This window comes from Metopolophium dirhodum, chromosome 1 (assembly GCF_019925205.1).
Source record: "Metopolophium dirhodum isolate CAU chromosome 1, ASM1992520v1, whole genome shotgun sequence".
Lineage (NCBI taxonomy): Eukaryota > Metazoa > Arthropoda > Insecta > Hemiptera > Aphididae > Metopolophium > Metopolophium dirhodum.
This window is the reverse complement of record NC_083560.1, coordinates 16942254-17014342: the sequence shown is the minus strand read 5'-3', so window position 1 is coordinate 17014342 and position 72089 is coordinate 16942254. Positions and strand designations below refer to the sequence as shown.

Here is a 72089-nt window from a genome sequence, read left to right as displayed (position 1 = left end):
TGTCTGTATGTTCTACATTACTATTTACTACTTATTATTTCTTAACCGTTAATGAGTTTTTATTTTATTGTTTTAGTTAAGTGGTTATAGAGATTCAAAGGTTAATTGTACAAAACTTGAATTGCATAATAGTTGTATACATCATATAACTGCAATGTCTAAATGGTCAGGTCACAATTCAATGAAAAAAAATGGATCCGTTCACAACAAAATTGTTTCTGCAAGTATGCAACAAATAAAAGAAAACAGAACCTACATGATGCAGTTAATTGAAATAACATTGTTTTTAAGTAAACAAGGAATTGCTTTTAGAGGCCATAGAGAAAACGAGCTTTCTATAAACAGAGGTTTTTATTTCTAAATATGTTTAAATATTCTTATTTTAAAATTATACAACACATTTTAGGACATTTTAAAGAAACTTGCATTATGGTTGCTAAGTTTGATGCAATATTTGCAAATCATTTTCATTCCAAAACCAACTATACAAGTTGGTCTGTACAGAACACTATTATTGATTTATGTGCTAAGAAAATTAATGATTTTATTTGCAATGAAATTAAAGAATGTGGTGTATTTAGTGTAATGGTGGATGAAGCAAGGTAAACATTTAACTTAGTGATAGTTTATATACCCTATAAAAAACAATTATGTTTATATTATAATACTTTCTAGATCTTTCAATGAAAAGCAGCTTTCTTTTTGCATAAGATATACTAACAATTTAGATGTTGTTGAACGATTTTTAACTTTTCTAAATGTATCAGAAAAACAAGATGCTGATTCTTTGAGTACTATTATGTTCAATTAGTTGGATGCAAGTAACATCGCTCAAATACCAATAGTCGCACAGTCATACGACGGAGCTAGTGTGATGTCTGGCCGATTTAATGGCATGCAACAAAAAGTAAAGTTGAGACACCCATGTGCCATCTATACTCACTGTATGGCACATAGAGACAATTTAATTGTAATTGACATGTGCAAGATAGTTAAGGTAAATAAAAATATTTTTCATTATTTTAAACGTATCATAACTTTTATATTCTGTACATTTTTAGGAAACCCGATATGTATTTAATTGTCTTGAATCTATATATATTCATTTTTCTATGCCAGCTTCAACTTCAAATTTAAAGAAATTCAAAAACAACTAGGTTTGAAAAAAATATTCTTCACAGCAATAAGTGATACACGTTGGAATTGCAAAGTCAAAAATTGTACTTCAGTTAAACATAATTTTAAAGCAATAATTGAAGCTTTAAAAGAAAAGATTGAGAATTCTTATGATCGAGATGTTTACCAGGCCTTAGGTAAATTTTAAAATATAAATCTAATTTGTTTTTATTTACTCATACTCATACCTATTAAACATTTTATTTTTATATTATGAACCAAACGTTGAATTGTAATTATACAGTAACAATTAATTGATTAGTAATAATTTTGTAATAGGAATTTTATCTATAATGAAGACGGTTTCATTTATTTTTCACCTTATTGTCTTGGAAGATATATTACAAGTTATCAATATTCTTAGCACTCAGTTACAACAAAAAACAGCTACACTAGGCAAAGCTGGCCTAGTTATTGAAGGTGTAATAAAAACGTTTGAAGAGAAACGTTCAGATAAGTGTTTTTCTGAAGTATGGTCTACTGTTGAAATGTTTGCTGAAACTCATGGCATTGAAACACCTATAAAAGGTTAGTATAAAAATATTTTAATTATTGATACCTATGAAGTATATTATTTAAAATTGCTGTTGATTTCAGATTGTACTGCTAAGAGATTAAAAAGAGAACCAAATCATTTGAAGGATTTCCATTTATCATCAACCACAAGCACTGAACAAACTAATGAAAATGAAAAACACTTAATAATTTAATTGAATAATTTATTTCAAATTAATTGATACTATTGTTACAAACATAAAAAAAAATATTTTCCACTGAAAGCCTAAAAATGGCAACAGCAGTTGATAATTTTATGAAGTTAAATTATGATGACAGCACTTTTTTCATTGAAAATTATAAAGTAAGGATAAATTATTAACATGAGATGTATTCAATTTAATATAAAAATAATTTTTTTTCTTATAGGAGTTGTTCAATATTAACCTAAATGCTCTGAAAAGTGAAATGATGGTGGTAAAAAATTGTGTCCTTCGATCAAGCATAGAATCACAGATTGATTTTGATAAAATAAAAGAAATGGTACAATTTGAAATTTATCCAAATTTATACACTTTGTTGAAAGTAGCTCTTTCAATTCCTGTTAGTTCAGCCACATGTGAGCGTTCTTTCTCCACTATGAGAAGAATTAAAAATTGGCTGCGCACATCGATGGACCAGGAGCGATTTTCCAGTTTGCCAATAATAAACATTGAAAGAGAAGTATCAAATAAGCTTAAAGCTGAGGATATACTAATTGAGTATGCTAAGACCAATAAAAGGTTACAATTATAATTTGTTGTTTGTTTATGTTGATTGATATATAGGTATATTGAAATTAATTAATAAATGTATTACTATGTTGTTAAAATCATGATATTATAAGTCACACCCCCACTTGAAAATTGAGGTAGGTCGACCGTAATAATAAAGAAAATTTAATTGGATTATGAAGTAATATTATAAGGTAAGATAATATGAATGGTGACAGTGGGGGTCTGCTCGTCCTTAATATATTCAGTCCCCCAAAGTCAAAAGTTGAAATTGTGCCTATGGTTCTACCCCCTTTATCGAACAAAAAATGTATACCTGAAAATCAAATATATGCACATCTGGAGTTAAAATTTTTACAAGATTTGATATTATATTCACTCGATTTCTCATGTAACGATTTTCTTATTTTACTGTAATTAAAAAACGAATAACTGTAGATACTTGAAATGTACATTATAATATTATATTGTTTATTTTATCAATTCCAATACTCGATAAATAAATTAATGTTCAAATTATTTTGACTCATTTTGAGCTGTATACAGATATTTTAAATTTTCACTTTTCATTTTAGATTTTGAGTGGAGCGAGGAATCTATTGGTTTTACAATGGTGTTTTTACTTTTTTTATTTTTTATTAAATTATTTAACCCATGTCTGGACTAATAACTAATAAGTAATAACGTAATAGGTGTATATTATGGCATTGGCCTATATGATAATATTCGACGCTGTTGTCTTGTAAGATAATTACAAGTGCCCGTGTACACGATAAGTAGTCGAAATAATGGTTCGATTTTCAACTTCAGTATCTTTTCAGATGGCAAGTTAAATCCAGTTGGTGCTTCGGGGAAGTCAAAATTTAAAAAAATAAAAAAAATGAGGAAAAACTAAAACTTTTACGTAAAATTGGTTTTTAAAATTTTGATTTTGGTTTTTGGTGTAACTCTTAAAAAAAATACGGTAGACAGGTATAAATGCAATTTTCACTAAATTTTTATATTAGCAATTATACTATATGCGCCATACAATTTATTAGAAATATTGCGATTAGAACAATATAACCAAAATCATTAGATATTCTTGGTTACCTATATTCAATATTGTAATTTCGTCCCAATTTGAACAATAACTGTCGTATATTGCAGACAGTCGTCAAAATAATATTATTTAATATATATATGTAATATAGGTGAGAATATTTTAAATTGTAAATTATTGACATAGGTCAGGCCAGCGAAACAATAATGTGCTGAGGCGACAATAATATTTTCTATATAACACCGGTGGTACGCGCAGGCACGGCCCCCGTTGTCGCTGAGTGATTCGGCGAGGACGTACTACGACGTGCGTGTGAAATTTGCTAAGTGTTTTATTTATGTTTGTTTTAATACAATAAAAGTGTTTCCGACCTGAAAACCCGAGTTAAACATTATTTTAGTCATTCTTACGTTCTTACCTTTTATAGGAACAGCGCCGGGATATACGTACTATGTGTCAATGAAGTATTATTAAACTGAATAGTGCCAAGGTATATGTAATCTTTGAGTCATTTCAACTAGATAGGAACGAACTAAGAATTGACAAGCGCATACCATCGTACCTCAACGAGTTAAAAGTGCCATTCTAATTAACTTTAGATAGTGTCATTAACTAGAGAATACGAGGGTAAGGCGTATAGTTGGTTTACCGTGTATTGTCTAATACGGGTGATACCACATAACTATAAAAAAAAAACTGTGTATATATATTTTTTAGATTTTTCGGTTACAAAATTAACTATTTACGTGGAAACTTGTTTTAAGTTTTTAATCCTTAGCTATAAAAGTTGAACGTTTTATACATTTTTAACTATACAAATTACTAAATAATTTATACATTTTCAATTTGATACATTTTGATACATTAGAACTTTAAAATATATAGGTACTTGTAAAAAATCGTGCCTATCTTTAATATTTATCAACTGCTATTAGCTAATATAACAACTTTTAAGGCACCTTGTATAACATTTTCAATCTTTTTTACATAACGATTACATTTTTTTTTTAAATGTAGGTATAGAAAAAAAAAATTAAAAAAATTGAATATGCCCGGAAACAGTCCAAAACGAGTCAAAATATTTTGAACATTTTATCAAGTATAGTAAATGATAAAATTAACTTATGGTGTAAATTTCAAGTATCTACTATTATTCATTTTTGAATGACAACAAAATAAGAAAACCGGTGTGTTTGTTAATTTACAAGTGGATATAAAATGTATAACTTCAAACGCTCGTAAAAATTTAATTTGACTTTCGTGTACAGTTTTTTTAGATTCTGAGTGGAACGATGAATGTATTGATTTTACAATGATGTGTGTTTTTTTATTTTTTTTCTGTCATCACCTTTTAGGACAGTAAAAGTACTTAGATTTACTTCAACAGTATCTTTTCTGATAAGAAAGTGAATCTAGTTGGTATTTTGATGACTGACCGCAGATACCTACATGAAATTTTTATTGAATATTTATATTAGCATTTTCTATACACCATGCCTTTTTTTTTTTTTTAATATTTTAACTTATTTTGTTTAGGGACATTTTCAATTTTTATTCTATAAATATCAATACAATTTTATTTGTTGGGTAAAAATCTTGAAAATTTAATACAAGGCTCCTACTATAATATTGCTACAATGACATTTGAAAAATATTTAAAATCCTTAGTCACAGTTATTATTTATAAGGATTTAGAGTTCAAATATTGACAAAATACGAAAAAATCACGAAAATTAGCAAATTATTTGAGAATTCATATACATTTTTCTTTTTAAATCTAAGATTTGAAAATGCAATACAAGATTATCCAAAAGTTTATCTACCTTTATCAAAAAAAAAATGACTTCAAGAAAGTCAAATTAAATTTTTATGAGCGTTTGAAATTCATATTTTTACAACATTTGATATTCACTCGATTTCTCGTGTGACGATTTTCTTATTTTGTTATAATTAAAAAACGAATGACTGTAAATACTTGAAAATTTCACTAAATGTTTATATTAGCATTTTCAACACACGATAACATTTTTAAAATAATTTGACTCTTTTTGACCTGTTTACGGACATTGTCAGTTTTCATTTTTTTAAATTTTTTTTTCTATAAATATCAACACAATTAGAAAGCGTCCTTTTTCCGTCCAGCGGGTGGTAAAGTGGGAATCCCTAATAGTGCAGGGCTGTAAAGTGAAAATCCCCAAAATTGGTTGGCGGTAAAGTGGAAATCCCCAAAAGTGCTTCGCGCGTATACCCTGCACAAACAGTCACTGAAATCTATACCACGGTCGTCGGTTCCTTACAAATTATAAACTTTTGGTTACATCTCATAATCATATGATAACCTCCAGGCGTGACGATTAAAATAAATAAAACCAAATCGTTTCATTCATGAAATATTGAAATATATTATTGTCGTATAATATTATAGAGTAGTTGTTGCATAGATCCCTGCATTACCTTTGCCGTTATCGATGAATGCAGAGGCGTGACAAAAAATATTATGTGTGGCTCGTGCGGGAAGGCAATTTCAGTCTTGGGCGAAACTGAAAATATCGCACTTCCCGCCAATATACTATTGTTTTCTATTCGTCTATTACATACCGGGTTTAATAGATTTTCAGGGCCGCTATCGTTTTTCACTGTATATTTGTCAGTATATTTTAATACCGGTTCCCCAAGCTCGGAGTCTTGAATACGGTTCGTCAACGGCGACTATATTATAGTACAATATAATATTATTGTGTGTGTAGTATTTGAATACGAATTAGAGCAAAAAAAAAAAGGTGGATAAGTGGATGTCGCTCTGCTGTACAGTAGGTTACAAGTGGGTCACTGTAATGGATGGTGTTAAATTTGAATTCAATGATATAATATCATTGTATAAGAAAAACGATTCTGAGCGAAAACGGTCAGTCAGCCTATGATATTACCAAGTATATTTGATGATATTATTGTGAATAAAGTAATTTATATATAACCTATTTACGTGGAGCCTTGTTTAAAATTTTCAATCCTTAGCCATAAAAGTTAAACATTTTATACATTTTTAACTACAAAATAATTAATAAAATAAATTATAAATTTGATAAATGTTGTCAACATTTGAACTTTAAATGCTTATAAAAAAAAATTGTGCCTATGTATTTTTAATATTTTTTAATTGCTATTAGAACGATATATCAGGAGCCTTATATTAAATTTTCACGCTTTTTTACCCAACAAATAAAAATTTATTGATATTTATAGAAAAAAAAACTAAAAAAATTGAAAACTCACAATGTCCGTAAACAGCTCAAAAAGAGTCAAAATATTTTCAACATTTTATGGTGTATAGAAAATGCTAATATAAACATTCAGTGAAATTTTCAAGTATCTACAGTCATTCGTTTTTTAATTACAATAAAATAAGAAAATTGTTATATGAGAAATCGAGTAAATATCAAATGTTGTAAAAATATAAATTTCAGACGCTCATAAAAATTTAATTTAAGTTTCTTCTAGACATTTTTTTTTTTGATAAAGGTAGACAAACTTATGAGTAATCTTATATTACATTTTCAAATCTTGGATTTAAAAAGAAAAATTTTTATGAATTTTCATCAAAATAATTTGCTATTTTTCGTGATTTTTCCGTATTTTGTCAAAATTTGAACTTTAAATGCTTATAATTAAAAACTGTGACTAAGGATTTTTAATTTTTTTGCATCTGCCTTTGAAACAATAACCTATGAGCCTTCTATTAAATTTTCAAGCTTTTTTACTCAACAGATAAAATTTTATTGATATTTATAGAAAAAAAAACTAAAAAAATTGAAAACTGACAATGGCCGTAAACAGCTCAAAAAGAGTCAAAATATTTTGTAAATTTTATGGTGTATATAAAATGCTAATATAAACATTCAGTCAAAATTTCATGTCCCTACGGTCATTTGTTTTAGAGTTACACCAAAAACCAAAATCGATTTTCTCAAAAACAGATTTTGTGTAAAAATTCCCGTTTTTCCTTAATTTTTGTTTTGTTTTTCACGTCGCTTGTGAAAACTACTGGGAAATTTTTACTTTTGACCCCCCAAAGTACCAACTAGATTCACTTTCCTATCAGAAAAGTTACTATTGAAGAAAATCCAAGCACTTTTACTGTCCTAAAAGGTGATGACAGACACAAAAATAAAAAAAAAATTTAAAAAAAAATAAAAAAAAAAACACACATCATTGTAAAATCAATACATTCATCGCTTCGCTCAGAATCTAAAATTACGATAAAATGACGATTCGTATTTTTTATTTTTCGATAAATAACGGTGTACGATGTGCCTATAATTATCACAGTTGAATTATACCCGGTATGATAATAATAATATAAAATGTGCGTCGTTTTATATATTTTTAGTCGCACTGCAAACAAAACTGCTGACGATAGCTCGCGTGTATGCTCTACGTACATAATAATATTATATAAATCATGTAATAATATTATGTTTTCTGTCAGTCACAATTCCCACGGGTCGCCCGTTTCGGAAGCGGAGCGGCCAAAATATATACCGGCAATAACAATTACGAGCGAAAACCCCTCGGGATCATTAATACAATATATTTTGTAATTTTTTTTCGAATTTAATACACCGTCGGAAAACGTTCTAATGGATTCTGCTGCTGACGTGCTAATTGGCGAACGGGATTAAAATAATATTTATCGGAGGGATGCTGTGCGATATTTCAAGTTTTAATTCGATAACAATAACGATATGATTGATTTCATTAAAATTACGCGAAACGGTATCAATAAGTACCTACGTCATACGATTATATGATTATAATACATTTTTATTGAAAAGGGTCAATCGTAAATACATATTGGCAAAAATATATGACGTGTTTTTGAAGTCTGTCAATAAAACATCAGTGCTGTAATTAGATACGTTCAATTCAGTGATGTAGTCGGAATTTTTTTACTGAGTACCTATACGTTTTAATGTGCTTGATATGTAAATGTGGGGGGGCTTCTCCACCCCCCCCCCCCCCAACCACTATATATACTACGCTATTACTAATTATATATTTATAATTACATACACTACATTACTACTACATTACCGCAATTGAGTCTCTATAGTTTACAATCATACTCCTAAAATATATGATATACATTTAAATTGTTTATGATTACCTATGTTAATTTCTTAACCCCCCTAACCCCACTTCGTTATAAGTCAAAAAACCTAAATATTTATTAATATTTATAGTCTTAAATGTATACTTGGTAGTATATAAACTAGGTATCACAACTTTGAATGATTAAATATAAATGAAAACATCATTTTTTGTAGATCAATTGTTATATTTATGTAATTATTGTTTGACACAGTGTAGGTACATAAAATAATATTTTTTGACAAAATTATTTTCAGTAATGCATGTGACCGTGAATCTCGGCGTCGGCTATCGTTATAGATAAGCTTATAATCTTAGACGTATGATATATTATATATATAATAAATATAGATCCATGCAATGAAGTTAAAAATAGATGTGTAAAATGTAAAAATAATAACAGTTCCTAATGAACATGATCACAAGGAAATATGTTTGGTATTATTGGTTATTCGTTAATACTATTTATATTATTGATTTATAGCTATACAGTATACGCCGTATACCCGCGTATACGCCCCACTACACCACTGGTTCAATTAGTATATCTGGATACTGATAGGTACAAGTATCTTAAGAGTATCTTCGATCGACTTGAGACGGGTTTTAAAATAGGAACATTTAACGAAACAGACTACTTTCATTTAGACTCATTAAATATTAAAGTAAATCGAATGATACATTATTTAAAATACAATAATTCTAAATTCTTATATCAGATGTTATTGACTATAGACCAGTGGCCGGCAACCTTTTTGGACTCCCGGGCCACATTCAAAAATTAAAAAGAGTTCGCGGGCCAGAAAAAAATAAACATTTTATGTATATTGCAAATAATCCAAATTATTTATCAAGAAAAAAATAACTGTTTAAAACTTTAAAGTAATAGAACATAAAAATAAATTACAGTTGTTGATAATATAATAATTATAATATAAAAGTATGGAAATTACAACTGCTTTAGGCTTAATTTGATTTTTGTTGTTGGATAATATCGTTTATTATTTTTTCAATTTCCACATTAAAATTACTTATGCTGGCTCTAAGATGCGGTCATCAATTAAGCGTGAACGGTATGGGTTTTTAATTTTTTTCATATGAGAAAAGGCCTGTTCACACACGTAAGTGGATCCAAACATACTGAAGTATTTTGCAGCTATATTTTTAATTTTTGAAAACGATGCCGGAAGTTCAGCGAAAAAAAGTAAAGGAGATGCTTTGAATGAGTCTTTTAAGATATCTTGTGACTGCAAATCTATTATTTCCATTTGAAGCTCAACATCAACATCTTTAAAATCAATATATTAAATGGATGGGCCAATAGTTGAAAAACGCAACGTTTTACGTTACTGAACAGAATCGAAAATTAAGATTATAACCCAAATACACTCTAGGTACCTTATCTGTAACTGTCAAGGTATATCTATCATTATAAAATATGACTGATAGAAGCGTTCGATTATATATTTTATACAATATGATTTTTTTGATATGATATCCAATTAAATGTCGTTGTCGTAGAATTTAAAGTTTGCCGGTTGCCGACAACTGCTAAAGGCTATAGACTCTATAGTATAGAGTGTACCAGAAAAGTTCACATACTCAGTAGGTAGGTATATTCAGGGGCGCTGCACTGGCTCATTGGCAAAGGTGGGCAAGTTAAAGAAAATAATTAACTGTGGCAAGTTAAGTTAATTCAATTAAATTGCCTTCAGTTAAGTTAAAAGTTAAAAAAAAAATTGAACTAATTATGTTTAGTTAAGATATAAAATAAAATTACCTTATCTCACATAAAAAAATTTTTTTCAAGGTACAATATTTTTAAGTCATAAACTGTCATAGTATTTTGTTATACACAAACATTTACAAAGACTTTTAACACTGTATAAAAATTAGATTATTATAATATATAATTCGAAAATATATATCCAAAATTGAAAAGAGTCGACGAATAATAATATATTACCTATTATTATTGTCTAGTAATATTGTACTATATCAACTAGACAATATAATTCGAAAAGAAAATTGACTTAACTGCACGACAATGATCATTAACTATAAAAGTTAAGTTACAACAATAAACATTTTAACTGAATAAGTTAATAAGTTAAAAACAAAAATAATTGACTATAGTTAAGTTGTTAAGTTGTTAAAAAGTTAAAAAAAATTAACTTTTTAACAAGTTAATGCCCATTTTGCCCGGCTGAGACACGATTGAGCATAAACCACCTTTTTTGCGACACGGTTGAGCCAAATTGTCGGCGTATCAAAGGAAATCAGAAAAGAAAAGAAAACCTACACGATTGAGCATAAAAAACTCTGCAACGTTGTCACTATATTATAAAAAAATATTTATTTAAATAATTATAATAATTCAAAATATAACATATCAAAAATATAACATGATTTCATAGTCAATAATATAGTCATATTTCATAAATCTATTTGATAATAATAATAATAGTTATGAAAAATAATGAAATCAAATTATGGTACGAATTAAAAAAAAAATACTGCATGGTTTATAAGTCAAGAATACTATAGAGTAAGGGTGATCGAACACTGATATTATAGATATAATAATTTTGGAATTGTATCTTAATTTATTATCCTATATTTTCCCCCAATTTTAAATGTTTAAAACGTCGGAACTTTATTGCTCCGGAACTAATTTATAAATCGGTAACATTGTCGATAAGCTGGGCTCAGCTCACGGCTCGTGTCTGGTATCATTAGATTATTGGTGTAATAATACGTGAAAATAATGAATTACAACATTTCGGCCGCGTGAATGTGGCAACATCGCGTAATATATTCTATGCTCAATCGTGTTCCTAAAAAGGTATATGCTCAATCGTGCTTTACCGTTTTGCCCAGTGGGCCGCTGTCCTTGGTTGGGTTTTGGGACGGTGCCTTGTAAATGGTACGATTAAAATATCGTATATGACACCAGTACACAAACATAGTAATGCGACATAAACATAAAAGGATTATATTATATTTATATGAAACAGAGTTGTCATCCAACTTTAATGTGAGACGGTTCCAGTTTCTACGACGAATAAATCATAAACGACTCTCTTTGATTTGCCATTATATTATTTATTTATTTAGTTTTTTTTTGGGGGGGGGGGAGGGGCAAAACAATATTTTGGTGGCTAAGGTGCCTCTCAACTAATCACGCCTATGGTCAGGGTAGAGTCGCTGTTATATGTCTGGGATAATGCCATAATGGACCAAATCCTGTCCAGCCCGGCCTTACTGGAGAATCACACACAAGCTCGCAGCCATAACGATCATATAACAGACAAAGATCACGACCACCGCATTGATACGTCATCTGCACTTATTATAAAGAAACTATCCAATTTTTATGGAGGTAGTAAAATCGTTTTCATTCAACTTTATGCATCGTATTCGCAGTTTTGGGTGTAGTCAAAATGAATTATTAATCTGTGGATTAGTAAAGATCCTTTAAATGTTGGACTCCGCAGTACACAAATTAACGAAATATCAGCTGTTATATTAATTGACCCAATGCCGGGTCGCGTGAAAAATGTATTAGTTTAACGGTGCAATACAATTTAAAGGTTTATAATTTATTATTATTACTAAATCGTTATTAAACGACCATTAGCTCACTCTTGATTCGTTAAATGATTGTTCAACCCGGCATAAGACTTTTTATAAGTTATGTAACGAGTGATTTCTCACGTAACTCTGGAGGACTTGATCAAACCCATTACCGGAAAGCTACAGAACATCGAGAATTTTTGCTATATACTGGCCCTATGGTTGTAAAAAATATTTTAAACAAAAATTGTTACAAAAATGTTATGGTATTAATTATAGCTACCACACTATTCAAATATTATTAAGTCCTCATATGAAAAGATACGTAGACTTTGCTTCTAAACTATTAAACTATTTTGTCGTAGCTTTTGGCCAATTTTATGGTGTTTGTATGATATGTACACAAAGTGGATGATTATATTAATTATGAATTATTATAAGATGATAATAATATACAAGTTAATATTGTTGATTTTTAATTTCTATCATTTGTTGTAAGATTTTAATATTTTATATTGATTTGATATACTTTATACATATTAAAAACATTTAGGTACATTTTCGAATGTATTACTTTAATTTAGAATTCATTAATATATTATTATATTATGTGTGTCTAGGTAAATAATATAATATTAAACAAGCGATAACAACAATTTGAAAGTTTTTAAAAAATAGAATAACTTTAATTGTGTGGATATTGTAGTATATAATATAACTATTTTATTATACAATTTATTTAAGTACCTACCTATTTATCATAACTTTATAATTTAGGTAACTTGAGTTTAGAAAATGATTCTAAATTAAAAAAATTGCTATGAGTATCCACTCATCCATACTTTATGCATCATCGTCTGGTAAGTTAAACAATATTTAAATTATGTTTTCACAAAAAATAACATAAGTTAAAAATATTTATATTTTAATTATTGTGGAGAATATATTTTCTATATTATTATTTAGATGATGAACATGAATCAACTTCGCCCTTACCTCTTTCACCAGCCATTTACTTCTACTTCTATTCATCAACCATCTATACCTTGTCTTAGGTATACTCATCAGCCAACTACCTCTAATTTATAGCTATCTGTCTCAACTTAAACTTATTACACGTCTACCTTATTCTTATGACTAACGAGCCATCTACCTCTACTTCAGTGATTCCCAACCTCTTCTATGATTGTACTCTCCCTTTGTAGATTTTCAAAATTCTCTCGCCCCTTAGTCAAAGTCAAAGTCAAAGTCTTCTATTAGGTACTTCTGCCGAGCCCATTGCCCAGTTGCACATTTACATTAAAATTATTGATGACGTATTAGTATTATACCGGGTTGCATGAAACCGTTCCTTAAATTTATTTAATGAATAGTTTTATTGAATCATTAAATAATTTTATTAAGCGATTTGGGTTGCACAAACAGTTGAATAAAAATGAATTGGTTTCAAACATGATACCAAGGTTTATGTTGAAGTCTGAAGCTTATCACTGAAAATTGATAACAACTAATCAGCTGTTGTTTTAGTTTGAAAATTTAATCGGTAGTTCGGTACAAAATAATTGCATTTATATTGTATAATATTATACTACCTAGTACCTAACTATTGTCTATTTAATGTGTTTTTATGTTTACCTACGTCCTACGTCTGTAATAAGTAAAGTATATTTTTATTATGTCAGAAGTGAATGTAAGTGATTTTAAATTAAAACGGCAACGGGGAAAAAACTTTACCGAATGGGAGAAAGATATGTTCGTTAGTTAAAAAATAAGAGTGAATTGACTTCTTATAAAATTAAAATGTAAGATTATTATCTAGGAAATCTCATAGGCTATTTATTATATTTTAATTTTAAAGCGAGTTATAAGTATTTTTAATTTTAAGATGTACCTACAAACAATTTACAATTTTAAAATACTTATAACTCGATTTAAAATTAGAATATAATAAAAAAGCCTACGTGATTCACTATAGATAATAATCTTATCTTTGAATTTTATAAGATTATTTTTATATTAATTTTAATTTTATTAGATACATTTTATAATTTTATATTCACTTTTATTTTTAAAATAACGGAGCTAAACGTGATTTGCTGAGCGTAAAATGTGCAATGCGTACGTATGTAAGACCAGGGGGTGGCTAAGGGGCTATAAAAAGTGTAAATAAAAGACATATTGTATTTGCATACTTAGCCACCTCCCCTATACAAAATTCCTCACTGTGTAAGACGGAGACAACAAGACAACATAATTTGAGGGTGCGAGTGTGCGACGTCCCCTTAAGGGCTGCCCGTAACCCATTTTTTCGATCAAAAACTCGCCTAGCACGCCACTGCCACGTAGTGAACTGATTTCGGAAATTTTTTTTTAAATTGGTTTCAAAACCAGGCACAGACTTATATAATCATTTATGACTAATACATGCCTTGGATGGCAGCGAAAAAATTGCAAATTGCCACTATTATAGACCAGAGCGGAGGTCTTAAATCTTAATGCATCAACACATGTGTTCAGTTCAACAGTAACTTTACCATAATATATAACGTTACATTTAGAAAAACAAATAAAAATATAGGTAGGTACTATACATTTTGATGTAGGTTACACTATACATACTTGAAAGGTACCTGTAGAATAGTATCTTAAAGTCACCAAAATTTATATTTCTGGAGAAATGGCGAAGCTTCTATTTGTAGAACGTCGCAAATCGTTTCCAATTAAATGTAATAAAAATACAAAAGTTTCCTTTGATAGTCTATTGTAAAAAAATGCATTTATTGTGTATCAAATTAGGTACGATTTACATTTTATTTAACTTATTGGTTATTATAGCTATTAGTTACTTACCTAAACCTACTTTTAAAGTCAAAATTGTCGAAATCCTCCAATGGGCTTGACCTATCCCGAAAGAATCTTGGTCTGGGTAAATAAAATAATACATCCAACACCATTTCATCATCAGAATTATATGAGTCGGAATCAGTCATTTTTCAAAGTGTATTTAATTACTTTGTGATGTAGGTATTAAATATTAATAATTAATTATATACGTGGTAAGCAAGTAAAAATTCAAGAATGTAACATGTAAGAGTGTGTAAGTGGTGTAACGCATTGACAAGACGCATAGGTAGTTACTGACGTAGGTACCTACTGTATACTACTGTTTAATGAACGAATAAATTTTTATTCAACCGAAATCGGATCATTAGTTTAATTGACCGGTAACCAATAGTTTAATGACTCAATAACGTTATTGAACGTTTATTTAACATTTAGTGGATGAATAACTTTTTATTCATTCAATAGCGTACTATTGGTTCATTAAATATTTAATAAACGTTCATGCAACCCGGCATTAGTATTTTATTTGTAATTTGTATATTAGTTAAAAGGGCGCACTAGTAGACAAAATATGGTATAAAAACATTGTTTCGTAATTCCAGGAATACGGCTTATTGAAGCGTTTTACAGTATAAATACCTATTACAAAAAGTGTAGAGGAGAATTTTTTCTAGAAACGTGAGAAGCCCGATTTTCGATATTCTTATTAATTAGTAAAATAATTAATTGATAAAAAGTTTAAAAAAACGTGTTAATTTACCATGCGATATTGGACGATTGGAACAAGATACCAAAAATCGGGCTTCTTACGTTTCTAGAAAAAATTCTCCTCTACAATTTTTGTAATAGGTGTTTATACTGTAAAACGCTTCAATAAGCCGTATTCCTGGAATTACAAAACCATGTTTTTCGGTAAAAAAAACATTTATTTACGCTCGTCATGTGCTGCGCCCATTATAGGCAGCGGCAGCGCTCGATACTAGGTGTTTATACCACCACCCCGCGCGCGATAACAGCAGTACCGCACCGGAGGTCAAAACGGGTTTTCTATCGCAGCCGTACGCCCGTACATAGTTTATAAATAAGTAAATAACCCAGATAAGAAAATGATTATTATATTATATTTCATGACAAATATTATTTAATTTTGTTCGGTTTTATATTTTCTATTCGTATCCGAATTTCATACCTACTAATAAAAACTATACTTATGTTCTTCAAGTAATACGGCTTATTGAAGCGGTTTACAATAAAACTACCTATTATAAAAATTGTAGAGGAGAACTTTTTTAACATTCGTAAAATCCGATTTTTGATATCGTATTACAATCGTCCAATATCACATAGTAAATTAACAGGGTTTTTAATTTTTTAACAATTAATTATTCAACTAATTAACAAAAATATCGAAATTCGGGTTTCTTACGATTGTTAAAAAAGTTCTTCTCTACAATTTTTGTAATAGGTAGTTTTGCTGTAAACCCCTTCAATAAGCCGAATTACTGGAATTACGAAACCATGTTTTTATGCCATATTTTGTCTTCTATAGTGCGCCCTCTTCGTATTCGAATTTTATACAAATAAAAACTATACTTTTGTTCTTCATGTAAGACGGCTTATTGAAGCGGTTTACAACAAAACTACCTATTATAAAAATTGTTGACGAGAACTTTTTTAACAATCGTAAGAAATCCGATTTTTGATATCGTATTCCAATCGTTCAATATCACATGGTAAATTAATACGGTTTTTAACTTTTTATCGATTAACTATTCAACTAATTTATAAAAATATCGAAATTCGGGTTTCTTACGATTGTTAAAAAAGTTCTTCTCTACAATTTTTGTGATAGGTAGTTTTGCTGTAAACCGCTTCAATAAGCTTCAAAAAGCCGTATTACTGGAATTACGCAACCATGTTTTTATGTCATATTTTGTCTTCTATAGTGCGCCCTCTTCGTATTCGAATTTTATACAAATAAAAACTATACTTTTGTTCTTCATGTAAGACGGCTTATTGAAGCGGTTTACAACAAAACTACCTATTATAAAAATTGTTGACGAGAACTTTTTTAACAATCGTAAGAAATCCGATTTTTGATATCGTATTCCAATCGTTCAATATCACATGGTAAATTAATACGGTTTTTAACTTTTTATCGATTAACTATTCAACTAATTTATAAAAATATCGAAATTCGAGTTTCTTACGATTGTTAAAAAAGTTCTTCTCTACAATTTTTGTGATAGGTAGTTTTGCTGTAAACCGCTTCAATAAGCTTCAAAAAGCCGTATTACTGGAATTACGCAACCATGTTTTTATGTCATATTTTGTCTTCTATAGTGCGCCCTCTTCGTATTCGAATTTTATACAAATAAAAACTATACTTTTGTTCTTCATGTAAGACGGCTTATTGAAGCGGTTTACAACAAAACTACCTATTATAAAAATTGTTGACGAGAACTTTTTTAACAATCGTAAGAAATCCGATTTTTGATATCGTATTCCAATCGTCCAATATCACATGGTAAATTAACACGGTTTTTAACTTTTTATCGATTAATTATTCAACTAATTTATAAAAATATCGAAATTCGGTTTTATTACGATTGTTAAAAAAGTTCTTCTCTACAATTTTTGTAATAGGTAGTTTTGCTGTAAACTGCTTCAATAAGCCGTATTACTGGAATTACGAAACCATGTTTTTATGCCATATTTTGTCTTCTATAGTGCGCCCTCTTCGTATTCGAATTTTATACAAATAAAAACTATACTTTTGTTCTTCATGTAAGACGGCTTATTGAAGCGGTTTACAACAAAACTACCTATTATAAAAATTGTTGACGAGAACTTTTTTAACAATCGTAAGAAATCCGATTTTTGATATCGTATTCCAATCGTCCAATATCACATGGTAAATTAATACGGTTTTTAACTTTTTATCGATTAACTATTCAACTAATTTATAAAAATATCGAAATTCGGGTTTCTTACGATTGTTAAAAAAGTTCTTCTCTACAATTTTTGTAATAGGTAGTTTTGCTGTAAACCGCTTCAATAAGCTTCAATAAGCCGTATTACTGGAATTACGAAACCATGTTTTTATGTCATATTTTGTCTTCTATAGTGCGCCCTCTTCGTATTCGAATTTTATACAAATAAAAACTATACTTTTGTTCTTCATGTAAGACGGCTTATTGAAGCGGTTTACAATAAAACTACCTATTATAAAAATTGTTGACGAGAACTTTTTTAACAATCGTAAGAAATCCGATTTTTGATATCGTATTCCAATCGTCCAATATCACATGGTAAATTAATACGGTTTTTAACTTTTTATCGATTAACTATTCAACTAATTTATAAAAATATCGAAATTCGGGTTTCTTACGATTGTTAAATAAGTTCTTCTCTACAATTTTTGTGATAGGTAGTTTTGCTGTAAACCGCTTCAATAAGCCGTATTACTTGAATTATCGAACTGTTTGGGTATGATAAAAATACTAATTATTGCGATATCGGAATAATTAATAATTATATAAAAAAAAATTAATTTTAAATGTCATATAATAATTATATTATAATCGTTTGAATGAATAAATTATTATTACAATAATTAAATTATAAACTATGGTATCGGAGTATTTTGTAAAAAAAAAAAATAAACAAAATTAATTCAAATGTTATTACATTTATTGAACGTATTGTACACAAATTACAAATATTTAATTATTACTATTTACTAAGGAAATGTCATATTATAATCGTTTAAATTACTAAATAATTACATAATTATTAACTGTACAAATAACTATAAATTATTATATAAATATTAAAATATTAAATAAATTAAATATTAAATACACATAAATCATTTAAATTTCTAAGACTTATATTTAACAAATGCGTGGATACGATAAAATCTGTATTCTTAAAAAATAAAGTATAACTACCTACTATTAGTATGAAAAAATGTATTAGAGATTTAAATTTACATGTATAAATGTAATTATAAATTATAAAGTAAAGTTTAGTGCAGCGGTTCCCAACCTTTTTAGTCGGCGGTGCCCTTTTGTTGTTCCAAATTTAGTTAGGTGCCCCTCTGTGAATATTATGAAAAACATGATAAAAATGAACACTTGTTTTCATTGTTGACCGATTTAAATAATTTCGAGTGTTAAAATCGAGTGGTTTCCCATTATGATCTGTGTGGACCTTTTCATAATGACGACGTAATTTTCCGGGATACATAGAACTGTTAGGAAAAACTTTTGAACAAATTACGCACTGTGGCTGGCCATCGTTTGTTTCTATGAACCCCATCTCCAAATAATTTTCATCGTATTTACGTTTTTTGGACGTTCTTGGGGCAGAGTCACCAGTATTGGGCGGTAGTGTACTACTCATACCTTGAGAAGTAGGACTATTATCATTAACTCCGTTTTCGTTGGTTATGCTTTCTTCTATATTAGAACAAGATGACTCCGTAGCAGGCGTCTTATTAATAGACCCACTTTTCAACCAACTGTCCATGTTTAAAACAAAAACAAACGTATGTACAGAAAAAAATAGTTTACGAAAATACGTGTTAACGCGTAAAATGTCGATCACAGACTGAAAGTAAATGCTCAACTGGTTTGGTATAATAATAATTCCGAAAATATACGAGTGATACAATTCAATTTAATGAACGTCGGAAATTCGAAGAAGTCGTGCGTGTATATTGTATATAATGTTATCTGAATTTACCGATTCGATAGCACCGATTAGAAACACTGTATTAAATATATCGAGTGTACTAAGTAATTTCATACGTAAAACATTTTTTTTTTAACTACAATAAATTGTAAATATTTTTTATATTATATTATATCATATTTAATATTTTTTTTCACTCTTTCACTCTCGAGCCGCGGTGCCCCTGAAATAAGCTGGCGGTGCCCTTTGGGCACCGCGGTGCACAGGTTGGGAACCGCTGGTTTAGTGTTTTGGTGGAGCAATGGGCACAGGACAATAGCCTAAATTTATATTTTCTAAAGCTGAAATATTTTTTTTTTTTTTTATACAGAATTTTAGACTCACGTATAATATTATAACAGCTATTATAATGATTAAATATTTGTTTGTATATACAAATTCATACGTCTTATTTAATAATATTGAATTTAGTAATTCATCTTGTGTATTTAACTTTGAAATGATTTTTAAAAAAGCTTCTTTGTCGAATTTTAAATTTTTTATTTCATCTAAATGAATTGGTTTTGGATAACGTTGATTAAGTGTAATATTGCAACATGAATCATTTAAAATACTTAACTCTAAAGGTAGTGTTGCAAAAGACGATTCTACTGTTTGCTCTGTTATTAATACGCCTTTAGAAGTATGAGCTTGACACCCAGCTTTCAGAAATAATTTGCCAGAACTTTTCAATGTAATTTTACGAATAAAAGATCGATTATTACAAATTATTGTAATTGTTGTAGGCTTTTCACATACAAAGTACCAATTATTTTTGAAAAACGATGGGTACCATAATTCTTTTTTAAATTCCGTGATATAAGTATCACATTGCGTAGGTTTAGTTAAAGAATTTTTTAATATTTCTGTTACACAAGTGGGATCAGTATCACTATTGTGTAACATTTCATTGAAACCACAAACAAAAATGTCGGAAACTATTAAACAGTTATTGATATTTGACCAAATAAAATATTTTGTCACTACATCATCTGTTAATAAGTAAGTTGGATTTTCAGCGATATGTATAAATTGCCCGTGTTCATTAATTGGAACGTATATTGGTATAATGTAATACAATTTGAAAATTTCGCCGATACATAGTGGAATTTTTATTGAAAATATTATTCTATCGTTCATTGGGTGAAGGTCTATATGTAATATTTTGTATATTTCTTGTATATTATTTTCATTAAATTTGATAGGGATTTGTAAATTTTTAGGTAGAATATTTTCTATTTGTTTTATTTCTGACAACAACTGATCTGGTGTAATTATAAAAACATCTAATTTATTTGTTTGAACGTTTGATATCATTTTTTGTAACCTCGATACAAATATATCTAATTCAAATATATTATTTTCAATTAGGGATATTAATCTTAGAACAATAATTTGTTTTTTTTCGTCTATTAATTCAATATTTATGTTGTTAATAGTGGTTTCAATTTTTTTAATATTTTTGTCAAATAACAATTTATTGTCATTAAATGTTGTTATGGTCTCATTGAAATTTGTTATTGTGCTCCTTAAAATAGAGACTTGGTCTTGAACTATGTGTATCATATCTTTTTGATCATTCTCTAATTTGTTAATCGAACTATCATACCTCCGTACATCGTCAGCATCGGCAATACCAATCATCCACTGTAGTGCCGAACCTCCAGACTCAAATGATCGCTTAACCTTTTTTCTAACCTAGCCATTTGCCTAATTACCTGTATATCTAAATTTATTTTTTTTAAATGCTTCTCTAAGTTATTTATAGTTATTTGGTAAGTGTTATTAATTGCATATGTGTCAATTGTTTTTAACATACTCCTTATATCACTAAGGCTATTTATTAAATATTTTAAATCTATAAATGTATTAATGGTCCAACTACTTTTACATAATTTACCTTCCCCTAATATCTCGTACTGTAACCCCGGACTATTGGTGGCGGTAAGAGTGAGGTTGAAAAATGCATTGTCTTGATTTTCACTGGATATAATATGATTGATCAGCAGAAACTGTAATAGCATGGTACGACAAATCAAGTTCCAGACATCCATTTTCATTGTAATACTCTGATGAACATTTAACACAATTATTATAATATTATTAATAATAGAAAAAAAAAATCAATATGAATTTATAATATTGGTACTTACTTTGTTTAGTAGTTTGACGTTACACTATAGGTATTTGACTATATTGTATTGCAACAAGTATGATAGGTGTAAAAAAATATAAATGTAAATAATAAGTAACTCTATGTTCGTATTTCACAAGAGGCAGTTATTTGCTCGAAAATTACAAGTATCCACAGCAGCTCTGCTATACTCAGCACTGATATAATTACTGTGTTTGTTATGAAATTGGTATTTAAAAATTATAATTATAGCTACAAATTGTTGACCTAACACTGGACCAGTGTCACTACTCACTGGTAATACTACGACCGACTGACTTGATTCGGGTTTGTGTGTTGTCACGACAGTGCTCCGTGTCACAAACAAAAACTCTTATTCAGCAGATCCCACGGTTGCAGCATCGTCCAACACACTATCTATGTTTTATAATTACAATAAATGTTATGACTTTGATTTAGTTTGTTTATGAATATCAGGACGCGTCCGTCGAACGTCTTGTTCTACTTTCATTAGTGTATTTAGTTGATGCGTGACGCGCGATGTAAGTAGATATAAGTCAAATTTGACATTGTAATGTGCAAATACAGTGAATATATTATTAACTTTGATCTGTAATTTTTATTGTTTAAACATTTATATACTTACAAAGTTACAAATATGTTTAAAACAAATAATCAACCACATCATTTATATGTATTGACCAATTGGTTAAAAGTTAATTTACGAGAAGCAATACAAATGCTTAAAAATCCGAACAAAATATCAAACAGTGTTGAATGTTCAAAACTTGAGCCACAGCCAGGTAAGTGGTAAAGTGGTATATTTGTACAGAACATAATAATACAAAATTAATGTCAGATGGCATCGAGTGGCAAGCGACAGGCACAAATTTATTACCTAGTGATAAAAAACCAATTATGCAAGTCGAATACTTTGCATCGGAAAATGTATACAAAAGTATTTTTAAGTTGACTGGAAAATATCGATATAATGCTACTTTGATAAATTATGCACAAACTTCAAACGCAAACATTACTGACCCACCGAAAAATAAAATCCATACGCCACAGTTTGTTTCTAAAAAAAGATCCATAAAAAGTGTAATGAAACATCGTTTTAAAATATTCAAAAAATTAACTAATGAAGTGAATGATCAATCTAATATTGAACCAATTAGGTAATATAACGCCTATTTTTTAAAATTATAAAATATTATTATATACTACCATTTTTTTTAGAGACATCAATTTTGACCCACGTACTTTAGGAGCTGACTTTTCCCTTCCAGGTACTTTATCATCTATTTCTACACCACATTGGTAATAAACTATTTATTTTATACTACATAATTATGTTCTACCTTTAAGTTATCTATTACCTATACTCATTCATCGTTTTACAGCTCTGCTGTCCACCCATTCCAATATATTGAGCATGTTTTACATGAACATGATGTAATTGAGTCGTCTGCTTTTGAAGCTAATGCATCTCCGAAGATATCATTTGAAGTACCAGATAAGTATGCATTATATTATACATGTATTATACACAACTGGGGCTAAAACACCACACCGGTCATTTTCAGCGGTAAAAACACGTCCACGGAAAACAAACAAAACGGCATCAAAAAGTGGTTTTAGAGTAAAAATACTTATTATGAAACTTATAGAGAACAATATTTCGGAAGGAACCTCATCTGTGTTTTTTGAAATATTAACTATTAAAAAAGTTACAGTTATTTAAAAAATTAAAAAAAAAAGGGTTTTTGTGCCTTTAATATCTAGCTTTGTATTTAGATTAATACAAAACCCCAATGAGGTTCCCTCCGAAATATTGTTCTCTATAAAATTTATTATAGGTATTTTTACTCTAAAACCACTTTTTAATGGCTTTTCGTTTGTTTTTCGACAGCATGTTTACGTCGTTAGAACATATTATTACCAATTAAAATTTAATTTAAAAAACTTAGTCTCTTGGTTTAAAACGAAAAAAATTGCTCTATTGTTTAGTTCTAGTCCCCCCCCCCATGAAAATTATTTTGTGACCGGGTAATGATTTTAAATGACCTGCAAAAATGTTGGCATAAACAATAAAAGGTTGAAATGACGCCACTGCAATTAAATCAATATTGTAAAATAAAATAAAAATCATAAATTTAACAAATCAATATATTATTTTAAGTTTAAATCAAAAAAAAACAATTATCGATAAGTGAAATTGAAATCAAAATCAAAATATTTTATTTAGAAATAATATACAATCGAATCCTATTGAAAAACCATCTGCTGAAACGCCTGAAACTGAAGTCATGGAACACAGCTTATTTATTGAAGTCGAAAATTCTAGTTCTGATGATACAATGTTAGAGTAAGCCCCTATTTGTAATTTACAAAGTTATATATTACAACGATGGTTTTTTTTGGGTCTATCATCGCGGACCCCTATTTTTTACATGATATTCAATTTACATTTTTCGTTCCGATGTGGAATTATACCTATATTTTAGATATAATCCGACGCCAAGCATTTTGCAACCTATGATATCGGATGATATTCAAACGAGTGATACTGAAATATCTAAGCAAACTGTAGTTGGCCATGTACAATATAATGCTGTGTAAGTAAATACATTTATACTACAAATTTTAATTTTAGATTCTGAACTAGTCAAAAAATTAGATCTAGTTTGTGTTATTGGGGGGGGGGGGGGGGGGGTCAAAAGTAAAAGCTACTCTGCCCTCCTAGTGGAACAAGCAGTATGTCCAACAATTGAGTTGTTGGGAAAATGAGATTTTCAATTTCTTTGTTTTTCACACAATTTTGGTGTAACTAAAAAACGAAATACTGGAAATACTTGATTTTTTCACTTAATAATTATAATATTTATTTTATTTTGGTTTATTAAATATACCTTTAAGTACCTATACTTCTACGCCAGCACATAAATGTAACATAATGGTGAATAAAAATAATTTATTGTGGCACAGTAGTTTATATTTTATAGTTTTTTAAAATATCAATATTTTTTTGATTAAATTAATTTGGAACGCAATAACTTTTTTAAAAATATTATTCTTGGAAATTTACAAACATTAGTAAATAGTTTAAGAAATATACCCTTAAACTATTTATTAATCATATAATTTTATCAATTTTTGTCATACGTTTAAGTAGCATAGATTTTTTTTTTTGTCAGTTCTTTCAGTTACAGCCTGTATATATAATTTTTTTATATTGTTTTATTACGACTTGAAATTATGTATAAGATTATTTTCAAAAAAGTTAAAATTGTAATGATTACCTACCTTGTATTTTAAATATGTATTTACCTACAAAATTCTACCAATGTATTATGTAACTGAATTTTAGAAATGTTGGAGAAAGTAACAAGATCTCAGGCAAAATCTCAAGTTTGGCATACTGAAAGAAAACATCGTCTAACAGCCTCAAAGTTTGGGAAAATATGTAAGATGAGGCCTAATACTTCGTGTAAGAATACAGTGCATGAATTATTATACGGAAACATGAACCATAAAATAAAGGCAATTGAATATGGAAGAGTTATGGAGCCATTCGCGAAATTACAATTTGAAAAAAAATTTGGATTTAATATCGACCAAGCTGGTCTGTTTGTAGATGATAAAATACCTTATTTGGCTGGAAGTCCAGGTAAGAATTATAATTTTATAAATATTTTTTAGAATGCACGTTACATTACAGTAATTATAATATTACAGTATATTTAATATATATTTATAATAATAAATAAGTTATACTTGTACAAATATCTTGTTTTTAGATGGACTTTTAGGTAAAAATTATATTATTGAAATAAAATGTCCTTTTTCCGCTCGTGAATATTATGATATATTTGAAGCAATCCGAGAAGGAAAAGTAATAATCAATGTACCTATGTCTTAAATATTTAATTTCGTTTTCAACACATTTAAATATTGTTGTAGATTACTTATTGTACAGTTGACAAAAATAATATAGTAAAACTAAAAAAAAATAGTGATTACTTTTATCAAATCCAGGGACAGTTGCACATCACAAAAAGATCAACGTGTTATTTTTTTATGTACACTGAAAACTGGAATTATATGGTTGAAATTCCATTATGAAAATCAATTTTGGGACAATATGGTAGACCATTTATGCACGTACGTATTAAAAATAATTTTTCAATAATTATTAAATCTGTAGGTAACATTTAAATTTGATTCAGATTTTATACCAAGTGTTTGCTACCTGAAATAGTGAACCCCAAATTCGGTAAAAGATTTTTAATAAGTGATATTGCTGAGCCAAAACATGAAAAGGAAAGACAACAAATTATTTTTAAAAAAAAAACAGCTCCAACCAAACAATCGTGTTAATAAAATAATGTACCATTTATACAGAACTATTAATAAATAAACCTTTTATAAGTGGTTTTATACATTGTATACATCAATTATCCATCAATCATCAATATAGACATATAGTAGTTAAATCGACAATCAAAAGAAATTGGTTTTAATTAATTATAGGTTTATTAGGTATACCTACCTTTATTTTATTATTTTTTTTAAATAATAAGTTATCTGTTTCTATTCCAAAAAAAAATGCCAAATTATTACCATAAAAGGTTTATAATACAGTTTTTTTATTTAATTTTACTATAGGTATTATACCAAGATGATATTTAAATGAGTAATATTTCAATAAATACAAAACAAGCTATGTTTTAATACAGATTCTACGTTATTTATATTGCTACATATTATATCAAAGGAGTGAATTACATTATAAAATATAATCGTTAATTCATGGTTACTCGAGGGTATTTAAAATGCCGAGTATAGCGTGTTAGTACATTAGAAATATATAGGTCGTCGGCCTAAATACGCATATTATGCTACTGTCGTCAACTACATTTGACGCGTAATGCTCAACACGACCTTTAGAATAATAATGTGCGTCTCCCGCGACTACGACGCAAGGACCCCGTCACGGAGCTGATAATGGGCGTGGTTACGGCCTGCCGCGACGGCGGTGATATGACGAACAACGCCATCTCTGGAGCGTTGCACGCGTACAGGTTTTGGTGTGACATCCTCAAGCATGCATCGAATCGGATTGTCGCATATTGCCTACCAATATTTTGCACTTATAGCCGCTCGTCGGCGGTGTATTTAATATACCGTTGCAAATTGCCTACCATGTTGGGTGAATCGCACTTACTGTTGCGAGTAATATCCAACGTATGTGTATTTTTATCTTTATCTAGATAAAAAAAAATGATGTTATATTTTATCTTATCTAGATAAATATTGAATAAATTATCTGTTATCTTATCCGGATCATTTTTTGGTTATCTTTTCCCAACACTGCCCGTATTCGGTCAAATAACAAATAATCAGTCAGTTCGTGTTACATCATATAGCAGTCAATATATTTCAAATTTTCAGTTTTTTTAATAACATAATAAATAAATAATAATTATACCTCATTTATAAATTAAAATTATATACAATAAAATATATGGCATTTTTAACGTCATTTTTGTGGTAATTTTTTAGAGCATATTGTATGTTTTTAAGTGCATTTAAATCCGGGCCCTACTGATAAGTATTCATGCGACACCAAGGACGGTTTTAATTGAATACGAAAATTATGAATTTAATTTAAAAAACTAAAAAAATTTACAAATATTATTTTGAAGTTCTAATAAAATCACATAACTATGTAATTATAAATTATTAACATTTTAACGGTATTCAAGCATATATTATACAGTTACTTATTACGAAAAGTATTTAAAATACCTATACCGGGCTATACGTATTTGAATACTCAGCAAAAAAAAAAAACTTCTGCGTACAAATGCAAATACATACTTTTTAAACTTCATTATTTTGAAGTTGTACATAATCTAATATAAATAGCTCACAATTTAATATTATATTAAGAGGATGTCAGCGCACTATTTGTTTTCTCTCTCTGGCCCTCGCGCAACATCGAAAAAAAGCATTTGCGCAGAATCACTTTTTCTATGTTTTTAAGTAATCTTAGGGTAAAATCACCCATCACAAAAAAGATAGAGAATAATATTTTTGGGGGAACGACATATAATCGATTTGCCTAAATATTGTCTCAAAACAATTTAAACAATTTAAATTTACAACATTTTAGATTCTGAGTGAAACGATGAATGTATTGATTTTACAATGATGTGTGTTTTTTTTTTTATTTTTTTTTTTATTTTTTTATTTTTGTGTCTGTGTACACGATAAGTAGTCGAAATAATGCTTCGATTTTCGACTTCAGTATCTTGTTCGATGGGAAAGTGAATATCGTTGGTGCATTGGGGAGGTCAAAATTTTAATTTCCCAGTAGTTTTCAAAAGCGATGTGAAAAACAAAAGAAAAATTAAGGAAAAACGGGAATTTTTACGCAAAATCGATTTTTAACAAAATCGATTTTGGTTATTGGTGTAACTCTAAAACAAATGACCGTAGATGCATGAAAATTTCACTGGTTGTTTATATTAGCATTTTCTATACACCATAAAATTTTCCAAATATTTTGACTCTTTTTGAGCTGTTTACAGCCATTGTCAGTTTTCAATTTTTTTAGTTTTTTTTTCTATAAATATCAATAAAATTTTATCTATTGAGTAAAAAAGCTTGAAAATTTAATAGAAGGCTCCTAGTTTATTGTTTCAAAGGCAGATGAAAAAAATTAAAAATCCTTAGTCACAGTTTTTAATTATAAGCATTTAAAGTTCAAATTTTGACAAAATACGGAAAAATCACGAAAAATAGCAAATTATTTTGATGAGAATTCATAAAAATTTTTCTTTTTAAATCTAAGATTTGAAAATGTAATATAAGATTACTCATAAGTTTGTCTACCTTTATCAAAAAAAAAATGTCTAGAAGAAACTTAAATTAAATTTTTATGAGCGTCTGAAATTTATATTTTTACAACATTTGATATTTACTCGATTTCTCATGTAACGATTTTTTTTATTTTATTGTAATTAAAAAACGAATGACTGTAGATACTTGAAAATTTCACTGAATGTTTATATTAGCATTTTCTATACACCATACAATTTTGAAAATATTTTGACTCTATTTGAGCTGTTTACGGACATTGTCAGTTTTCAATTTTTTTAGTTTTTTTTTCTATAAATATCAATAAATTTTTATTTGTTGGGTAAAAAAGCGTGAAAATTTAATATTAGACTCCTGATATATCGTTTTAATAGCAGTTGAAAAATATTAAAAATACATTTGCACAATTTTTTTTTATAAGCATTTAAAGTTCAAATTTTGACAACATTTATCAAATTTATAATTTATTAATTATTTTGTGGTTAAAAATTTATAAAATGTTTAACTTTTATGGCTAAGGATTGAAAATTTAAAACAAGGCTCCACGTTAATAGGTTATATATAAATTACTTTATTCACAATAATATCATCAAATATACTTGGTAATATCATAGGCTGACTGACCGTCTTCGCTCAGAATCGTTTTTCTCATACAATGATATTATATCATTGAATTCAAATTCAACACCACCCATAACATAGTGGCCCACTTGTAATCTACTGTACAGCAGAGCGACACTCACTTGCCCACCTTTTTTACATCGGATTTTCACCAAATTAATTCATATAGCCGTATAAAAAAATTTAAAGGACACTTTTTTTTTTTTTGTGTCGGTGCTCCTTTAAGTTCTTACACATTTTCCGTTCTCATATACACAGTCCACCATCATCGCGGCGGGTCAGTAACCAGCGGGTCCAGTAATTGTAAGCCAGCAACAACTCGTGAGCGGCCATACCTGACGACCCTTACTCCGTAGATCCGTCACGGCTGCTCAAGCCAGATTGCCCTCTACACAATTAGTAATAAGTACGATTTGTCGAATTAATTTTTGCCGAAAATATTGCATTTGAAACTTGAAAGTCCCTACGAGTATTATTTTGCAACGAAGTAACTAAAATCGTCATTTTTGTTTAAATATACAATTTTGACGAGATATGAACTTCAAGACGTGTCTAAAAAAAATTAATTTCATATATTTTTTAGATTATAATATACGTGTTGTAGTAAACCTGCGTTTCTACGAATATATTAAGTACCTTTCCGCGGTAGGACAACAACAACAAGGAGATTAACTTTCAACTATTCGATTCCAAGAATCGCGTACATGTACGTACCTAGAGTTTTACGACGTAATTAAAACTTCAACATCAAATATCTGCAAAACAAACCTATAATAATTTAAGTGCCAATAAAGAAGAGTGCCAATCGTACATTCGGGTTGTTTTGCAATAACAACGTCCAGCTCCGGTTCCCTTTCAGATATCCACCTCCTGGGCTCTACCGTGTACATTTTTTTATACATATAGATTTTATATAAATATAAGATAGAGTCTATAGCAAATTAGGATTTAGTACAGAGTCTGCACCACGCAGTCACTAACTTCTCGGGCAGATGCTTTTCGCTCTGTCCTCAAATTTATCTAATTTCTTTATAAATGTTTAATTATTATTATTTTGTCTTAACAATAAAGTACTATAAATAACTTATACAACTTGTCTCTCTCCAACCTTCTCTCCTACATTAACCATCAACGTCGACGAACTCAAAATATAAGCGAGCAGTGAGGGATCACTACACGTCTTTTGGTGTCAGGTGTGGGGTCACCTGAAGGAAGAATTTTGGTATCCAACCCAGAATCGAGTACATCAGCGGACCTCGAGTTCAACTACGTTGCTGAAACCTAGGAAGGAAGGAACGACCGAGCCAAGCCACCAACTACACTCAACATAGCCAAGCGGAGCATCAACGACGAGCCAGCAGAGCCGCCAGCACGCAGAGCAGACAGGACCAGACAAAAATCGCAATGAATTCTACATTGTAAGTTGTTATTTAAGCAGATTATTTAGTATATGTCTGAGAGTCCAAATAGGTGTTGGGAAGTAGTTAAATATAACCCGCGAACTTTACATACTACCATAATGAGTGTAACATTAGGAATAGACACCGCCTTGCGCGGCATACCTAATTTTAACGGGGGAACTGAGGCAGATTTGTCCTCATATATAACAGAATGTAACTATGTAATGGACAATATCCATGACAATATTAAACCGGTAGTATTCCAAAATATTTTAGCTAAATTAAAGGGAGACGCATATCAGGCTACACGTTACCGCAACTTCACAGACTGGACAGAGCTTAAAAACCACCTTCGTAACGTTTTTGGGGCACCACATTCAATTAATTATTTACAGTCCCAACTTAGTAACATTAGGCAACGTACCGACGAAGACGTACGTAGCTTCGCCGGACGAACCGAAAAATGCTATCACGAATTGGTAGGAGCGTTAACATTAGGACTAGAGCCAGCCTCAGCCGCCGCGGTAGCCGCATCCCATAAAACAGGAGCACTTACTGCGTTCGTTAACGGAGCAAAACCAGCAATCAGGTCATTTTTAAGGGCGCGTGACGTAGATTCTCTCGAAAAAGCAATTACTATCGCGATTGAGGAGGAACAAGACCTCCAACACATTAACCGTCGTTTTAACGCAGATAAAAATTATGTAAAAAACAATGCAAACCATAAAAAAAACATTAAATGCAATAAATGTAGTAAATTAGGACATTACGCAAATGAATGCCGCAGTAACACCGGTACTTCGTCCAACACATTTTTTAGAAATCCCATAAATAACCGCGATGACAAAACTAGTATAGTCAAACGCGAATATCAGGGTCAAGTTCGATTTTGCGCGTACTGTAAAAAAACTAACCACAACATTAAAGATTGTAGGAAGCGCATGTATAACGAAAGTAAAAAAACAAGTAGTAAGGACGGTGAAGGTCCTAGCACCAGCCGTACCGTAGCCGAAATTAATCAGAATCACGTACGAGTGGTTGCGGACTTTCAAGAGGAACACATAATATGTGGGTCTCACAATTTCGAACCGCATAACATTAAATTATTAATTGACTCCGGGGCAGAAATGAATCTTATTAAGATTTCTGCACTCAACGGGCAGGTAGTCGTAAATGAACACGAAAAACGCACAATTAAAGGTATAAACGAAATACCTATATTTACAATAGGAACTATAGTGACGACGATGCAAATTAACGCAGTAGACGTTCTCATAAAATTCGACGTCGTTTTTGGCGACTTTCCAATAACAGAATCAGGTATTATAGGACGTAACTTCTTGAAACAAAACAAGGTCATTATGGACTATAGTCAAAATTTATTGACCATACCCGAACAAACCAGTTCGAGGGAAATTATATTACCACCTCGTAGCAACTGCGTACTATTAATTAAAAACGATGAGCACATCACGCATAAAAATATAACTATTAAAAAACAAGACGTGAACGAAAACGTTATTATAGCTAACAGCATTAGCCCAGTCAATAGTGACACAATTATAAGTAACATAATAAATATTTCAGAGGAACCTTTTGTCATTGACGAGTTAACCACTCAACATATCGAGTGGGAACCATACCTTGAAACAGCTTTAACAGCTTCTTTTGTAGACACGAAAATTAACAATCGCATAACCATATTAAAAAACGAAATTAACACGGACAATTTAAATCACGAAGAGCGCGAACGCATTCTAGAATTATGTTGTAGTTACGCGGACTTATTTTATTTACCGGGGGACTATTTGAGTACCACCGACGTCGTGACACACGAAATTAATACACCGCGTTGCACTAAACCAATTAATATACGACCATATCGTTTACCTTGGGCTTATCAGGAAGAAATTGAAAAACAAATTAAAGAAATGAAACGAAATAATATTATACGCGATTCCAAATCACCTTTTAACTTTCCACTCGTAGTAGTCAAAAAGAAAAATTTAGACGCGACAGGGAAACCGAAATTACGAGTTTGCGTAGATTTCCGTAAACTTAATGAAGTAACGGAAAATGAAGCCTATGGACTTCCAAATATACTTGAAATACTAGAATCCCTAGGGTCATCCAAATACTTTACTACCCTAGATTTAGCAAATGGATATCATCAGTTACATGTGAATCCAGCCGATACCCACAAAACCGCCTTTTCTACAAAATCCGGTCATTACGAATATTTACGTATGCCATTTGGGCTGAGTTCAGCCCCAGCAACATTTACACGCGCTATGAAATCTGTTCTTATGGGTCTTGAGGAAATGTGCACCGCATATTTAGATGATATAGTGGTACACGGTTCCAGTTTAAATGACCATCAGAAAAAACTAGAACAGGTATTCAATAGGTTACGCGTACATAAACTAAAATTACAACCCCAAAAGTGCTCTTTCTTACGGAAAGAGGTCACATATTTGGGACATGTTATTAACGAAAACGGGGTATCGCCGGATCCTAGTAAATTAAAATGCATTCGGGAATACCCAAAACCGAAAAACGCAAAGGACATTAAATCATTTCTAGGACTTCTTAATTATTACAGACGTTTTGTCGATAACTTTGCAAAAACGGCGAAACCGCTAACTTACTTACTTAAAAAAGACGTACCATTTAACTGGACCGATAACTGTGAACATAGCTTTGAGGAACTAAAGAAAGCTTTAATGAACCCTCCATTACTAGTCTATCCGGATTGGGAAAAAGGGGAGTTTAACTTGATGACCGACGCGAGTCAATATGCAATAGGGGCCGTTTTATCACAGGGGGCAGTCCCCAAAGACCAACCTATCGCATACGCAAGTAGGACATTAAATAAAGCCGAATGTAACTATAGCGTAGTTCAAAAAGAGTTATTGGCCATCGTATGGGCCGTGAAATATTTTAGACCATATCTATATGGACGTCATTTCAATATTATTACCGATCATCGACCTCTTACATACCTGTTTGGTATAAAGGACGCGTCGTCGCAACTTATGCGCTGGCGTTTACAGCTCGCGGATTACGATTACACTATTACGTATAGGGCAGGGCCCGAACACTCGAACGCCGATTGTTTATCACGTATCCGAGTAGTACAAACGAATACGACTAGCGCCGATACAGAGTTCAACGAATTCCGTGCCGCTGAGAGTAAGCCAATATTCAATTCTAAAATTCTCGAAATCGAAGGCGACGTTAACAAGGTCACGGAAAGCGAAACTATTATAGTAACGATTCCCGAAGATAAAATAATTACACATCCAGTCGTGCGCGAGATCATAAAAAAAGTTGATTTTAACGAAATACATTTTACCGACGGAAACCGGTTCTATACGCACACCAATGGATCAAAATTAATTATATTCTATGGTATCACCAAAACACATACAACACCGCTTGAAGCGGAATCCATTTATCTAGCGTTACAAAAAATACGCGACTATTGTATGACAAATCGAATTAAATCTTTTTCCACGGTCAAATTAAATGGACCTACCTCATTAACAAATTTCTTGAGAATTCGTACGATGTTTCGGTACGTATTTCGACAAACCGACATCGTAATAAAAATATATACAGGTGAACGTTTTACCGACGAGGAAAAACAACAAATTATTTATGAGCATCACAACTCACCTCTAGGCGGACACTCCGGTGTATCGCGTACTCTCAAACGATTAAAACTTAATCATGACTGGCATAACATTAAGAAAGACGTTAAACGTTATATTAAACACTGTGAACTATGTCAGAAAAATAAATCCCATGTTAAAACAAAGCAACCTATGATGATTACTAGTACAGTAGTCAAACCTTTCGAACGAATCTGTCTCGATATCGTAGGGCCACTACCCAAAACCGTGATGGGGAACTTATATATTTTAACATTACAAGACGGGTTATCGCGTTATGCACTCGCTATTGCACTATCATCCACTGACGCTCCAACCGTAGCACAAGCTTTCGTCGAATGTTTCGTATGCACATACGGAATTCCAAAATCGATTTTAACCGATTGCGGGACCAATTTTTTATCCGACATTTTTAAAAGCATGTGTAAGCTGTTGGACGTTAAAAAGATTCAGACGACTGCATGGCACCCACAAGGAAACGGTTTTTTAGAACGGTCACATAAAACACTAAAAGCGTACTTACGCAGCTTTGTAGACAAGGACAGTAATTGGGATAAACTTTTATGTTACGCAACTTTCTGTTATAACACGACGGTTCACACGTCGACTAACTTTACACCATATGAATTAGTATTCGGAACAAAACCCACAGTTCCATCAGCTTTTCATAGAGAACCCGAAGCACAATATAATTACGATAATTACGTTTTCGGCCTTAAAAGAATTATGCAAGAAACGCATAAAATAGCTCGGGAAAATCTTATTAAAAAGAAAGAAACAAATAAAACATATTACGATAAAACGTCGAACGCCATCGATTTACACGTAGGTGATAAAGTTCTACTTAAAGAACAAAATAAAAAAAATGCTCTTAGTTTCAACTGGGCAGGACCATTCGAGATACTATTAGTACATGATAATGAAAATATAACGATTCAAAAAGGCCGTCGCGAATACCGTATTCATAAAAATAACGTTAAACGCTATTATGACGACGACGATACTGAATAAATATATAACTAGTATCATAACACTATAATTTTTTTTATTAATTCTTATTTTATTATTTTTATTTTTATCATTATAGTAATTCTTATTAGTAGTTTCTAAGAAATGGAACGGGTATATTAAATACTATTAAGCTGAATTTTATTTTAAAATTATATTTTAACTAATAAGCTGAAACGGTTTTCAGACTTATACTACTTATCATACCATTCACGTCAGGAACTTTTCGATACGCTGACGAACCATTAAAACAACATTCTGGTCTATACTACGAAAACAGGGGACCTTTGAAACTCATAACATCTCAATGGGATCTTACTGCATACATTAATCTTACTAAATATAACGAAGAATTCGAATACATAAACGAAGTAATAGATAAAACGAACGAATTGTGTGTTGCATACATGCACGACCCAGTTACCAATAACTTTAATTGTAACAACTTACTTAAAACAGCCACCGCTATAGTTGACAATTTACACAATAAAAAGAGACAAGTCTTAGATTCTATTGGTCACATAATTACTAAACGTAATGCTTTAACTAAACTCGTTACAAAAGCAGCTAAATTAATATACGGAATATGCAATTTAGAATGCATACAAAAATTTAATTTTAATATAGCAAAAAGCCAAAGCACTTCGCAATCTAAACTAATAAAAGAACAAATTAAAGTAGTACAACTACAGAATAATATAGTGTCACACAACATTATATCTTCGGTACCTTTAACATTAATGGTGAACGAAACGACAAACAGTACAAGGGAACAACAAATAAAAAATTATTTGACAAAACATTTTATACACGTTAATTTATTAATTACAAAACAGATAGAAGAAACAAACACACTATTAGAGGTAATACAACAAGCTAAAATGGGAATTATTCATCCAAGTTTAATATCTCCAAAAGAGTTATTAGAACACGTTAAAGACGTTAAAGTATCATTATCTGGGGGCACCGATTTACCAACTGATTTAGACATACAAAATATTTACGAATTGATAAAGCTCTCAGACATTACTATATACTATGCAAATGACAACTTAGTGTTTATAATTTCTTTACCTTTAATTTATCAAAATGATTTTAGTTTGTATAATTTAATACCTGTGCCAGTGTGCACCGGAAACGATTGTTTTTATATAAAACCTAGTAATAAGTATCTAGCCATAAGTAAAACGAAAGAACACTATGCTCTTTATGACGAATTGTATTACACACATTGTAAACACGCTAGAGACTTCCTTTTGTGTCCTGAGGGTAATCCTTTACATCCACGTGCTAGTAGACCAGCATGCGAAGTACAATTACTCCAAGATCCTATAAAAGTTCCAACAAACTGCGAAATCATGCACGTACAAATGGGTACATCCATCTTTCACAAAAAACGATTCAAAAACGAGTGGATCTACGTCACTAACTACGATTTAGTATTCATCACCTGCGACGAAGATAAAGAATCCACCAGCCATACACTAAAAGGTGTAGGTATCTTAAAACTAAACGAAACTTGTAAAGGGTACGCCGCTAGAGACGTACTCTTACCAGGAAAAGTCGATTACAAATCAGAATATATGGATTTCAACCCAAAATCAGCTTTAGAACCCATAAGGGATATGCCGTTCACCGACAACGACAACTTAATGGAAAACTACCATGTTAAAACAAATAACATGGAGGACCTACATAAAGTGTCAGGTTCGAACAAGCAATTAGAAAAACAACAAAAAGTCGACAATAAAATCGACGAGCTACAAAACACACAGGAACGTAACAATTATATACTATATGTAATAACAAGTAGTATTTTTATGGCAGTAATCATATTAATAATAAATATGGTTAAAACAAAAACAGTAACAAACCACACGGAAGTAGCACAGTCACAGGAAGAAACAGAGGAACTTAATGCAAACCCAGTGATGTCATTAAGAGGAGTCGACATGGTCGAGTTTCCACTCGCGCCAAGAAACAGCCCTACCGGCTACCCAACACTGCGAACATTCTTGAATTAGTGGAAGTCGGGGACTTCCATCTTCGAGGGGAGGAATGTAGTAAACCTGCGTTTCTACGAATATATTAAGTACCTTTCCGCGGTAGGACAACAACAACAAGGAGATTAACTTTCAACTATTCGATTCCAAGAATCGCGTACATGTACGTACCTAGAGTTTTACGACGTAATTAAAACTTCAACATCAAATATCTGCAAAACAAACCTATAATAATTTAAGTGCCAATAAAGAAGAGTGCCAATCGTACATTCGGGTTGTTTTGCAATAACAACGTCCAGCTCCGGTTCCCTTTCAGATATCCACCTCCTGGGCTCTACCGTGTACATTTTTTTATACATATAGATTTTATATAAATATAAGATAGAGTCTATAGCAAATTAGGATTTAGTACAGAGTCTGCACCACGCAGTCACTAACTTCTCGGGCAGATGCTTTTCGCTCTGTCCTCAAATTTATCTAATTTCTTTATAAATGTTTAATTATTATTATTTTGTCTTAACAATAAAGTACTATAAATAACTTATACAACTTGTCTCTCTCCAACCTTCTCTCCTACATTAACCATCAACGTCGACGAACTCAAAATATAAGCGAGCAGTGAGGGATCACTACAGTGTATAGGCTATAACCAAAGTGCAGCATTTGTTATTAAGAGCACGGCGTTACCTCGTTTAATACGAATACACGCCAGTCAGTGGTCGGCTTGGAGGGGAGGGATTCGCAGTGTGATGGAGTACCCCGACTAAGTTTTCAGCAGTTTTAGCGTACCTCTACAATTATTTTTGAGGGGAACCCGTGGGCAGTGTTGAGCAAAGATAATTAAATATTTATCTAGATAAAGATAAAGATAATTGAGTTTAATTTCATCTAGAATCTAGATAAAGATAATATTTCAGTAAAATAAAAAGATAAAGATAAAGATCAAAGATAATGGCAATTTATCTAGATAAATAAAAAGATAATTTTTTTTTCTATTTCTTAGTGATTTAAAATTACACAAAAATCAATTCCTTTTAACCTTATTATAATGTTGAATATCCAGAATACCTATACAAAATTACTCTTAAGGTAAAAAATTGCCAGGTATTAGAATAAGAAATCACAAGATCATGAATTAACGATTAAAATTCTATAAGAGTCCTTTTTATTAATACACTAGAATATTTTATAAATAGTACCAATTTAGTACCTAATGCTTTAAAACTGTTGAGTTATGAGTTATGACTAAGCTACTGGAACACAAGTTATAATGGTAGGTATAATTAATGGTATAATAAATAATAATATATATTTAATTTAGATGGCATTTAATTGTAATTGTGTAAATTAACAAGTTGTATTTTTTTTTTTTTAAATATAATAGAATCAATAACTAAATAGTCTATAAAACACATTTAAATACAATAAGTAAGTTAACAAGTGTGTTATTGTGTTTATGGTTTAGAGACGATGGTCTCCGTTTCCATAATATTATTTGAAATACCGGCTATTTTTAAAATATGTATAAAATACTATCTACCGGCTATCAAAATAACATAAAGCGATAACATTTATACATATGTGTATGTATGTATGTATGTATGTATGTGTGCACGACTGTACTGTGCACATTGCATAACATTGTCTGTCCATAGTCATAAAACATAACAATAATAATTTTACGATATGTACGATTATTGTATTTCGTATCTATTATTTTGTTTTTATCTAGCGATACTCAATTTTTATTTCTTCTTAAATTAATTGTATTAAAATAAAATATATATTTGACATTTTTTTATCTAGATAATTTGGTTAAGATGATGAGTTTATTTATCTAAGATGGCACATCATATGAACATTTTTAAATTTATCTAGATAAGATAAGAGATAATTAATTATTTATCTAGATAATTCATCTAGATAAATTTATCTTATTATGCTCAACACTGCCCGTGGGACGCTTCTTAATTCTTCATTTTTATCAAAATGTGCGAGATACCATCAGACTTTGTCTTATAGGTTATTTCATTACCGTGGATCTATAATTTAGTTGATATATTAACTAATTATTACTAAACTATTAATTAATTTACTTTTATTTTCCGTTTGTATTTGTTATTGTTTATAACTATAATATACATAATACAGTAAATACCTGTGTCTTGTTTTAGATTCTGAGCGGAGCGAGGAAGCTATAGTGGTCTTACAATCAATGGTGTTTATTTTTTTTTTATCCTGTCACGAAAACTCGCTAAAAATGGGATTTAAATTTCCAACACATTGTTCATCACCATAGCAACGAATAAAAAATAATAATAATTTAATATTAATATTCAACTAACAGGCTATAATAAATAAATAATAATAATATAAAAAATCCAGACTGACAAACCAACTCCGCTCAGAATCGTTTTTCTTATACAATGGTACTATATCATTGAATTCAAGTTTAATGCAATCCATTATCCACTTGTAACCCAAACTTCTACAGCAAAGTGTCATCCATTTACCCGTTTTTTTTTTTGTTTAATCTTCTCAATACCATTTAATTTTGGAAGGAACCGTTTCCAAACACTTAATGATTATTTTCTTAAAAATAAAACAAATTACATTATTTCGTTTTTAAAATTCATACAATGGCGTACCTACTGTTATAATGACTATTGACGACCTATATGTACATCCTAAATTCATTTTAATTATTATATTTTATTATTAATGTCTGAAGTAACGTGAAATATCTCGCCGCCTTCAACTGCGTTGGTGGTGTAATGGTCAGCATAGTTGCCTTCCAAGCAGTTGATCCGGGTTCGATTCCCGGCCATCGCACACACTCTTTTTGCATTGTAAATATTTTTTTTCATATAGGTATTATATTACACCTAAAAGTAAATAAACTTCTATAATCGATTAATGTTTAGGTATAATATCACCGGACATTTCTTTAATTGATTATTTATAAATTTTTTTTATATGATTTAAAAATAGTTATTAGGGGATGTGGGGTATAGCCCCGCAGCTTGGCGATTGTAAACTCTCCCGATCTTAATGATATGTAAACTCTCCCGATGGTAAACTCTCCCGGGTTTAGTCCAATACTACCTGACAGGAACATGTAAGCTCTCCCAGGTCTTCTTCAGTACGACTACGCTAGAGAAGCGTGGGGCATTATTCGTATTACAGAGTTAGTAACACTAAAATAATTCAGTTAATAATAAAAATCATTGTTGCTGTGAGCTATAATATTATAGTCAAAATACTACTTTTTGTATTGTATTATACAGGATGGTTCACAAAAAAAGTCAATTGTATAAAAACAATAATAATAATAATAATAATAAAAATCAATGTTGCTGACGTTGCTGTGAGCTTTAATATTATAGTCAAAATACTACTTTTTATGCGATAGTTAGAACACACTGATTTCAAAAAACTTAACACTTAAGGTATAAATAATTAATATTTAAATAACAAATACAGGTTAACTGCAGTAATACAATTGACAGTAAAAATTTAAAATGACAATCACAATCTCTGCAGTAAAGCCAATTCATAGAGTAGCAATAACATTTAAAACAACTCGGGAAAGTTTACACATTTTCTTCAGGTAAACATAATATTGACCCGGGAGAGTTTACACATTTCGTTCAGGTAAACATAAATTGACCCGGGAGAGCTTACCATACAATCGGGAGAGTTTACCACCGTCCCCGCAGCTCCATAACGTTTAACAAGTGATGGGGACGCTATTTTTTAAAAGTAAACAGAGTCCCCTTACTTTAATTTTGCCAAGTCGAGCACTGGAGGACGCTACTCCTTAAAGAATTGTCTTGGTCTTACAAACATGTTATAAGCTTTCAAAAATTTACAGACAAATTACAATTTTAAAATTATCATAACTGGTTTTAAAACTAAAATAGGTATATCAAAAAACCCATTAGATTCACTAGATAATATTCTAACTTTTAAATTTGATAGTATATTAATTCCAGAAATTTGGTGTTGGTTCTATCGTAATAAATAATTCGCAGTCTTATTAGAAACTAGAAAAAATATTAAAAATCCGGAGACTAATGAAATTAAAATGTTGAAACGTCAATATTTTCAGAAAAATTAACTCTACAAAATGGCTACCTTCGATTTTTTTGGAAATAATTAAATAAAAAATAAATTTTTTACCAAAACATTAGAACAAATGAAAACATGAAATATTTGTAGTTCTGTTCCCTGTCGGTCTTATTAAAAAACCAGAATTATGATATCTATGAAATGGACGAGTACATATTAGGACACGGCACACAGTGTCGTTCGCATTGTCATGTAAAGATGTTTTGCCACCGAAGCACAAGTGCGAGAAGAAAAGACTCCGTCGTCATGTCAATGAGAGATATACATTTTATTTTTAAAACCTTGACTTTATTCTTTACAATATGGCTTTGATAATGCAAGCAACAATCGTACCTTGGACGGTGTTATCGATATTATAATGAGTTGTATTTACGCTGAAAAAATAAAGACTACATATAGGTAATTTAATAAATGTTTTTTTATCATTCAACAATACTACTAAGTACTAATATTGTTTACTACAGTAGTTCTAATATTTCTACAACGGTTCATAATATAAATTTAAGAATTTCGGTCACATCTCAATGCGCCGAATATAAACCTTTGATCATATTATACTGGTTACATTTTTAAATCAACGTAATTACACACGAACACGTACTTTTCAAATGTTTCGGAATAACGTAAATACACGCAAACGTTGCCCGTCAATCGTATCATGTTTGTTCGCTCCTGTACAGATATTTTTTGATTTTGAACCCCATCCCATATTATTTTATCTTTTGCACTACCAACAGTATTTGCTGTACACGTTGAATACGATACATTAAAACCGTTCTCATCAGTAACTTCAAATGATCGTTCACTACTATATTGTTTAGAAGAATCAATCGATCCGACAGGTTGTATGCCTGTAGTCGAAAAACCAGCACAAACAGCTGCAGTTATAATCTTTGAAATAGACTCACTATTGCCCACTGTGGACGATTGCGTTGAAAATGTTTCATTTTCGATCTGTGTACTTTTTTCAATATTTGTAGTGTATTCTGCTTGACAAGTACTGTGTACCGCTTTCCCGACAGATTTCCATGCAGTGTCCAATGTAAAATTATCAGGGCTTGAAACAGATTTCAAAACCGGTTTCAGAAATCGGTATAAACCGTTAAAAAACTGAAACCGAAATCAAAATCGAAAACAAAACCGAAAAAAATTGGATACCGGTATTATAATCTAAAACCGAAACCGAAAAGAATTGAATACCGGTATTATAATTTAAAACCGAAACCGCGAAAAATTGGATACCGGTATTAAATTCAAAACCGAAATCGAAAAAAATTGGAAACCGTTGTTATAACTTATAACTCAACTTTTTTAATTTTAATATTTTAAATAATGCTTTTCTTTTAATTAACGTAAGTTATTTTAATATGTACGTAAACAGTGGCGTACACAGCTATTTTCAATGGGGGGGGCTTACATAGTAAAAATTATATACATATATATATATATATATATATATTATACATTGATAAATCAAAATAATATGTCGTTTAACTAATATTTATTTTCATTATAAAACAATGTCTATTTTCCTGGGTTTTTGTCCCAACTCATCAATGACTTCTTCAGGAGTTAAATTTATATTTCGGTATACCGACAACATGGTCAATCCATTTAATCTGTCCTGTGTAAATAATTATTTTTCAGTATAAAATGTAATAAATAAGGATTACAAATATGTATGATAAAAAACTGTTTACCTCTTTCATAGTATTTCTCAAATAAGATTTTACTCTTTTTAAATTTGAAAACATTCTCTCTGGAGTAGCTGTTGATACCGGCAGTGTGCATAGAATTTTTAATAACATATGAATATTTGGGAAGATCACGGGACTACAAAGTTTTAATGCATCAATTCCATTAGATGGTTTAATATTTAGACGGGCAAGTTTTAACTTCCACATTTTAAGTTCACCAAGAGTGGTAGACAAATCATTATGAGTCAAGTAGAATGAAACGAGAGATTCAAAATCAGCTTCATTAGAATCTTCGTTGTTGTCAAATAAACAATAAAAACCTAAATAACGGAGGTTTTAAAAATAATATATTAATATAAATTTATGTTATTGGGAACTAACCTTTAAAAATATTATGGTGCTCTAAGAATCTGAGCTCTAGTTGATTTATGAATGATTCAATATAAGGAATACAAATAGTAACTCTAAAATAATCTTCTGGTTCTTCGGATGATAATGATGGATTAGCACGGTTTATTTGCCTTTTGTTTATTCTTTTTACTACAATTTGAAAATCTAGAACTTCAGCCATTTTCTAAATTAAAAGAAATAATTTAAATAATCTTTACTGTATTTATAAATATGATATTAAGAAGCAAACTAGTGATTTTAATTAATTAAAATATTGTATAAGCATAATATATATTAATCATTAATGTTAGTTACTTGAGCCTCATCAAATATTTTTTTAAATTCAGGTTCAATATTAGTTCTTAGTTGTTTAAGAGCATTAACATTATCTTCTGCTAAACCAACCATTTCTTTTAAATCAATGTCTTTGCTTTGTAGTTGTTTGCACAATGGCAGCCCTTATGAAAATAAAACCTTTTAAAAAACAAATAAACATTTAATTTTTAACTCAACTACATGATTTAATATATTGAATTAGGTACCTTTATAATTTGTACTGATATAAGAAATTCTGAGTCCATTGCATTTCTTAACATATTGGCTTCAACTGCAGTTACATCTTTCCAACTTGACATAGTTTCTAATGAAACTACAACGTATGGAAATAACTGAACAAAATCATTAACGGCATCATACCTTTGAATCCATCTGGTTGCACATAATCGTTTTAATGATTTTATGCTTGGTATCAAATCACTATTACTAATAGCTTCAAAAAGTGCATTTTTGCGTTTAGGTGTATTAAAAAAACAATACAATTTTTCAATGACCCCAAGGCAATTTCGAATTGGTTGTAAATCACACGCAGAGGATACTGCTAAGTTTAAGGAATGGGCAACACAGTGCACGTACAATGCCTTAGGATACTTTGCTTGTATAATAGATTTTACTCCTTTAAATTGCCCGGACATATTTGCAGCACCATCATACCCTTGGCCATACAAAAAATCACAGTTAATACCACTAACATTGAGACCTGAAAAACTATTTAATAACTATTATTTAAAATAATAATATTTATTTTTAATTACCATTTAGAATTGCAGATGCTAAATCAACTCCTGTTAAACTATGAATCTCAACAAACATGATAAAATCTTCATTGATTTGTACATCATTCCCCGTTCCACTTAAGTATCTTACACATATTGTTAGTTGTTCTGTAACTGAAATGTCTGTTGTTTCATCAGCCAAGACTGAGAAACATTTGGATGCATTGATTTTTTCAACAATTTTTTTTAATAATATATCACCACATATAGCTATTATTTCATTTTGTATCCTAGGGCTTAAATATTTATTACGTGAATCTGATTCAAGGAATGATCTAATACAATCGTCGTCTTTTACTTTATATTTTAAAATTTCTCGGAAATTACCTTCATTTTTAGCTGACGCTGCTATATAATTTATATTAAAAAAATTAAAATAAATTAATAAACAAATCATTTAAAAAATATAAAATCATTAATTTACATGTAAAGTCAATTGGGCCAAAATCCCTATGTCCCCGTAGAGCAATTTCTTGTTTGCCACATAAAATTATGCATTCTACGATTGGTAAAAGCCTTTTTCTATTATTAATTATCTGTTTTGACCTGTAAAATAAATAATAATGATACCTGTTACCTATTATATTTACATGTAATTATAATATGTTATTAGTATACTTAGATATATTTTACCTATCATCATCCAAAGCATCAACAATTGATTTTTGTTTTTTAGAAAAAACACTTAAAAAACTATCAGCTTTCAAAGCACCAGTTTTATGGTATTCCAACAATGAATGTTTATTAAAAACCTTTTATAAAAAATTAAATATAATAATATGTATAAATACATTATATTATTATGAGTTGTTTGTAATATTAAAATTAAATTTAAAATAATTAATAAAATTACTTCTTTAGCCTTTTTCCAATTGTTAAATGGTTCAGAGGACAAAAAACCTAGTTTTTGATTTCCCACACCACCACATTTAGCAAAAACCACGCAAAATCGACAAAATGCACCAGATTTTATTTCGGAATACAGTAACCAGCTGTATGAAGTTAACCAGTGGTGTTGAAACTTTAATTTTCGTTCTTTATTAGGCTCTAGTATAGGAAACGAGTAAGAAACAGGCGGAATCCATGCATTTGTGAGAACCTAGAAAATGGACAGTAATAAAATTCACAATATACAATTTATTATAACATAAAAATCATAAAATAAATTAATAACTTACTAAATGTTTTTCATTATCAGTTAAGTTGCGATCCACTTTTATAAACATACCAACATCATTAACTCGGGACATAACAACATTTGAGGACGATGTACCTATTTAGTAATTATTTTGTACATAATAAGTAATCGGCTCATTAGCAATGACTTAAGGTGAAATTAAAAATATTTTTACAATACTCGATTATTAATTAAAAATATATACCTGTCCTATTACCTACAGGTAATTATTTAGTATAACTACAACGCTACACGCGTACATACAATATGTATATAATAATATATTATATACAATTCAATAAAAGAGAAATTTATTTTTACCATATTAATCATTTTTTTGTACCTAGGTCCTAGGTTGATAATATAATGTATTAAATATTTACCTGGTTCCTCCGAGTTAATTGTATCACAAATTAGTGATGATTCTTCTTCTGCTATTGGAATAGCAGGCACGGGACTTCTTTTATTCGTATTAGTAGAAAAATATTCGTTTATTCTTTTCATTTTTATTGTTTTATAAAATATTTAAACAGTAAGTACAATTTACTAAACGTTCAAAGCGTCAGGAATTTGATTGAAAATTGAGAAATAGATTCTATACTATAGTATTAGCGATACTGCGATAGCTATTAAGGCATATTATATCGGATTACACAGATCTTTAAATATTCTACGATTGTCGACCCTCATGTTTGTGTTTGAACAAATTTCCCAATAATTTCATTAATTTGTAACAAGATATCAATAATATCTACAATATATTATAACAACAAACTGGGTTGCTCATAAGTTATAATATAATGGAGTATAATTTGTAATATCCCATATCTAATAATAACTTCGGTGACGACGGTCTTCTCGCCGTACATTTTTAATCGAAACTCAATTGTGACGGTAACACTAAAATTCTCTTAATTTAATTTTGTATTAATTTTTATTAGTACTATTAATTTTTTTTTAAATTGTCATCATTTTTACGTAATTACGTAAACTGAAAAAATACTAATTGGGGGGGGTTTGAACACCCAAAACCCCCCCCGTGTGTACGCCACTGTACGTAAATACGTAAATTGCATTGATACACCCATGGGATTATGATTAAAATGTTGATAACCATTTCATTATTTGAAAAATTATTATAGTTGTTTTATACTTTTATTATAATAGTAATGAATAATAAATAATATTAATAATAGTTATTAATTATTTATTGGGCAGCACATTTGACAGATGACTGCCCGTATATGGGTCTATTAATATTTAATTTATTAGATTGTTATTTAATAGTATTAAGCTATTAAATACTGAATAGTATAATACTATTATAATCAAATTATAAAATATAAATGATAAGAAAATCATATAATAATTATTGCTAGAACCAATTATTTATAGAGGTACAATACCAGGAAAAACTGAAAATAGCACGGGTTTTAATTTGTGTGAGTGATCGTACGACCATCACCGCTACTGCAGTGTGTAGGCCGTGGGCCGTGGGGAGCAGAGACATTAAGTGTTTGCAGTAGTGCAGTCTGCGTGTTTGTCGTTAATTATAGTGTAGTTCCTTATCGGTTTACTTTTTTTATGTACAACTTGCAAGTTTTAAGTTTATAACTACGAGTCCATCCACGACAAAATTGATACTATATTTATTTTAATTGGTAAGTACCTATTATTTAATTTTTATCGCTAAGGTTAACTTTTTCAATTTTATTTTTACTAAATGATTTATTTATATTATATATATTGTTTCAGTAATTACATAAGAAATCATGGGTAGAAAGAATACCAATCCTGTTGGCCGTTTATTTTTCACTTTTAATAATGAAACAAATGAGTCCAAATGTACTGTTGAAGGATGTATAAAACCTATTTTAAAAGGTCGCCATAGCAATAATCTAGAAACCCATATTCGTAGTTACCATCATAACGAATATATTAATTTACAAGCAGTAAAAAATGATGATGGTAAAAATAAGCGTCAACATAATAGTGATACCGATTTATTTCCATCAAAAGTAAATATTTATCAATTTAATTATATAGTTATATTATTTAACTCTCCCTACACATTTGTATTTATTATACATTTATAAGTAAAGTTCATCCAATATTTAACTATAAGAACAATGTACCTATACTTTGTTCTAACTACTTTAACCAATGAATTGTTCTGGACCCGGCTTTAGATATTAAAAATAAGAAAACTACTTTTGAAAATACTTTTTTAAAATTGAAATCCTCAAAAGTTATTAATATTGTTGCTAATGAATTTTATGTTAATAATAAAAAAAAGTTATACCTATACAATATAATTTTTTTAGAAATGTGGTCCGTTGGATTCTATGATAAATGTTTCAAAGAAAAAATTATATGTAAATATTGATAAATTTAAAGTACTAGAAGCCTGTACCGAAATGGTAACAGTCAATGGACGTCCTCTAACTATATTTCACGATTCAGGATTCAAAAAAATTTTGGATCCCCTCACAGCAGCAATTGGTGAAGGTATATATACCTAGTGTAAATGATTTTATCATCATATTTTATTCTATTTTTAATTTTAATTTTTACTTGGTTATATGTTTTTAATAATTTTATAGGGAGTTATTTTTTTATTGACTTTCATTTTAAATACATTGTGTATTACAATATAGTAATATACCCATTTATTGTATTAATATTCAATCAATGTGTAATATTATAATATTATAATAATATGTAACTAATTTGTTATTTTTATTTTTTATTATAAATTAGGATTTACAATCAATTCACACAACATTAAGAAAAATATTTTTTTGGCCTCAAATACAATCATCAAAGAAATAACTAATGATGTCAACAATAAATTAATTAGTCTGAAAATTGATTGTGTTAAACGCCACAACCGTTCTATAATGGTAGTGAATATCCAGTATGTAAAAAATGGTAGAGTTTGTTTGGCAACTTTAGCGTTGAAAGAAGTTCATGAACAACACAGTGCCGATAATTTTAAAAAAATGGTAAATTAAATATTAATGCCTACTCATTTTGAGTTAAATTAAATTTTTTTTTATTAATTGTTTAGCTTCTTGAAGTGTTACAAAAGTATGATATGGTTAAACAACAAATTTATAGTATCACTTGTGATAATGCATCAAATATGGTGAAGGTGGAATTCTCTTTACAACATGCTCTACAGACTGTTAGAGTTGAAAGAATTTTGTAAGCTGCACGATGGAACAAACCCAGATGTTAGACTAAGGGACTGTGAATGGGAGTCAATACAAAGTGTTGTAAGTTAAATAACTTATCATACTAAATAATAAATAATAAACCTATTGTACCTAATATACCGCCTTGTTTAAAAACAAAACAAAGTCCAAAAATCTAAAAAAAAAATACCAAAACTTAGAATTTAAAATTCTCTTATGGTGAATTATACTTTAATTTTTTATCATTCTAAATGTAAGTTAATGCTCTTAATCCTGCAAAGACAGCTACACTTGCATTACAAAAGCAAGACCTAAATTTAGGTGATTTTTACGGTATATGGCTCAAAGCTATACATGGATTAACTGCAGATGATTCAATTCTAGCTAAGACCATAAAAATAGCTATGGAGCTTCCTTAAAGAACTTAAGGAAAAATATTTGGAAAATAGCACATTCTTAGCGGGTATATAATATGTTTTTATTTAATCAGAATGTGTACCTAAATGCAGGTATAGTATTATGTCTACCTAAACATAAATTTATTAAATATTTTAAATCCATTAAATGTATTATTTATAAACTGTTACAGCTATTTATGTTGATCCCAGATATCAGTGCTTACTGACTCATGATCAACAAGATCTTGCAATTAATCGCCTTGTTGAAACTTGGGAGACTTTACAGTTATTAAAAGATAAGAATCCTGAATTGAATAGGTCCAACTCATCTTTAGATGCTGCAGGTAAACAAATATAATTACAAACACTAAGTAGTTGAGCAATTTGATAATATAATATAATAATTGTAAGAAATATTTTTAACTTTTAGTTCATAACGAGGTTGACACAAGTGGCCAACATTCAGAAGATTTTTTTGAAAATTTTCTGTCTTCACAATCATCTCATTTATCTCAATCGTCCACTTCTTCAAATCCTACACAAACTATAACAGCCATTTTAAATTATTTTAAAAACGTCCAGCGAATTCCTTACACTGATATATTAATGAAATATTGGGAAAACCAAAAAGAAAGTCATGCTGAAATATATGAGTTAGCTTGTGTTCTCTTAGCAATTCCTGCCACTCAAGTATACTTATATACTCATAATTATTATTAGTATATTTGATGTGAATATTTTAAATTAAGTACACCAAATATTATATTTTCAGGTCAGCGTGGAAAGAAGTTTTCGGGACTGAAATTTATAGTTTCAGATTTACGTGCATCTTTAGATGAAGAACTTTTGGAGGCTATAATGGTTATTAGATGTAATGAACAATTTAAAAAATGTCAATAAATAATTGTTAAATAATAATAATAATAATAAATAATTTAATAAAGAATGTGAATATTAAATATTAATAATTTTCTTTATCATGATATTAATATTATTAAATATTGGCTTTGGTGTAAAACAATGTGGTAATATAAAATAGTACTTGCAATAATAATTGATTATTATAGGTAACAGGAACCATAATTTTTTTTCTGTTGTAAATAGTTAAAATTGTGTTTTAATTTTTATAATTTTCAGTGTTCATAAATTTGTGTTTAACTATTCAAAAAAAAAATTTCAAGTGAAAATACTATATTATTGTGAATTTATAATCCTTTTTTACTATAGGTATATATTTATTTTGTTTTTAAAACAATCTAGTATTATTTCATTGTTATTCATAAAATATATCAGAAAAAAAGATATTCTAGTGATAAATGTAGGTACTATCTTTAAAGTTTAAACACTTTAAACTATTGAAATAATTTTGTTCTAGGTTCCTTAAAGCTTGTAATTTGTAGAATAAAATTACAAAATCACTCCTATTGAAATATTGCTCTTATTTTTATCAAAAATTAAAAAATCATATTAAGTATTTAACTATTTAAGTATAATAAAACTATTTATAATTATAACTTAAAGTCTGCTTTAAATCCGTTTTTAAAAATGTAGAAACAAGCATACAAAATCGAAATCAAAACCAAAATTTCCTAATATCGATATTGAAAAATTGAAACCGAAACCGAAATTTCCTAATACCGGTATTGGAAAGTTGAAACCGAAACCGAAATTTCGTAATACCGGTATTGAAAAATTGAAACCGAAATCGAAAAATTTAGAAACCTGTATCCAAAATCGAAACCGAAGCCGAAATTTCGTAATACCGGTATTGAAAAATTGAAACCGAAATCGAAAAAATTAGAAACCGGTATCCAAAATCGAAACCGAAATCGAAATTTTTTCAATCGGTTTCAAGCCCTGAAAATTATGTTGTATAAAAAACCGCGAATAAAATTCTTTCGAATAGTATATATTATTCTCAATACGCATACTTGTATGAATATCACATGGTTCCCCATCTTCGTTGCAGAGTTTATAATCAGGACCATACATTTTACATAAATCTAGTTGTCCTGATGGCAATCTTAAACGTTTTTTCTAAAAAAATAAACATAAAAAAGAGTTTGCGTTATGAAAATTTGAGCACTAGAAGTCTAGAAGTATGTTTTATATTCGTCAGCTTGTAGGCAGATCTAAATGCACGAAAAATCACTCAGAGCCACCTTATAATCAAGGCTGGGCATTATCGAGTTAAAAGTTAAAATTAAGTTGAAACGTTAAGTTAATTAACTCGTTACTTTTTTTTCAAATAACTTTTAACTCAATAAGTTACTTTTTAAAGATTAACGTATTAAATTTAAGTTAATTTTATTTCAAAAATGTCTAAATTAAGTTAATTTTTGTGAACGTAAAGAAAAACTATCTAATAAACCATATTATGTGTTTGGAATTTTTATTTTTGCATATTAGCACATTTTAACTTTACACTAAGTTAAGTTACTTTTTTTTCAAAATTAACTTTTAACTTAACGAGCTAACGAAAAAAATACGAGTAACTTTGTTACTTAACTTAACTTAATTACTTAAAAATAACTTAACTTAACGAGTTAAAAAAAATCGTTAACTTGCCCAGCCTTGCTTTATAATAATTTGGATGGCTCTCTTTGTAGTTCAAGAATTAAATGATTGACTTTCTGCCTACAAATGCGGCGGAAAGAACTATTTTCACGAACAAAAGTCTCTAGGATATAAGTAGTAAACTCAAAATACTAAGTTGCTAATTAGGGAAATTTTATATTCCTAATTTATTATTATTATTATTTTTTTTTTTTGTTTACAAATCGATTTCATATCGAAGATTAACATTTGGTTAAATATTTTGACAAAATCACAAAAAATTGTAAATTATGTTGTAGTTTCTAAATTGTAAATTGGTGTATTTTTATATCTATGGGTTGAATATTATTAAAACGAGTTTTCTCATAAGTAGTTCATACTGTAACCAATATTCTAAAATATATATAAACAATTTTTAATTTCAATTCAGATAAAATTAGATATTTAAACGACTAATAATTTTTCTTTTGTAACTGCTATTGTCATCTTTATTTAAACGGCTAAAGTGTTTTAAGAATACAATACATTGTGGGTGAATACATTATAATAATTTATTGGTAACTCGTAGGTATAATGTATAAATAAAAAATAGTAATTACTTAAATATATATTATTATATACATGAATATGTTTTGGGTTGTACCTTCAATGAGATAGCCCCTTTAAGGAAGAATAACAATTTTACTGTAGTTACCTATATTTTTGTAATTTAAAAATGTCTTTCGTTGTTACTGAAAACTTGTAATCCATATTATTTTTGAATTCAATGTTTGTTGTAAGAATTAGTTCAGCCTACAGACTGTATTCATGCTAGCTAGTAAAAATAAATTACTTTAATAGCAATGATATCATAAGATATACCACCTAACTACCTAAGTAATATCATAACTGATTTTAGTATACAATATAATAATTGTATATGATTTAGCACATCCATTACGATTACAATGACACCTACAATTTATTGTACCTACAGCTGGGTGGCAGCGTTGGGAATTCAATATATCATGGAAATATAACTTGATTTAACACAAGTTCGCGGCTCCTATTCTGTTTATTTTATTGTTTGAAGTATATTAAATATTAATTATTTTCATACATATTTGAGACATCACGTATTTTATAAGATTTCGTATAAACATGACAAGTCAAATCATACAGAACACGGGTTCTTTAAATATTATTAACATATATTTTAAGTAGGTAGTGTAATATAATATGCCATATATATTAAAAAATGGCGTAACATAATATTTTTTATTTTTATGTCCAACCTTTGTATTTTTTTTAAGAAAATATGAAGTGCCCAATCGTGGATATTGAATAAGTTGTAGGTATACCATAAAAAATTGTATTATTCAATGTCGGTATTTTTGATATTCAATTAAATTAATTTTTCTAGAACATTTATATTTATTTTATAGGTCCATACATAATATTTATACCGCTACTTGTAAAAAACAAAATGTTTTGTACTATATTTCAATACGTTCGTATCGGAACATGTAATAATAAATAAATTCGTACAAAAATCATCGACCAACTGCCTAAAAGTTAGTGTTTATAATATGTACAGTATTTTATAATACTATTATTCTTATTTAATAATAACTATTTGTGTAACGTCCTCTGTAATGTTTATTGCCAAAAGAGTCCAGCCGGTATTATTAATTTAAATAAAAATCACGTTATTACTCGTGAGTCGTGGGCCATGACGGTGTACAATTACAATTTATAAAAAAATATCTACAACAAAGTGACACTATGACATTTTGCAATGCTGTCATAACATTTCGTATCTACGACGGCACATATCTCTAGAATTTAAGTCGAAATCCAGCAGTGTCGTATAACAATAATATTAGTACCTAATCAGCAAAGCTGGGCACTAACTAGTTAGAAAGTTAAAGTTAAGTTAGAAAGTTACTTAAAAAGTAACTAGTTAGTTTCAATTCATATTAACTTTGTAACTCAACTAGTTGAATTTAATGTGTAAAATAGTCTAATCTAACTCGTTGGAAAAAAACTAACTATTTATTATTATTTTTTTTTTCATTCCAAAATTCCCAAAGCTGTTCCTTAATCATGGCTATATGCCTAATATTCCTTTTATTTTGTTTCACCCTTTATGTTCTTATAACTCATAAGTGATATACCAATAAATTTCCAATTAATTGAAATTATTACTTAGCTAATTAGAACATTTTGATCAAATTACTAAGTGTTTAATTCAATTTTTCAGTTTTAATCAATAATTTAAGTTAGATAACTTAATCTATAAAAAAAACTTCAAACTTCTACTCTAATTTAAGTTACTATTTTCACCAAACTAACTTCTAACTAATTAAGTTAGAAATTTGGACAGTTTCAGACACTAACTTATATTCTAACTTAGTTAGTCTATTTATTAGAGTAACTTAACTTCAACTGACAAAATTTAATAATTATTTTGTAGTTAAAAATTTATAAAATATTCAAATTTTATAGCTAAGGATTGAACATTTAAAACAAGGTTCCACATAAATAGGTTATATATAAATTACTTTATTCACAATAATATCATCAAATATACTTGGTAATATCATAGGCTGACTGACCGTTTTCGCTCAGAATCGTTTTTCTTATACAATGTTATTATATCATTGAATTCAAATTTAACACCATCCATTACAGTGACCCACTTGTAACCTACTGTACAGCAGAGCGACATTCACTTGCCCACCTTTTTAAAATGTTTTCTTCAATTCGTATTGTTGACTATATTTGATTTCCTTAACTTAACATAATTCAATTTGTTGTACCTATATATTTTTTTATATCTAAATTAAAAATAATAACACTCATCCTTACTGAATTTTAAGTGATACAATGTTATCTAAATCTCTTGTTCTGACTTACGTGCTTATAATTATTAACCTATTCGAATTCCAAATTTTAATAATTATTTTGTAGTTAAAAATGTATAAAATGTTGTCCCTTGCTAAACCCTTGAGATGGGATTGACCAATTTTTTTTTGTTTTTGTCTCTTGGCAATAAAGCAACCCACTATACCTACAAACAAAATCAAATTGATTTTTAAACCAAAAGGAATAAGCACCTACCTACCTTGGTAACTTGAGCGTCGTTTATTCTGCAGAAGATAAAGATTTACTATAGTTTTCATCCGATGGGTTATGCTTTTTATTCAGATATCTCTATGAATTATTTACTATCGTTTTCGATCAAAAACTACATTTTTCGGGCTATTTTACAGCATATTTTTCACTAAGTTAATAGCATAATCATTCCGAACCTCGAAATGAGATTTGAAAATTTAGTATCAGCTAGTATTTAAATAATTTTTTGGTATTTAAAATAATTTTGCAAATACTTTTTGACAAGAGTGTTTTAAATACTTTCAAAATACGTTTTCTTCGTGTTTTATTCCAGAACACTAAATACTTGTTTTTCTTTTTACTGTCGTATTTTGACGAACAATATTTTTGTTTCTTATATTACGATTTTGAAATTTGGTCTTCAAGTAATACTTTATAATGCTTCTAAGAATTTTTAACATTTCATTAAATACTCAGATGACGCAATAACTAAAATGCATAATATATACCTTGCTGAAGTACCTTGATGACCTCTGCAGTTATTGAGCCAATTAAAAAATGCATTTCTTAATTATTTAATTTAAGTAATAATTTTAAGTAGGTGTATACACTATACACCTATGATAAAAGTAAAAATATTTCAATATATTACAAAAAAGTACTTGTAAAGTATTTTGAATACTTTTAAAATATATTTGTATTTATTTCCAAGTACTTTTGAGTAGTCGAGTATGAATTTAAAAATTAAAATACAAACAACACAATGTTTTTAAATCAGTGGCGTCATTTCAGTTTTCAATAGAGGGGGGCAAAGGTTTAGACCGGCCCGAATGGGTAAAAAAAACCGCAAAAATATTAGTAGTTTATTAAGATATCTTCTTTTTTTTATTTTTGAAAATCTATTAACTGCATTATCTATAAATCAATTTTACCTGATTCATTATAAGTATATAAGTATATATATATTATCTTATATAAGTATATGATATATTTACAAATTAATATTATCTTAAATTATAGTATATTTTTTTTTTATTGCTTGATTACCGGCTCAAGTTTTGTCTGTTTATTAACATGTTAGAAATTATTTTCGATACTTTTCGAGCAGTTTGCGGTAATTTTATATTTTTAGTCGCACCACCTAACACCACCCATCTATTTTTTTTAGATCATATTTTGCCCAAATTAAAAGATTAATGTAAACATGCGTCACGAAAAAAATTAATTTTAATTTAGGTACTCAACTAAATTAACACAATACGCAGAATAGTTGAATCATACACGACTGTCGCAAGTTATGAAGTCCGTGATCAATGATAAAAGCGTCAATCGGTTGTTGTTTTTAGAATTTGTAATTATTTTAGATTTTAGAAATTAAACTATACGAGATTATGATACTAATTGTTCATTTTCCTTCACAAAACACACTCACACAAACAAACATACATAAATACATACCCATACATACAATGTGTACGTCCCCGCATACGTCTAAATATATTCCAACTATCAATTAGTAAAAATGTATCATTGTGACAATAATTTCTTAGTACATACTATAATATTTTCTGAAAATATTATAAAATACCCATACAGCAAATGTTTGACTAAAAATATTATTATAACATTATTATAGGCACGTTTTTACGCTAATAAAATATAATAATGGTAAAACGGCAACAACTGGACACCGGCCCATAGGGCTGCTTTTAAAATCAGACAGGGGCAAATGCCCACCTTGCCCCCCCCCCCAAATGACGCCACTGTTTTAAATACGTATTTCAGTGGCGTATACATACATTATGTATGTGGGGGGGGGGATGGGAACAGAAAACAATTAAACCTAGATACCTGCACGTTAAAAGAATAAATAACAAAATACAGGTAATATATAATTAGGTTTAAATTAACAATATCATGTCTATAAATATTTAAATTTGATTTTAAATAATTTATTGAAGTATAAACTTAGTATAATTAAGTGATAATACATTAGAATATAGGATTATTATATCTTTATGCTGATTTTCAAGCGTAGCGACAAAACATTTTTTTTGTAATAATTATTATATAAGTCTGCCAAAAACTTGTTCTTGGCCTACCGACTTATAATAGTTGTTAGCACAATATACGTTTCAAAAGGTTGAAATGACGCCATTGAATCAAACAATTGTAGTAGGTACACAATTCTATTTTTGGCATTTACCAGCTTTATCGTAGCTTTGTATACCGCCTCACACTACTGCCAAGGTACCTACTAAAATTACCTTTTTGAGAAGTTTTAGATTCATCGGTCTAGACCCTGGTCTAGTACGGTTTCCTCGACTTCCGGCAACGGGTTCTGTATATTTCGAAGGTTTTCGAAAAAATAAAAACGGAACTAGCTTACACGACGTTACGTTTGTTTTGAAATAATTAACATTTAAACCACGCACCTACCTCTACTCGCCATGTGATATAGTATACGTATTATCACGTAGGTATAAACCGGATCGTAAACGGTTCACGCGAGTTTAGGTCCGCGGGTAAAGTAATTATTGTTGTTATTTGTTTCTGTACGCTCCGAAAACATAATAATGTGCGCGTACAATATTATTATCTTGAATAATATTATGCACACCGCACACTTTGAACAATAGAAGTTTGTATAGAGACTGCTGCAGAGGTGTTTCATCGAATAAACCCCCCCCCCCCCCACACACACACACACACACACACAAAAATCCCAGGATATGTCCGGTTCGCTACTTATAACATAGGTAGATATGTACATTATATTGTACAAGGTATAAATAAACCAAAATTTACCCGAGTAAAGCATATTATTATGTCATTTGTGCGAGAAATTAACCGATCGCTTAGACGAATTTATAAATTATTGAATAATAGGAAAGTAACATTACGTAGGTGTACAATAATTTTTATTATAAGTTTGTCTGCCTTTATCAAAAAAAAAAAAAATGTCTACAAGAAAGTCAAATTAAATTTATATGAGCGTTTGAAATTCATATTTTTACAACATTTGATATTTACTCGATTTCTCGATTTTGTTATTTTGCTGTAATTAATAAACACATGACTGTAGATACTTGAACATTTTACTAAATGTTTATATTAGAATTTTCTATACACGATAAAATTTTGAAAATAATTTGACTCTTTTTGAGCTGTTCACAAATATAGCCAGTTTTCAATTTTTTTAGTTTTTTTTTTACAAATATCAATAAAATTGTATTTGTTGAATAAAAAAGCGTGAAAACTTAATGCAAGGCTCCTGATATATTGTTACAATAGCAGTTAAAAAATATTAAAAACACATAAGCATACATTTTTTTATAAGCATTTAAAGTTCATATTTTGACAAAATTTATCAAATTTAAAATTTAATAATTATTTTGTAGTTAAACATTTATAAAATGTTCAACTTTTATAGCTAAGGATTAAAAATTTAAAACAAGATTCCACGTAAATAGGTTATTTTATATAAATTACTTTATTCACAATAATATCATCAAATATACTTGGTAATACCTATCATAAGCTGACTGACCGTTTTCGCTCAGAATCGTTTTTCTTATACGATGATATTATACCATTGAATTCAAATTTAACACCATCCATTACAGCGACCCACTTGTAACCTACTGTACAGCAGAGTGACATCCACTTACCCACCTTTTTTTAGAATAATTTTTAGTATTTTATTTTGAATTTTTTTTAATAGATCTTTAGTTATTTCATACGTACTTATCCATATAGATATACATACCATAATTAATTATGGATTATATTCATGCTTGATGCATTACCTAATTTTTCATAGGTTCTAAAATATCTGTTAGGTTTTTAAATGCATACATTATTTTTTTTAATTTATTTGTTACGAGTTTTGTTTGGTCATTCCATTTAACTATTTAACATTATGGCACATTTCTATACCTAAAAAGGTGGACAAGTGGGTACCGCTCTGCTGTACAGTAGTTGTAACGGGTGTGTTATATTTGAATACAATGATAAACCATTGTATACGAAAAACGTACTGAGTGGTTAGCGTAATCCTTATAATATTATTATTTTTTATTCGTTACTATGGTGATAAGCAAATCTTTAGAAATTAAAATCCCATTTTTAGCGATTTTCGTAATTTGTAGGTAGTTTAAATGCATAATTGTTAATCTAACACTACATAACATCAATTCATTAAGATAAATTCCGTAAGATTAAGTTTTAATGCTTACAATCTAATTTATAATTCATAAATAATTTTTACGTTCCCTAAATGTATGAAAGAAACATGTGACAAACGATACTTAATCACTTAATTCAGTGGCGGTTATAAGGGGGGGGGCAAAAGGTGGACCACCCCTCCCTTGGGATTTGGTTTTTTTTCAAATTTCGTATATCGCTGATCCAACAACAACACATTTGAATTTTATGATATGATAACAAAATATTTTTTTTGTTTTAACCACGGATAATATTTTAACATAGTATTCAGTAGAAGTGTAGAACGAAATTTTTCTACGCTTAGAAGGTACCTATTATAAGTAATGTGTAAATCATTTGAAATTTGAGTATTAGGGATGGTAAGACGAAAAAATTTAAACATTAAAACATTCCCCCCCCCCCCCCTTGACAAATTCCCGCGAAAGCACGTTGCTATCTCATACAAGTGAATATTACAACATAACCTATCTCAACATAGTATACCTACCGGCTACCTATCTATTTTAAAAATCGTAATAAACTTCCATGTATGAATAAATTTGCTTAAAATATGAAATAAATTAGGTATAAGTTTGTTTAGTTATTATTATTAACTATTATGTTTAAAACCAAAAATAATTCGTTTAAAATAAATTTTATAAGGGCTTGTCTGATTCAAACCTGCAGATATCCGAAGCATAGGTAGCAATTTGTACAGAGTTATACTAGGTCCGTTTCGCCAGCACTGCCACTTTCGAATCATAATACCAAACTTTAATAGTATTATGTACTTTTTTTTGTACAATTTTGTACAGCCAAAATTAAATTTTGTACACCCCTCCAAACACGACCAAAACCGTTTTTCCTATGCGCGTGCTGGAGAAACGTTTCCCCAGCACTGCCAATGACGAAAATCTAAAAAGTTCAATTTTAAACTGTACAGTATTATGTACTTTTTTTTGTACAATTTTGTACAACCAAAATTAAATTTTGTACAACCCCCCTAACCCGAGAAAACCTGGTTTTGTTATGCGCGTGCTGGAGAAACGTTTCCCCAGCACTGCCAATGTCGAAAATCTAAAAAGTTCAATTTTAAACTGTACAGTATTATGTACTTTTTTTTGTACAATTTTGTACAACCAAAATTAAATTTTGTACACCCCCCCAAACACGACCAAAACCGTTTTTCCTATGCGCATACTATCATGTACTATACTTGTGTACATTTTAATTGAATGACAAAACAGTTTTTCCATTTTTCAAATCAATTACCTGTATTTTCCTTTATTTCCTATGCCCATACTATTATGTACTATACTTGTGTATATTTTAATTGAATGATGATACAAATATAAAATACATAAAACGTAGGTAGTATACTATTTTATTCCTCTTTTACGTAATACTTAATATACCTTCCATTCTAATTTATTATTTATACACATTTTATCATACCTTTTTTTATCCAATAGATAATGATAAATGATAAATACTTAATATACTTGCTTACAGTCTCTTCCGTGTTTGAAATTATATCATTGATATTTGATATTAAACCATTTAATTTATTGACGTGAATGATGTGATTATATTTTTAATACCAAAAGTCCGAAATGTAAATTTATCATTAAAGTTTACAACTATTTCTTTCATTGCGTCATTGCGTGTATTATACAATATGCTCATTAAATATTCAATTAAAAACTGGTGGTAAAAAAACAATCATTTGACTTAAAATAAATTTGAACATGTTTTATAAACTGAACGAGAAACAAACATAATAAGTAATAATATTATTCAGACATTGAAAACAAATGGCTATATTAAAATAAACAAATCTGAAAATACAAAAATATTACCTACTAAATCTGTCTATTCGTATAATTATATCACATTTTGGTTTAATATTAATGAAATAATAACAATTATATTATAAATTATAATGCACCACTGTCATAGCACATAAGAGTACTGATAGATAATAATATTATGTGAGTCTTCATTCACTTCTAGTTTTAGCTACGAGTTAAAACTAAAATAGCCAGTTTAGACGTAAAAAATCTATAGGTATTTGATGTCACGATCAAAACAATATTACACACGTTTACTGCAGTGAAAACATGGCAAATTCGTAATATAATTTATTTGAGTGTTATTTTTTTTCTAAAAGATTAAGCCAAAATGTGATATAATTATACGAATGAAAAGATAATGAGGTACTCTTAAATATATTTGATTAGTTCAGTCGAAAGAAAATAAGTTCATTAATAGTTATTTAAATATTTTAAGTTAAACCAAAAATTAATAAATATTGCCGTGTATTATAATATTATATGGCCGCCGCCGCGGCAAACGAATCCGTAACGTCACCCGCAATGTCAAAATTTAACGCAACTAGCGAACGAATAATCATAAACAAATTTTAGTTGTATCATTACCTTAGTTAGATTATATTCTAGGTATTTGTTATGGTAATAAAATAATTATCGATTTTAATTATATTTTATAAAAATATATAAAAAAAAATTATTATCAGTTGTATTGTCTTTAAACAATCATAAAATATGTAATACTTACTGTTTTTGTCCTGTACTATTTCATTTTTAAATTTGATTATTTAATAATTAAAAATATTAATATTATAAACATACTTTTATTCTTACCAAAATATTTGATATAGATTTATAAAGAAAATGATAAATTTACATTTTGGACTTTTGGTATTAAAAATATAATCACACCATTCACGTCAATAAATTAAATAGTTTAATATCAAATATCAATGATATAATTTCAAACACGGAAGAGACTGTAAGCAAGTATATTAAGTATTTATCATTATCTATTGGATAAAAAAAGGTATGATAAAATGTGTATAAATAATAAATTAGAATGGAAGGTATATTAAGTATTACGTAAAAGAGGAATAAAATAGTATACTACCTACGTTTTATGTATTTTATATTTGTATCATCATTCAATTAAAATATACACAAGTATAGTACATAATAGTATGGGCATAGGAAATAAAGGAAAATACAGGTAATTGATTTGAAAAATGGAAAAACTGTTTTGTCATTCAATTAAAATGTACACAAGTATAGTACATGATAGTATGCGCATAGGAAAAACGGTTTTGGTCGTGTTTGGGGGGGGTGTACAAAATTTAATTTTGGTTGTACGAAATTGTACAAAAAAAAGTACATAATACTGTACAGTTTAAAATTGAACTTTTTAGATTTTCGACATTGGCAGTGCTGGGGAAACGTTTCTCCAGCACGCGCATAGGAAAAACGGTTTTGGTCGTGTTTGGAGGGGTGTACAAAATTTAATTTTGGTTGTACGAAATTGTACAAAAAAAAGTACATAATACTGAACAGTTTAAAATTGAACTTTTTAGATTTTCGACATTGGCAGTGCTGGGGAAACGTTTCTCCAGCACGCGCATAGGAAAAACGGTTTTGGTCGTGTTTGGAGGGGTGTACAAAATTTAATTTTGGTTGTACAAAATTGTACAAAAAAAAGTACATAATACTATTAAGGTTTGGTATTATGATTCGAAAGTGGCAGTGCTGGCGAAACGGACCTAGTTATACTCTGTTGTTAACTCAGTTTGACCGAAATGTGAATTAGGCGCCTGCCTACCTATACTCAGGCGGGTATCGCTTCCGGCGTAATGTGTCGGAATATAACGTTTTTGGCCGCAAAATATAATATTATAACAGTGTTTAAAACACTGCACATTCTGGCTAGAAAAACATGAAAAAAAAAAAAACAGCCGACTGTTGTTTTAGTAAACAACGCGCGTCGACCGACGACGTTTCATAAAAAAAAAATATAAAATTTTAAACTTATCGCTCTCGACGTAGCGTCCAATATCGTTTTAATTTCTCGAGCGAACAATGACGGCCAAGACTGAGTATGAAGCCCGCCCCGCTCCGCGTCACACACCAATCGAATGTAATCCGTGTCCATCGACTTTTGCAGGTCCGCGCCAGCCGCCAAGAACGAGCGCGACGGTCCCAGTGAAAACTTCTCGTTCAGCCCCATGCTGTACAACTTTCGAGTGGCGCCGCCGCCCGGCCACAACAAGACCTTTTCGCTCCAACAGCCGCTGGCCACGCTGTTCGACAACCTGATCACGGTGCTGTGGTCGGTGTACGGCAAGAAATCGAAAATCAAAATCGGTAACGCACACGCAGACTTACCTCGTAATGACTATTATTGTAGCCGCGGCCGGTGCCGCTCCGAGTGAGGTGTATGGGCACGGCCGCGAACAGATCTCACATTTGGGGGGGGGGGGGAGGGGGAGCTAAGAGTCCCAAACACGAAATTCTGATATTAATCGTTTTTCATCCGGGGCGGACTTCGATCGTCATCTAGTTTTAAGACAAAAAATATATTAACACGTTCGGTGCGGATCATGTTTTTGTTAAATACGTCTTGTCGTGAAGCTGAAAAAATTCTAGTTTTAAAAAAAAAATTCTTAAAACTTGAAAAATTAAAATATCAGTGTACGGTTTGCACTTGATTATGAAACAATGTTTATAGAATACGCTGACAAAAAAAACCAAAAGTTTAATCGTAACACTGACCAAATTATAGTCCATTAAATAACAAGATACACGCATTCAGCATATGCAAACTATATAAAATGACGCCTTTTGGCGTCATCCACAGTGAACGTGTTAAGTTAATAAATATATAGACCGACGAGCGTTTCATCATTTCGTAATGTTTGCTATTAATTTCAAACTTTTTCTATCTGCTTGTTTTGATGGGCCCCCAATCTTGGCATTACGGTCGCTGCAGACTACCGCTATTTACCGTATACTAGTCACCTATATAGGTTTTGGGTGTTTTCGGTTGAACCTTGAACGTGTTGTGGTTATTTTTGGCCGTGTCTTAAGCTATACAGCATCGACATAAATTACTGTAAATAAAATTGGTAAAACAAAAAAGGTACAATTAATATGTATTTATTTATCTATCGTTGAATAAAATTCTAACTACGACAATATTTATTATACTACATACAAACAAAATTATAATTACAACTAAAGATGGCTACAAGGAGATGAGAGTTCTAATAAATAAATTAAATATCTAAAGCTATGCATGAAGTATAATTTAAAGGAATAACGCCTTATGACTATATTAAATCAAATTAATATAATTTATACAATATAAACTTTAAAAAAATGACTTAATATTATGAATGCACTTATGCGCTTAAAAAAGTACAAATATGCTTAAAAGTATACTTATATAGTATGCATATATGCACTTATTTTTTTAATGACAACAATTTTTACTTATACAAATATATTATAGGTACTAAAAAATATATATGAATCTTAGAAATGTTACTAAATATTTATTAGGTAACTGAAATTGGAAATCGTGTATCGACTAGTGATTTGAAAAACACGATAATAATAATACCTACTGAAAAATCTCAAAATAAATATTCACAATAAAGTTTTTTTTTTTTTTTATTGCCAAATTTTCATTATTTATATTCTACAAATCGATGCTCCTAAAACAAAAAAATCACTAGGTAAATACGCGAAAATAGAGACTTTAAACTCGAAATATTTTTTTCGTAGTGTCGTGAAACGAGTTTCAAGCTTACTCAGCCATGCCACAAAAAAAAAAAAACATGAAAACCCAACAACTTTCGACGCCTAAATTAATACCTAAATATAAGTACACGGACGGGACACGCCTATCATAATAATAATAATAATAATAATAATAATAATACACCGGCTACGACACGACCAGCATACGAATTGGTATACCATAATGTTTTGTACGTTGTTCACAGGCATCAATCAATTGCAATGGGCGTTGGAGTTCTTGAGATGCATGAAAGTGAACTACGGTTACCCGGAAAGCATAGAAAAAATCGTCGGGGAGCTGGAAGAACAGCTGATATCGCTTTACGCCAAGGTCGGCGAAAAAATGCAGGAAAACAAACGAAAAAAAGATCTCGAAGAAATGGAAAAAGACGTCAACGAGAAAAACTCGAAAAGTAAGTATACATACATTGGTATGCGTAAATTTGCATGGAATCGCAATTGATATCAAATCGAGTTTTCGACAAACGATATTTTATCGCGTCTTTGTTTTTCTCACAAAAAGCAATGACATTATAATATATTTAGGCGAAGGTTTTGGGCAGAATCAAATATCGGGGAATTGTGAACACATATATTATATTTTAGCATACAATACGGGCGTGACCCCTATTTACATTTAATATTAATACAAATAATTACAATAGTGGGATATAACAGTTCGATTTAATGATACATAAATATTTGATTAGGTTTGTGAGATGGTAAAGGAGGGGGTCTGAATTGGCAATAGACATACAGCGCCGAAGTGGTTCGTTTAAGCCATAGTTAGTGGAGGAGGTAGGTAAATTAAAAGTGGTGTGTTGACGGGTGAAGCGAGGAGGGACATTTAAAGGAATGAGAGATAGAAGGTGTGGTGAGTCAATCTGCCCATTTAATAATTTGGATAGAAATGTAAGGTTAGAAGCACGCCTACGATCAGCTAGTGAATCTAGTTTGAGATACTCACGTACTGGTAAATAATATTATGAGGAGGATATTCAATACAGAGTACATGACTGGCATATTTTAAGAATTTATTTTGGACTAGCTCAAGCATTATTGCGTTTTATGCAATATTATGATCCCAAATGACAGAGTTGTACTCAGGAATAGTCCTAACAAGTGAACAGTACAGTGCCTTAAGAGGAGATGTTAATTTAAACTCTGTTGTTATGCGCTTAATAAAACCTAAGATTTGCAGCAGACACGCTCAATGTGTAAATTTGGGCTAAGCGTAGGACAGAGAACATAACCAAGATCAGTGACAGATTTATCGAGTGATTTCAGAATAGTCCCATTAGTTGCATATTTAAAATTAATTGGGGATTTAAGATTAAGTAAAGGTCATATGATGACATTTAGCAATATTGAAAGTTTATCTTGTAGGATAAGACGGTCGTTTAGAGAGTGGATACGATAGAACACTTTTACATTGATGGTTTAAGTGCATATTATATTATTTACTACCCAGGATAGTAAAAACTGGATTTATATTTTTCGTCGGTCATACATAGAATGCGCTGATAAAAGTCTCAAGTCCTTAGAATAATATCGTTATAAATATATTATGGACAAAAACTTGTCAAATGCTTGTTATCAATATTAATAGTAATTTGTAATTTTATTTTTGAAATGTATTTACATTCCTTAATTTTGGAATAAAAGGTTTATAAAAACATATTAATGTGGCCTAAGTTCTGTGCAATATTTTAATGTAAATATAAGTGTGTGAATTAATAATGTTGTATGTATATAACCGACAATTGTAAGTATAAGTATACCATTTGGGGTATTTGGGGGAGGGGATAAATCTTTTGGGCGAAGCAACATCAGTTAGTTGGTTGAATCAGTGCATGGTATGCAGTAAGTGGACCCGATCTTTGTCCAGGTATTGAGGACATTGTTATCTGCGAACTTAGTTATTAATTTTTGTATGAAAAAAAGATATTTTTTTTTTTTTAAGTTTGAAAGTTTTGAAGTTTTGTTTTTGTTATTAGGTTTATCATAAAGACGAGTGGTATGTTGTAAGATCAATACATTTTAATAAATTATAAAATTATGATTTTAAAAAAGTTCCTTTTTTTGTTCCAACTATCGACTAGGTACGAATTTAAACGTTAATTTGATTTAAAAAATAAATGCTTTTAAATATACATTTTTATTTATATGTGGCCGTTTCCCAATATATGACATACAATTATATTTCATCATCATCCGTCAAGATGGCATGTACTATATTGTTTTTAAATTTATAGATAGCATTCCTACGCCACACCGGTTGACGAATAAACATTTTAAAGTGGTCTAAACGTGGTGTTACATTACTGATTATTGATTGGAATGGTTTTTATTTTTTCGTAGGTTCTGGTATTGACAAACCAGAGAAGGATACATTTACATCGTATAACGAAGAAGATATCATGGGAAAGCTAGACGTGATCAAGTTGACGTTGGATCCAGTCTCCGGCGAAGTGAAATACTTAAAAGAGTTAAACTCGTTGGGCAAGAGAAAACAAAAACCACACGACCCGTGCGCCAACGATAAAAAACAAACTAAAAGTATGCGAATTTTTTTTTAACTCTCGTGTGATTTTTTTGTCATATAAATTCTATTCTCGATTTTAACCGCTTAATATGTTAAATTTAGATTACATGATTGGTGCCTTACAAAAGATCCTGAGCAAAACAACGGAACCGGACACTAAAAACGGAGTCGAAGAGTATGTGTTATTAGAATATTATCAATTTGTCTAAATATCTAAATAGTAAAGGGTGGGTCGAACTCTGATCAAGTTCGAAAAAATCCAACAAAAATTAAGGAGTTCCGTTCTAGTTTGAAAGTCGAACATGGTTTTAAAAAAACCAAACTTAACCAAAATCAAACAAAATGTTCGAAATTCGATGGTTAATTTGCATTCCAGAATAGTATGAACTCCAAAGTTGAACACGTGAAACGTGATTCAAACGAAAAATGTTTCCGTAGTTCATTTTTTTTATTTTTTTTTATTTTGTCTACTGTTTATTTTAAAAAATAGTAATAACTCTAATATCAAAATTAAAAAGTTAAAACTAACAAACTTAAATTAAATTAAAACTTAAATAGTACGTAATAAATTGTTTATTTTTGTTTGACATTTCATTAAAAAAATTGTTTCGAAATTTCATTAAAAAGCTCGGTTATGGGTTTCATTCGATGTTAAACGAAATTTTCGTCTCAACATACAGTTAAAACGTTCGGTTTATGTCGGGTTTGATATCATAAATTTTATTCGACCCACTACCACTAAATAGATACTTATACAGTCTATTAAGATAAACAATTCGTCTAATGGGATATTTTGTTTTTCAGATTGATAAAAGGTCTTAAAGTCGACAACCCGGCATCCAAAAAGACATGACAAATACGACTTTCCGGGTGCACTACATCGCATAGTATAACATAATATTGTGTATTTCTTTAAACTCGTGAGAATAATGCATTTTCTTTGAATTTTAATCGTAATGAAAAATTAAATTATCGATTACATAACGATTTATACGAGTTGGTATTGTATACAATTTTATTGATTATAATTTCCAAAGAATTAGAAATTTTTGACTAACTTTATTTTATATTGTACTATTAATATAATAATAGTTTGAAATATGAAAATAATAATGAGCAGTGCAGCCATCATTGCTCGTTGCAGACTAGTTTATTTTAGGACGAACGTACGTTTCTGGAGCGGAGTGTTTAACGTAGGTTTTCAATATCTAAAATAAATAAATGAAGCGTTTTTCTACATTATTTTCATTTGGGGAACGGTTAAATAATAATTATTTTTTCTCAGCACTTCAATGTCTCATGGGTTGAACTTAATTCAACAAAATGAATATACTTTTGAAAAACAGATTACACTTTAACTAGGATAGGTGCATTACAAAAATAATTCGTAAATCACAATAAAAAATAACACTCTGAATGAGAATTTCACTTACTTAAGTTTTAACACTATTTCGGAGTAGGAAGATCAATAAAATTACTTATAAATAAATTGAGGTCGTGTTTTAAAACAACATTCAGTCAATTAAACTATCGCTATTATATTTTATTGAATACATACAGCTTAACAAATTTAATTTTTAATTAAATTTAACTAATTTTGGATGTTCTTATATGAATATAATCATTTACCAATACTGTGCGTTGAGACTCCGATTTAGATCAAAGATTATAATTATAATATAACTTTCGGTCGTCTGTTGTCAGATACTCAGATATATATAATATAAGTACTCGAGTAACTCTTAATTGAATTATAAGCAAATCTTTAAATCAAATTGTTCAATCTCTGATATGAACTAAATATTCACCAAAGTTATAAATTATAATGACTAAACACTAAGCTAACATAAATCATTGGACGTCTTTGGACGTAAGTTATAATACAAAAAATAAAAATGTATTTTTATAAACTTTTACTAAAATTACGTATAGGTATGACGACTGGATACATACTGTTGATATCCGCTGACCGTTGACTTGGGTAACAAAATAATGTGAATTCATGTAGCAGGTGGTGGCTCCTCGATGGACTAATTTAATAATCATACGTATTATGCGTGACTGCGACTATAGGTTAAAGTATAATTATATTGTTGTCACGCAATACAACGCGCATAATATATTTGATATCCCTTTAACCTTTGATTTTGTAACATTTACCCATACAACTGCAACTTTTTATAATTATACAGCATGGATTTTCATTTAATACTAGCTGATCCGTTGCGCTTCGTTGCCCGTTAAATGTACCGACTCTATACGACTCAAACTCTGTTCAATTTGTTATTTAATATTCGGTGTATGGTGTTAAAAATGTATCTTAACTTTTCTGTTGCCCGGAATAAAAATTCTGATTCGCAGCAGTATGTTATCAGGTAGGCAATCTACCTACGGTAGATCGGGGACCCCGTACTGTTTTACGTAAGTGTATGATTTAACTCTAAAGTATCAAAGTTATACCAAGTTTGTTTTGATATATTAATACCGTGGATTAATATAATCAATTAGTACATAATCCTAACCTAACCTAACCGTACTAAAATCCGATGAATAAAAAAAACCAAATTTAACCCTTTTTTAAATTGGCCCATCTTCTTCCCAGAGATCTGCACACAAACATTCATTTATTCATAATATAGCTGATCCTGCACACTTCGCGGCCCATAAAAAATGACAAAAAATTGTGATTGTTCGACCTAACAACCCTGGTAGGCAATGTGTGAAAATTCGATTTGATGCATCCTTGTACCTGATCTGCCCGATTAACTAATAGCAACCACTTATAAACAAATATTTCCATCGTAAATCTCAAAATCCCTGTTTGAGCACTCCCATTAATTTTATTGGTCGTATCGTGATGTTATAGCCTTTCTCGATAAATGGACTATCCAACCAAAAAATAATTTTTCAATTCGAACCGGTAGTTCATCCTGACATTAGCGCGTTCAAACACACTAACTCTACAGCTTTATGTATTAGTATAGATTATTTAATGAAAAAATCGATAATCACTTGAATAGTAATTACCTATCATTCATACGTATATTACTATTCAAACAAACTACCTAATATGATCGTCATTATTGTACTAATAGAAATTGTATGATAGGTATTATAATTTATGAATATAATTCGTGGCATTGTGAGCTATTGATGTTTACGTACAATCGTATGGGCGAAAAAATTATGTTACGTCCATATTAATATTTATAAGTAGGCTTAGGGACTTGTAGCGTTTGCATACTTTTGTTAATTATTGCTTAATATAGCATAGTGCGAAATAAATTCGTTTCACTGTGCTGTGAACCATGATATCATATCTAAAATCTGAATGTGCATATTTTTGCATATTTGATAGATTTTGCAGAAAAGTGCTTATTTTAAAACCGTTATGCTTATCTTGCATATTTTGACAAATTTTTCAAATTTCAAATTTAAATCTATAGATAGTCAACTATATATGCATATTTCAACCGATTGAAAAAAAATATATATTAATGCTTCCAGTTTCATATTCCAGTGGCAGAATTTGCAATCTACAAACTACCACTCATATCTCGTTATAATTTTCGTGTAGTTATAAATAACCCTATAAACCCTTATCGACCGTATCGCCTGACCGATAATCGTTATTATTAATTTATTAAATAATTACGATTATTTGTTCAGTGTTCAGTTCAGTCGATTATTATCCATCGTTGTTTTCACGTCTCACGTGCTTTCTCGCTAGTGTAGATTTGTATACGCAATAAGTTCGTAATCAAAATAGACGCCAATAAACCTAAAGTAATTGTTGAAATACCAAAAGTACAAAAGTCAAAGTTATAAATTTATATTTCATAATTTAGACGTCTTTGGACGTAAGTTATAATACAAAAATAAAAATGTATTTTTATAAACTTTTACTAAAATTACGTATAGGTATGACGACTGGATACATACTGTTGGTATCCGCTGACCGTTGACTTGGGTAGCAAAATAATGCGAATTGATGTAGCAGGTAGCTCCTCGATGGACTAATTTAATAATCATACGTATTATGCGTGACTACGATTATAGGTTAAAGTATAATTATATTGTCGTCACGCAATACAACGCGCATAATATATTTGATATCCCTTTAACCTTTGATTTTGTAACATTTACCCATACAACTGCAACTTTTTATAATTATACAGCATGCATTTTTATTTAATACTAGCTGATCCGTTGCGCTTCGTTGCCCGTTAAATGTACCGACTCTATACGACTCAAACTCTGTTCAATTTGTTATTTAATATTCGGTGTATGGTGTTAAAAATGTATCTTAACTTTTCTGTTGCCCTGAATAAAAATTCTGATTCGCAGCAGTATGTTATCAGGTATGCAATCTACCTGCGGTAGATCGGGGACCCCGTGCTGTTTTACGTAAGTGTATGATTTAACTCTAAAGTATCAAGGTTAT

General features: G+C 29.6%; 4 protein-coding genes, 1 non-coding gene and 2 pseudogenes across 8 annotated transcripts; 4 read left to right on the top strand and 3 right to left on the bottom strand.

Annotated features, from left to right (window-relative positions):
- LOC132934722 (zinc finger MYM-type protein 1-like) overlaps positions 1–3851 on the top strand; it is a 4747-nt pseudogene extending 896 nt beyond the window's left edge.
- Positions 3852–20087: 16236 nt separating this feature from the next.
- On the bottom strand, positions 20088–22116 carry LOC132933480 (uncharacterized). Its single transcript, XM_060999753.1, is given in 4 exon segments — positions 20088–20093; positions 20137–21488; positions 21491–21860; positions 21945–22116. Coding segments are annotated over 3 exon segments (1719 nt in total). The 5' UTR covers positions 21852–21860; positions 21945–22116.
- An 18160-nt stretch (positions 22117–40276) lies between these two features.
- Trnag-ucc (transfer RNA glycine (anticodon UCC)) lies at positions 40277–40348 on the top strand. Its single transcript has one exon. It is a non-coding gene; the product is annotated as a tRNA-Gly (tRNA).
- Positions 40349–43133: 2785 nt separating this feature from the next.
- LOC132936564 (52 kDa repressor of the inhibitor of the protein kinase-like) lies at positions 43134–45074 on the bottom strand. Of its 4 annotated transcripts, none has more exons than XM_061003304.1 (6): positions 44826–45074; positions 44277–44778; positions 44050–44208; positions 43726–43918; positions 43348–43664; positions 43134–43271 (listed from the first exon to the last, which is right to left on the bottom strand). In XM_061003304.1, the coding sequence occupies exons 3-6, from the start codon at positions 44140–44142 to the stop codon at positions 43158–43160; spliced, it is 717 nt and encodes a 238-aa protein (XP_060859287.1). In that variant the 5' UTR covers positions 44143–44208; positions 44277–44778; positions 44826–45074; the 3' UTR covers positions 43134–43157. The 4 variants fall into 4 exon arrangements, with proteins under 4 accessions (XP_060859287.1, XP_060859288.1, XP_060859286.1 ...); XM_061003305.1 differs by having other exon boundaries at positions 44277–44770; XM_061003303.1 differs by having other exon boundaries at positions 44277–44725.
- Positions 44256–46527, bottom strand: LOC132933470 (zinc finger MYM-type protein 1-like). Its single transcript, XM_060999746.1, has 7 exons — positions 46407–46527; positions 46025–46119; positions 45700–45945; positions 45480–45598; positions 45271–45392; positions 44826–45194; positions 44256–44770 (listed from the first exon to the last, which is right to left on the bottom strand). The coding sequence occupies exons 1-7, from the start codon at positions 46525–46527 to the stop codon at positions 44256–44258; spliced, it is 1587 nt and encodes a 528-aa protein (XP_060855729.1).
- A 2669-nt stretch (positions 46528–49196) lies between these two features.
- Positions 49197–50173, top strand: LOC132933458 (uncharacterized; annotated as a pseudogene).
- A 13205-nt stretch (positions 50174–63378) lies between these two features.
- On the top strand, positions 63379–68498 carry LOC132933804 (uncharacterized). Its single transcript, XM_061000082.1, has 6 exons — positions 63379–63395; positions 63464–63663; positions 65307–65513; positions 67462–67659; positions 67748–67820; positions 68450–68498. Exons 1-6 carry the CDS (start codon positions 63379–63381, stop codon positions 68496–68498), a joined length of 744 nt encoding a protein of 247 aa, XP_060856065.1.
- Positions 68499–72089: the final 3591 nt, after the last annotated feature.

Excerpts from the sequence above, each read along its gene's own strand:
- LOC132936564 (XM_061003304.1), bottom strand. The coding sequence starts at position 44,142 with ATGGTTGGTTTAGCAGAAGATAATGTTAATGCTCTTAAACAACTAAGA. Across the intron at positions 43,919-44,049 it reads AAATATTTGATGAGGCTCAA|AAAATGGCTGAAGTTCTAGA; the intron begins GTAACTAACATT and ends CTTTTAATTTAG. Across the intron at positions 43,272-43,347 it reads TGAGAAATACTATGAAAGAG|GACAGATTAAATGGATTGAC; the intron begins GTAAACAGTTTT and ends TTATTTACACAG.
- LOC132933470 (XM_060999746.1), bottom strand. The coding sequence starts at position 46,527 with ATGAAAAGAATAAACGAATATTTTTCTACTAATACGAATAAAAGAAGT. Across the intron at positions 45,195-45,270 it reads TGGCCCAATTGACTTTACAT|CAGCGTCAGCTAAAAATGAA; the intron begins GTAAATTAATGA and ends TAAATTATATAG. Across the intron at positions 44,771-44,825 it reads AGCATCTGCAATTCTAAATG|GTCTCAATGTTAGTGGTATT; the intron begins GTAATTAAAAAT and ends ATAGTTTTTCAG.
- LOC132933804 (XM_061000082.1), top strand. Across the intron at positions 63,664-65,306 it reads GAAATCGAAAATCAAAATCG|GCATCAATCAATTGCAATGG; the intron begins GTAACGCACACG and ends CGTTGTTCACAG. Across the intron at positions 67,821-68,449 it reads ACTAAAAACGGAGTCGAAGA|ATTGATAAAAGGTCTTAAAG; the intron begins GTATGTGTTATT and ends TTTGTTTTTCAG.